At 45.1% G+C, this 72,089-nt stretch overlaps 2 long non-coding RNA genes across 3 annotated transcripts; both read right to left on the bottom strand.

Annotated features, from left to right (window-relative positions):
• Positions 1-28,024: 28,024 nt before the first annotated feature.
• Positions 28,025-33,123, bottom strand: LOC140693805 (uncharacterized). The gene is made up of 3 exons (XR_012069510.1): positions 32,890-33,123; positions 28,451-28,563; positions 28,025-28,235 (listed from the first exon to the last, which is right to left on the bottom strand). It is a non-coding gene; the product is annotated as an uncharacterized lncRNA (long non-coding RNA).
• Positions 33,124-49,166: 16,043 nt separating this feature from the next.
• Positions 49,167-64,875, bottom strand: LOC140693804 (uncharacterized). 2 transcript variants are annotated; one of them, XR_012069508.1, is made up of 3 exons: positions 64,642-64,875; positions 61,369-61,441; positions 49,167-49,411 (listed from the first exon to the last, which is right to left on the bottom strand). It is a non-coding gene; the product is annotated as an uncharacterized lncRNA (long non-coding RNA). The 2 variants fall into 2 exon arrangements; XR_012069509.1 differs by lacking the exon at positions 49,167-49,411 and adding an exon at positions 54,449-54,703.
• Positions 64,876-72,089: the final 7,214 nt, after the last annotated feature.

Below are 72,089 nucleotides of genomic sequence, written 5' to 3'. Positions count from 1 at the left end.
CCATATCCTGAATGGCCAAAGGCTGCCACCTAGGGTAGCCTATGCCACATGACCACCATTTCTAATAACGGTAGAGCTAGAGCAATCCACAGACCGGCAAATCATAAAAGAATTCAGCAGTTCAAAATTTCTTCTAAAAGGAAGGTTGAGAATACTCCCCGGAATAGAAAAGCAGAAAGATGAAATGGAAAGAAGAAAACCATTATTGGAAATGCAAGAAGAGCATGAGTGGCAAAGAAGAAACAAGAAGAAGGCAAGGAGGACATCAAAACCTTAAAGATTGGAGAGGGAAGCAGGAAATCATAGGTGATTGGAAGCACTCTTTTAAGTGAATCAGCTTATTTGACTCTCTGTTTTAAGCGAAAGGAGAGATGCATGTCCTGACGTGTTTGCAAAACAAGCGAGAAGCAGACCAACAAAGAATCAAACCAACAAACATGCACCAAAATGGTACGGTTGGCTGACATATACCATGGGAAACATGATTATTCAAAAGAAAATACTCAAGGTGATGTCAAGGATCATTCAGCACGCATCGACCCAGTATTGCGGCTTGCATGTACTCAGCACACTTGTATTCGGAAATCAGAGGCATGCATTCATATTCGTAAATATAGATTCATAAGAGCATATCGTGACCTCACCCAAATGCCGATTTGGAATCCAATGGATTCCTAGTCCGTGATGTAGTCTTGTATGTCTTCCAACAGGATGAAGGAATGCCATATTCTACGCTACGTAGAGAAGAATTGCAAGAAGCCTATAACAAAGGCAAGTAGCTCTACCAAAGTGTACTAAGAACAAAAGAGACAGACAGTAACGTGCACATTGGGGTTGGTTTCATTTCTTGGAAATTCAGCCCCCATGAAACCAATAGATCCATGTCCTGAGAGTGTGGGTTTTTCAGCAGAAATCATGCGACGCATATGTATTCCGGTTGTACGGATATTATAGGAACATAAGTCTCCTTTACTGGGTCTCTGTGTACTGTGAACTCTTAGAAAGTTTAAAGACGTGTGAAACCTTCAACTGAAAAGGGACACACTTCTCTCCATTGGTACTGTGCATACAGATCTGAACAAAAGGAAAGAGGGAAGAAGAAAGGCCCATGGGACGCTAGTGGGCAGAACCACATTGACTTTAGGAACCTCTCGTCGGATGCAGCCCCTCCCCCAACACTGACAAGATGCAGCAGCCATTGGGGATGGCAGTTACCGGTTGGATTCCAGGTGGAATGTTGGTGTGTTCCACGAGGCTTGTTGTGGCTGTTGGATCCTAGGTAACCGGGCCGAGTTCTGTGGGTGGATCAGTGTGATGGAGGGGCTGCAGGCCTCTGTGGAGCTTGGCTTAGGTGTTTGGTCCGGGAAGCTGTGTAAGTTCGAGATACTTCTGCTGCCCAAAGACCTGAGTTCACAGGTCAGTTTCCAGAACCTGAAAGGGCAGACAGTGGAAGATCTGCCTGTCATCAGCTTACTGGTGAGGCTCCGAGGTACTTTCAGACTTGCCCAGTCCTGGTGAAGTCGACTTTAGGGGAGTCACGAAGAGAAGCTGGCCGAAAAGCTGGCTGCACGGATTGAGGAGAGATGCGAACACATGGATGAGAGATGTTCTGCTACAATGGAGAATACTGGCGTGGAGACAGCTGTAGAGGATACCAGGCTCAAAAGACATTCAGGAGACATATTGAACCTCGCTGATACTGGCAGAAACATACGGAGTGCCAACGTGGACTTGAGGAAGTTCCTCAATTCTCTTCTCCAAGAACGGGTCCAAGGTCCCTGACGTGTGCAAGAGAAGAGATGGCAGAGATGATCAAAACGCTCCTGTTCTTGGAAGAGGTCGTGAGAATCCACACGTCCCAAGGGGCCTTCCCAAGCCATTCAGACCAAAATTCACCAAGCCCAGGTAAGCCTTTTCCCAGGTTTGGGCCTAGCTAGCAAGCACTTGCCCTTCCCTCCCCTCCACTCACGCATCCATTTTGAAGGTTCAGTACCTGAGCGGCAATGAAGCCATTAGTAGAAGGGCAAGTCCCTCCTAGAATCAGAGTTCCTCCAGCTTCACACTCTGTGAACAACAGTGAACTCCTTAAAGGTCAAATAGTCTCGGCTGAAATAGATAGGAATTGAATACTTAGCTCACACCTAGAAACGATGGCCTTCCGCTAGATTCAGCAAATGTTGTGTTTATGTCTTCCCTGGGGTGAAGGGAGTGTGGTAAGTGAGGGGAATCTTTGACTGAACTTGAATCTGTATTAGGCCTCAGTTTTTCAAGACAGTATAGGTAAATAGTACAAGTCAGAAAGTGAAGTGTACTGTAAAAGTCGCCAATGACATTAAAGACACAGCTTATGTGGATCGTCTTTCACTTGAGTCAAGCCCCCGGGGGCACTATATCATGTGGGTGCAGACTTGGTTGCGTTAAATGGCTTTACCCAACATGATCGGAAGATTAACTGTTCTCATCACTGATAGAAGAACACCTGGTTTTCCATAGACAAGCATAACTGCAGCAGGGTTCTCCTAGCTATAATGCCTCTAGGTGCTTTTGGATTCAAACCTAAATGTATATATTTGGTTTGTTTCCTCTTGTATTTTCCTAGAGAGGGATGTTACCCCTTGAAATGCCAACATTGGCCAGTAGGTGACAAATAGGACTAAAGGGCACCACATGCCCAAGTGTATCCAAGGTTGGGGGTTATTTCATGTTTCCAATAGTTATTTCATGGTTCCTGTTGGTCTCGGAGGCTTCAACCGTAAAGAGCTGACATGACCCCTTTAACAGTTTGGACTGCTAGTTTGCATTCTATCTGTCTAGGTTTTCCGTAGAGCTGACAAAATGTTACCAAAATTGACAAGTCTGGCTTGTTGGTCGATTTAGTGTGTTTCAAAAAATAACTTCATTTTCGTATAACTCCCAAAACATGGAAATGAATTCTGTTAAAATTCTTAAAGACTGCAAATGAGATATCAACACAATGTCAAAACAGGTTTCTTTGGACAACCCCTCCCACCACGGCTGTATAGATATCAAGAGCTAAGCAAATATCACATTTCTGTGAAATCTATCTGGATAGTGTTGATTCATCGATGCCCAGTTGGCAGAGAAGAAGTGCAACCTGCACTCACACGCTCGCTTGTACAGAGAAATGTAAAACTCCACTCACCCAGCCTTTGGCACAGGACACTTGCCGAAGAGAGGTCTGTTACTTCCAAAGACAGGATGAGGCCTCAGGACACCTGGAAGCAGGAGAAGGCAAAGCAGGGAATGGAAACCAGTGCAGGGTCTGACCAACAAGGGTGAAACCCTGTTTAACTTGGACGCACCCTCTCAAGCGGACAGGAGGCATGAGATTGAAGGTGATGTCCTGAGATTTACAAGAGTGCACAGCAGATGCTTGTCTGACAGAACTCAAAGAAACCAGCGCAAAATATCCCCACAGTTGATTCTGAGACCAAGATCCGTGATGCCAAATTACAGTTAGCAGGGGCATCGGTAAGTGAGGTATAGGGCTACGGTTGATGGCATACGCTGAGTCTCAGGGATCTGGAGTGCATTGTGGGATGTGGTGGGTCTAATCAAGAGAGCAAACCGAACAGTGTACCAATGATAAATCAACCACACTGATCGCGCGGTTGAGATTACCGATATGTCCCATGGCCACACCCAGTGCATCTGCAGGACCAGGGACCAATTGGGCATTTTGCCAATACAGTACGTGTGGGGCTGAATCAGAGCTATCGTGCATCTGGTCTGAGGGATCCAGGGGGCCTTGGGTTTGAAATCAGAATGAAAAGCCTTAGGATCTGCTACATTCATAACCTGGGCTGGGATTATGGTTTGGTTTGAGGCACAGGATGCGCAACAGCTCTGTGGTGGCCTTCGTGCACCCGTGCCACAAGAATGATAGGACAAGGTAGAGTGGTCCAAGTCCACAGCGTGAGAAGAGGAAGCATTTCCTTCAGCACTATCTCCCAAAATCGGATGCTACATTTTGGATGGCACCGGCACGGTACGGCAGCGAGGACACCAAGGTCGGTCTGCGGGATCATTCCAGCAGGCCCTGATTTGTGACATCCATGGATGTGCTTCCACTGGTGTTTCAGTAGACAGAGAAGCTCTGGGAAAAACTGCTTTCATTGGGACATTCCCGTGGCACTACACAGCACAAGCGCACTCTCAGTTTGCTGTTTTGGAAACACTCCAAAATGACATAGAGCAGAATGCAGAGCTGAGAACCTTTAGAATCCTCATTTCCACAAGAGGCCGTGTCCTGCGCACTTTCAGAATTGTGAGATAAGCGTAATCAAAATGAAGTTATGCTAATCGAAATAGTATGGGTTGTTCATCACAACAAATGCAACACCAGCAATTGGAGATATACCAGACAACACACACAGGAAGAGAATATGGCATCAATGTCTAGGAGAAATTGTCCTCACAGAAATCCCTTGGAATTCCGTAGAGACAAGAGTCTAAAATTTTCACTTAACATAGCCCTAAAAATCTACATTGATACCTGATATTACCTGACCAGTAGAGATGAAGAAGTACAGTAAAAGAAATAGGAAGTACCATTTTCAGTTCCAAAGATATTGAAGGCCCAAAAGATAAGCTTTCAAACAACTAGACTTCAAAACGCTATGCAGTCCAAGTGTTGAAAATAGAGGTCAGGAAAACACTGAAGAACAAAAGGGTCTCAGAATCACAAAAGGCAGAATACCAGAAAAGGGGAAGAGAAAGTCTAAAGACGAGCCAAAAGATATCAGAAAACTCAGTGGATGTGATAATATCAGGGCTAAAATTCAGTCCTTAGCAGACTAGATAATGCAGAGGGACGCGTGAATGACTGTGAAGACAGGGGAACAGAAATCCCTCGGTCATATTCGGACATAGGAAAGCAAGTGCAAAACAATGAAAATATTGCTGTTGTATCCTGGGTTAAGACAGGGCATGAAAGACTAGAATTCATAAGAGTCCCAGATGGAAAAGCAAGAGATAAAGAAATAAAATATGTCTGAAAATTTATCTGTAGAAATATCAGACTGAAACTTGTTGAAAGCCAAGAAAAAATCATCTATGCGAATTCAGGAATTACACAGCATCCAAAGGAGGTGGAATCCCAATAGACCTACCAGCAGCTGTATGATTCCATTCAACAAAGTTCACGAATATCACAGTGATTTAAAATGCACCTGGAGGAAACAACATAGTCACAAGGGAACCTCCAGAGGGGTTTCAGCTTATAACTCGGCAGCAATATTGCAGGACAGGGAGGAGTGCCAGGACACAGACCATATCCTGAATGGCCAAAGGCTGCCACCTAGGGTAGCCTATGCCACATGACCACCATTTCTAATAACGGTAGAGCTAGAGCAATCCACAGACCGGCAAATCATAAAAGAATTCAGCAGTTCAAAATTTCTTCTAAAAGGAAGGTTGAGAATACTCCCCGGAATAGAAAAGCAGCAAGATGAAATGGAAAGAAGAAAACCATTATTGGAAATGCAAGAAGAGCATGAGTGGCAAAGAAGAAACAAGAAGAAGGCAAGGAGGACATCAAAACCTTAAAGATTGGAGAGGGAAGCAGGAAATCATAGGTGATTGGAAGCACTCTCTTAAGTGAATCAGCTTATTTGACTCTCTGTTTTAAGCGAAAGGAGAGATGCATGTCCTGACGTGTTTGCAAAACAAGCGAGAAGCAGACCAACAAAGAATCAAACCAACAAACATGCACCAAAATGGTACGGTTGGCTGACATATACCATGGGAAACATGATTATTCAAAAGAAAATACTCAAGGTGATGTCAAGGATCATTCAGCACGCATCGACCCAGTATTGCGGCTTGCATGTACTCAGCACACTTGTATTCGGAAATCAGAGGCATGCATTCATATTCGTAAATATAGATTCATAAGAGCATATCGTGACCTCACCCAAATGCCGATTTGGAATCCAATGGATTCCTAGTCCGTGATGTAGTCTTGTATGTCTTCCAACAGGATGAAGGAATGCCATATTCTACGCTACGTAGAGAAGAATTGCAAGAAGCCTATAACAAAGGCAAGTAGCTCTACCAAAGTGTACTAAGAACAAAAGAGACAGACAGTAACGTGCACATTGGGGTTGGTTTCATTTCTTGGAAATTCAGCCCCCATGAAACCAATAGATCCATGTCCTGAGAGTGTGGGTTTTTCAGCAGAAATCATGCGACGCATATGTATTCCGGTTGTACGGATATTATAGGAACATAAGTCTCCTTTACTGGGTCTCTGTGTACTGTGAACTCTTAGAAAGTTTAAAGACGTGTGAAACCTTCAACTGAAAAGGGACACACTTCTCTCCATTGGTACTGTGCATACAGATCTGAACAAAAGGAAAGAGGGAAGAAGAAAGGCCCATGGGACGCTAGTGGGCAGAACCACATTGACTTTAGGAACCTCTCGTCGGATGCAGCCCCTCCCCCAACACTGACAAGATGCAGCAGCCATTGGGGATGGCAGTTACCGGTTGGATTCCAGGTGGAATGTTGGTGTGTTCCACGAGGCTTGTTGTGGCTGTTGGATCCTAGGTAACCGGGCCGAGTTCTGTGGGTGGATCAGTGTGATGGAGGGGCTGCAGGCCTCTGTGGAGCTTGGCTTAGGTGTTTGGTCCGGGAAGCTGTGTAAGTTCGAGATACTTCTGCTGCCCAAAGACCTGAGTTCACAGGTCAGTTTCCAGAACCTGAAAGGGCAGACAGTGGAAGATCTGCCTGTCATCAGCTTACTGGTGAGGCTCCGAGGTACTTTCAGACTTGCCCAGTCCTGGTGAAGTCGACTTTAGGGGAGTCACGAAGAGAAGCTGGCCGAAAAGCTGGCTGCACGGATTGAGGAGAGATGCGAACACATGGATGAGAGATGTTCTGCTACAATGGAGAATACTGGCGTGGAGACAGCTGTAGAGGATACCAGGCTCAAAAGACATTCAGGAGACATATTGAACCTCGCTGATACTGGCAGAAACATACGGAGTGCCAACGTGGACTTGAGGAAGTTCCTCAATTCTCTTCTCCAAGAACGGGTCCAAGGTCCCTGACGTGTGCAAGAGAAGAGATGGCAGAGATGATCAAAACGCTCCTGTTCTTGGAAGAGGTCGTGAGAATCCACACGTCCCAAGGGGCCTTCCCAAGCCATTCAGACCAAAATTCACCAAGCCCAGGTAAGCCTTTTCCCAGGTTTGGGCCTAGCTAGCAAGCACTTGCCCTTCCCTCCCCTCCACTCACGCATCCATTTTGAAGGTTCAGTACCTGAGCGGCAATGAAGCCATTAGTAGAAGGGCAAGTCCCTCCTAGAATCAGAGTTCCTCCAGCTTCACACTCTGTGAACAACAGTGAACTCCTTAAAGGTCAAATAGTCTCGGCTGAAATAGATAGGAATTGAATACTTAGCTCACACCTAGAAACGATGGCCTTCCGCTAGATTCAGCAAATGTTGTGTTTATGTCTTCCCTGGGGTGAAGGGAGTGTGGTAAGTGAGGGGAATCTTTGACTGAACTTGAATCTGTATTAGGCCTCAGTTTTTCAAGACAGTATAGGTAAATAGTACAAGTCAGAAAGTGAAGTGTACTGTAAAAGTCGCCAATGACATTAAAGACACAGCTTATGTGGATCGTCTTTCACTTGAGTCAAGCCCCCGGGGGCACTATATCATGTGGGTGCAGACTTGGTTGCGTTAAATGGCTTTACCCAACATGATCGGAAGATTAACTGTTCTCATCACTGATAGAAGAACACCTGGTTTTCCATAGACAAGCATAACTGCAGCAGGGTTCTCCTAGCTATAATGCCTCTAGGTGCTTTTGGATTCAAACCTAAATGTATATATTTGGTTTGTTTCCTCTTGTATTTTCCTAGAGAGGGATGTTACCCCTTGAAATGCCAACATTGGCCAGTAGGTGACAAATAGGACTAAAGGGCACCACATGCCCAAGTGTATCCAAGGTTGGGGGTTATTTCATGTTTCCAATAGTTATTTCATGGTTCCTGTTGGTCTCGGAGGCTTCAACCGTAAAGAGCTGACATGACCCCTTTAACAGTTTGGACTGCTAGTTTGCATTCTATCTGTCTAGGTTTTCCGTAGAGCTGACAAAATGTTACCAAAATTGACAAGTCTGGCTTGTTGGTCGATTTAGTGTGTTTCAAAAAATAACTTCATTTTCGTATAACTCCCAAAACATGGAAATGAATTCTGTTAAAATTCTTAAAGACTGCAAATGAGATATCAACACAATGTCAAAACAGGTTTCTTTGGACAACCCCTCCCACCACGGCTGTATAGATATCAAGAGCTAAGCAAATATCACATTTCTGTGAAATCTATCTGGATAGTGTTGATTCATCGATGCCCAGTTGGCAGAGAAGAAGTGCAACCTGCACTCACGCGCTCGCTTGTACAGAGAAATGTAAAACTCCACTCACCCAGCCTTTGGCACAGGACACTTGCCGAAGAGAGGTCTGTTACTTCCAAAGACAGGATGAGGCCTCAGGACACCTGGAAGCAGGAGAAGGCAAAGCAGGGAATGGAAACCAGTGCAGGGTCTGACCAACAAGGGTGAAACCCTGTTTAACTTGGACGCACCCTCTCAAGCGGACAGGAGGCATGAGATTGAAGGTGATGTGCTGAGATTTACAAGAGTGCACAGCAGATGCTTGGCTGACAGAACTCAAAGATACCAGCGCAAAATATCCCCACAGTTGATTCTGAGACCAAGATCCGTGATGCCAAATTACAGTTAGCAGGGGCATCGGTAAGTGAGGTATAGGGCTACGGTTGATGGCATACGCTGAGTCTCAGGGATCTGGAGTGCATTGTGGGATGTGGTGGGTCTAATCAAGAGAGCAAACCGAACAGTGTACCAATGATAAATCAACCACACTGGTCGCGCGGTTGAGATTACCGATATGTCCCATGGCCACACCCAGTCCATCTGCAGGACCAGGGACCAATTGTGCATTTTGCCAATAGAGCACGTGTGGGGCTGAATCAGAGCTATCGTGCATCTGGTCTGAGGGATCCAGGGGGCCTTGGGTTTGAAATCAGAATGAAAAGCCTTAGGATCTGCTACATTCATAACCTGGGCTGGGATTATGGTTTGGTTTGAGGCACAGGATGCGCAACAGCTCTGTGGTGGCCTTCGTGCACCCGTGCCACAAGGATGATAGGACAAGGTAGAGTGGTCCAAGTCCACAGCGTGAGAAGAGGAAGCATTTCCTTCAGCACTATCTCCCAAAATCGGATGCTACATTTTGGATGGCACCGGCATGGTACGGCAGCGAGGACACCAAGGTCGGTCTGCGGGATCATTCCAGCAGGCCCTGATGTGTGACATCCATGGATGTGCTTCCACTGGTGTTTCAGTAGACAGAGAAGCTCTGGGAAGAACTGCTTTCATTGGGACATTCCCGTGGCACTACAAAGCACAAGCGCACTCTCAGTTTGCTGTTTTGGAAACACTCCAAAATGACATAGAGCAGAATGCAGAGCTGAGAACCTTTAGAATCCTCATTTCCACAAGAGGCCGTGTCCTGCGCACTTTCAGAATTGTGAGATAAGCGTAATCAAAATGAAGTTTTGCTAATCGAAATAGTATGGGTTGTTCATCACAACAAATGCAACACCAGCAATTGGAGATATACCAGACAACACACACAGGAAGAGAATATGGCATCAATGTCTAGGAGAAATTGTCCTCACAGAAATCCCTTGGAATTGCGTAGAGACAAGAGTCTAAAATTTTCACTTAACATAGCCCTAAAAATCTACATTAGATAAATGATATTACCTGACCAGTAGAGATGAAGAAGTACAGTAAAAGAAATAGGAAGTACCATTTTCATTTCCAAAGATATTGAAGGCCCAAAAGATAAGCTTTCATACAACTAGACTACAAAACGCTATGCAGTCCAAGTGTTGAAATTGGAGGTCAGGAAAACACTGAATAACAAAAGAGTCTCAGAATCACAAAAGGCAGAATACCAGAAAAGGGGAAGAGAAAGTCTAAAGACGAGCCAAAAATATCAAAAAACTCAGTGGATGTGATAATATCAGGGCTAAAATTCAGTCCTTAGCAGACTAGATATTGCAGAGGGACGCGTGAATGACTGTGAAGACAGGGGAACAGAAATCCCTCGGTCAGATTCGGACATAGGAAAGCAAGTGCAAAACAATGAAAATATTGCTGTTGTATCCTGGGTTAAGACAGGGCATGAAAGACTAGAATTCATAAGAGTCCCAGATGGAAAAGCAAGAGATAAAGAAATAAAATATGTCTGAAAATTTATCTGTAGAAATATCAGACTGAAACTTGTTGAAAGCCAAGAAAAAATCATCTATGCGAATTCAGGAATTACACAGCATCCAAAGGAGGTGGAATCCCAATAGACCTACCAGCAGCTGTATGATTCCATTCAACAAAGTTCACGAATATCACAGTGATTTAAAATGCACCTGGAGGAAACAACATAGTCACAAGGGAACCTCCAGAGGGGTTTCAGCTTATAACTCGGCAGCAATATTGCAGGACAGGGAGGAGTGCCAGGACACAGACCATATCCTGAATGGCCAAAGGCTGCCACATAGGGTAGCCTATGCCACATGACCACCATTTCTAATAACGGCAGAGCTAGAGCAATCCACAGACCGGCAAATCATAAAAGAATTCAGCAGTTCAAAACTTCTTCTAAAAGGAAGGTTGAGAATACTCCCCGGAATAGAAAAGCAGAAAGATGAAATGGAAAGAAGAAAACCATTATTGGAAATGCAAGAAGAGCATGAGTGGCAAAGAAGAAACAAGAAGAAGGCAAGGAGGACATCAAAACCTTAAAGATTGGAGAGGGAAGCAGGAAATCATAGGTGATTGGAAGCACACTCTTAAGTGAATCAGCTTATTTGACTCTCTGTTTGAAGCGAAAGGAGAGATGCATGTCCTGACGTGTTTGCAAAACAAGCGAGAAGCAGACCAACAAAGAATCAAACCAACAAACATGCACCAAAATGGTACGGTTGGCTGACATATACCATGGGAAACATGATTATTCAAAAGAAAATTCTCAAGGTGATGTCAAGGATCATTCAGCACCCATCGACCCAGTATTGCGGCTTGCATGTACTCAGCACACTTGTATTCGGAAATCAGAGGCGTGCATTAATATTCGTAAATATAGATTCATAAGAGCATATCGTGACCTCACCCAAATGCCGATTTGGAATCCAATGGATTCCTAGTCCGTGATGTAGTCTTGTATGTCTTCCAACAGGATGAAGGAATGCCATATTCTACGCTACGTAGAGAAGAAGTGTAAGAAGCCTATAACAAAGGCAAGTAGCTCTGCCAAAGTGTACTAAGAGCAAAAGAGACAGACAGTAAAGTGCACATTGGGGTTGGTTTCATTTCTTGGAAATTCAGCCCCCATGAAACCAATAGATCCATGTCCTGAGAGTGTGGGTTTTTCAGCAGAAATCATGCGACGCATATGTATTCCGGTTGTACGGATATTATAGGAACATAAGTCTCCTTTACTGGGTCTCTGTGTACTGTGAACTCTTAGAAAGTTTAAAGACGTGTGAAACCTTCAACTGAAAAGGGACACACTTCTCTCCATTGGTACTGTGCATACAGATCTGAACAAAAGGAAAGAGGGAAGAAGAAAGGCCCATGGGACGCTAGTGGGCAGAACCACATTGACTTTAGGAACCTCTCGTCGGATGCAGCCCCTCCCCCAACACTGACAAGCTGCAGCAGCCATTGGGGATGGCAGTTACCGGTTGGATTCCAGGTGGAATGTTGGTGTGTTCCACGAGGCTTGTTGTGGCTGTTGGATCCTAGGTAACCGGGCCGAGTTCTGTGGGTGGATCAGTGTGATGGAGGGGCTGCAGGCCTCTGTGGAGCTTGGCTTAGGTGTTTGGTCCGGGAAGCTGTGTAAGTTCGAGATACTTCTGCTGCCCAAAGACCTGAGTTCACAGGTCAGTTTCCAGAACCTGAAAGGGCAGACAGTGGAAGATCTGCCTGTCATCAGCTTACTGGTGAGGCTCCGAGGTACTTTCAGACTTGCCCAGTCCTGGTGAAGTCGACTTTAGGGGAGTCACGAAGAGAAGCTGGCCGAAAAGCTGGCTGCACGCATTGAGGAGAGATGCGAACACATGGATGAGAGATGTTCTGCTACAATGGAGAATACTGGCGTGGAGACAGCTGTAGAGGATACCAGGCTCAAAAGACATTCAGGAGACATATTGAACCTCGCTGATACTGGCAGAAACATACGGAGTGCCAACGTGGACTTGAGGAAGTTCCTCAATTCTCTTCTCCAAGAACGGGTCCAAGGTCCCTGACGTGTGCAAGAGAAGAGATGGCAGAGATGATCAAAACGCTCCTGTTCTTGGAAGAGGTCGTGAGAATCCACACGTCCCAAGGGGCCTTCCCAAGCCATTCAGACCAAAATTCACCAAGCCCAGGTAAGCCTTTTCCCAGGTTTGGGCCTAGCTAGCAAGCACTTGCCCTTCCCTCCCCTCCACTCACGCATCCATTTTGAAGGTTCAGTACCTGAGCGGCAATGAAGCCATTAGGAGAAGGGCAAGTCCCTCCTAGAATCAGAGTTCCTCCAGCTTCACACTCGGTGAACAACAGTGAACTCCTTAAAGGTCAAATAGTCTCGGCTGAAATAGATAGGAATTGAATACTTAGCTCACACCTAGAAACGATGGCCTTCCGCTAGATTCAGCAAATGTTGTGTTTATGTCTTCCCTGGGGTGAAGGGAGTGTGGTAAGTGAGGGGAATCTTTGACTGAACTTGAATCTGTATTAGGCCTCAGTTTTTCAAGACAGTATAGGTAAATAGTACAAGTCAGAAAGTGAAGTGTACTGTAAAAGTCGCCAATGACATTAAAGACACAGCTTATGTGGATCGTCTTTCACTTGAGTCAAGCCCCCGGGGGCACTATATCATGTGGGTGCAGACTTGGTTGCGTTAAATGGCTTTACCCAACATGATCGGAAGATTAACTGTTCTCATCACTGATAGAAGAACACCTGGTTCTCCATAGACAAGCATAAGTGCAGCAGGGTTCTCCTAGCTATAATGCCTCTAGGTGCTTTTGGATTCAAACCTAAAGGTATATATTTGGTTTGTTTCCTCTTGTATTTTCCTAGAGAGGGATGTTACCCCTTGAAATGCCAACATTGGCCAGTAGGTGACAAATAGGACTAAAGGGCACCACATGCCCAAGTGTATCCAAGGTTGGGGGTTATTTCATGTTTCCAATAGTTATTTCATGTTTCCTGTTGGTCTCAGAGGCTTCAACCGTAAAGAGCTGACATGACCCCTTTAACAGTTTGGACTGCTAGTTTGCATTCTATCTGTCTAGGTTTTCCGTAGAGCTGACAAAATGTTACCAAAATTGACAAGTCTGGCTTCTAGGTCGATTTAGTGTGTTTCAAAAAATAACTTCATTTTCGTATAACTCCCAAAACATGGAAATGAATTCTGTTAAAATTCTTAAACACTGCAAATGAGATATCAACACAATGTCAAAACAGGTTTCTTTGGACAACCCCTCCCACCACGGCTGTATAGAAACCAAGAGCTAAGCAAATATCACATTTCTGTGAAATGTATCTGGATAGTGTTGATTCATCAATGCCCAGTTGGCAGAGAAGAAGTGCAACCTGCACTCACGCGCTCGCTTGAACAGAGAAATGTAAAACTCCACTCACCCAGCCTTAGGCACAGGACAGTTGCCGAAGAGAGGTCTGTTACTTCCAAAGACAGGATGAGGCCTCAGGACACCTGGAAGCAGGAGAAGGCAAAGCAGGGAATGGAAACCAGTGCAGGGTCTGACCAACAAGGGTGAAACCCTGTTTAACTTGGACGCACCCTCTCAAGCGGACAGGAGGCATGAGATTGAAGGTGATGTGCTGAGATTTACAAGAGTGCACAGCAGATGCTTGGCTGACAGAACTCAAAGAAACCAGCGCAAAATATCCCCACAGTTGATTCTGAGACCAAGATCCGTGATGCCAAATTACAGTTAGCAGGGGCATCGGTAAGTGAGGTATAGGGCTACGGTTGATGGCATACGCTGAGTCTCAGGGATCTGGAGTGCGTTGTGGGATGTGGTGGGTCTAATCAAGAGAGCAAACCGAACAGTGTACCAATGATAAATCAACCACACTGGTCGCGCGGTTGAGATTACCGATATGTCCCTTGGCCACACCCAGTGCATCTGCAGGACCAGGGACCAATTGGGCATTTTGCCAATAGAGCACGTGTGGGGCTGAATCAGAGCTATCGTGCATCTGGTCTGAGGGATCCAGGGGGCCTTGGGTTTGAAATCAGAATGAAAAGCCTTAGGATCTGCTACATTCATAACCTGGGCTGGGATTATGGTTTGGTTTGAGGCACAGGATGCGCAACAGCTCTGTGGTGGCCTTCGTGCACACGTGCCACAAGGATGATAGGACAAGGTAGAGTGGTCCAAGTCCACAGCGTGAGAAGAGGAAGCATTTCCTTCAGCACTATCTCCCAAAATCGGATGCTACATTTTGGATGGCACCGGCACGGTACGGCAGCGAGGACACCAAGGTCGGTCTGCGGGATCATTCCAGCAGGCCCTGATGTGTGACATCCATGGATGTGCTTCCACTGGTGTTTCAGTAGACAGAGAAGCTCTGGGAAGAACTGCTTTCATTGGGACATTCCCGTGGCACTACAAAGCACAAGCGCACTCTCAGTTTGCTGTTTTGGAAACACTCCAAAATGACATAGAGCAGAATGCAGAGCTGAGAACCTTTAGAATCCTCATTTCCACAAGAGGCCGTGTCCTGCGCACTTTCAGAATTGTGAGATAAGCGTAATCAAAATGAAGTTATGCTAATCGAAATAGTATGGGTTGTTCATCACAACAAATGCAACACCAGCAATTGGAGATATACCAGACAACACACACAGGAAGAGAATATGGCATCAATGTCTAGGAGAAATTGTCCTCACAGAAATCCCTTGGAATTGCGTAGAGACAAGAGTCTAAAATTTTCACTTAACATAGCCCTAAAAATCTACATTAGATACCTGATATTACCTGACCAGTAGAGATGAAGAAGTACAGTAAAAGAAATAGGAAGTACCATTTTCAGTTCCAAAGATATTGAAGGCCCAAAAGATAAGCTTTCATACAACTAGACTGCAAAACGCTATGCAGTCCAAGTGTTGAAAATGGAGGTCAGGAAAACACTGAATAACAAAAGAGTCTCAGAATCACAAAAGTCAGAGTACCAGAAAAGTGGAAGAGAAAGTCTAAAGACGAGCCAAAAAATATCAGAAAACTCAGTGGATGTGATAATATCAGGGCTAAAATTCAGTCCTTAGCAGACTAGATAATGCAGAGGGACGCGTGAATGACTGTGAAGACAGGGGAACAGAAATCCCTCGGTCAGATTCGGACATAGGAAAGCAAGTGCAAAACAATGAAAATATTGCTGTTGTATCCTGGGTTAAGACAAGGCATGAAAGACTAGAATTCATAAGAGTCCCAGATGGAAAAGCAAGAGATAAAGAAATAAAATATGTCTGAAAATTTATCTGTAGAAATATCAGACTGAAACTTGTTGAAAGCCAAGAAAAAATCATCTATGCGAATTCAGAAATTACACAGCATCCAAAGGAGGTGGAATCCCAATAGACCTACCAGCAGCTGTATGATTCCATTCAACAAAGTTCACGAATATCACAGTGATTTAAAATGCACCTGGAGGAAACAACATAGTCACAAGGGAACCTCCAGAGGGGTTTCAGCTTATAACTCGGCAGCAATATTGCAGGACAGGGAGGAGTGCCAGGACACAGACCATATCCTGAATGGCCAAAGGCTGCCACATAGGGTAGCCTATGCCACATGACCACCATTTCTAATAATGGCAGAGCTAGAGCAATCCACAGACCGGCAAATCATAAAAGAATTCAGCAGTTCAAAACTTCTTCTAAAAGGAAGGTTGAGAATACTCCCCGGAATAGAAAAGCAGAAAGATGAAATGGAAAGAAGAAAACCATTATTGGAAATGCAAGAAGAGCATGAGTGGCAAAGAAGAAACAAGAAGAAGGCAAGGAGGACATCAAAACCTTTAAGATTGGAGAGGGAAGCAGGAAATCATAGGTGATTGGAAGCACTCTCTTAAGTGAATCAGCTTATTTGACTCTCTGTTTGAAGCGAAAGTAGAGATGCATGACCTGACGTGTTTGCAAAACAAGCGAGAAGCAGACCAACAAAGAATCAAACCAACAAACATGCACCAAAATGGTACGGTTGGCTGACATATACCATGGGAAACATGATTATTCAAAAGAAAATACTCAAGGTGATGTCAAGGATCTTTCAGCACGCATCGACCCAGTATTGCGGCTTGCATGTACTCAGCATACTTGTATTCGGAAAACAGAGGCGTGCATTCATATTCGTAAATATAGATTCATAAGAGCATATCGTGACCACACCCAAATGCCGATTTGGAATCCAATGGATTCCTAGTCCGTGATGTAGTCTTGTATGTCTTCCAACAGGATTAAGGAATGCCATATTCTACGCTACGTAGAGAAGAATTGTAAGAAGCCTATAACAAAGGCAAGTAGCTCTGCCAAAGTGTACTAAGAGCAAAAGAGACAGACAGTAAAGTGCACATTGGGGTTGGTTTCATTTCTTGGAAATTCAGCCCCCATGAAACCAATAGATCCATGTCCTGAGAGTGTGGGTTTTTCAGCAGAAATCATGCGACGCATATGTATTCCGGTTGTACGGATATTATAGGAACATAAATCTCCTTTACTGGGTCTCTGTGTACTGTGAACTCTTAGAAAGTTTAAAGACGTGTGAAACCTTCAACTGAAAAGGGACACACTTCTCTCCATTGGTACTGTGCATACAGATCTGAACAAAAGGAAAGAGGGAAGAAGAAAGGCCCATGGGACGCTAGTGGGCAGAACCACATATACTTTAGGAACCTCTCGTCGGATGCAGCCCCTCCCCCAACACTGACAAGCTGCAGCAGCCATTGGGGATGGCAGTTACCGGTTGGATTCCAGGTGGAATGTTGGTGTGTTCCACGAGGCTTGTTGTGGCTGTTGGATCCTAGGTAACCGGGCCGAGTTCTGTGGGTGGATCAGTGTGATGGAGGGGCTGCAGGCCTCTGTGGAGCTTGGCTTAGGTGTTTGGTCCGGGAAGCTGTGTAAGTTCGAGATACTTCTGCTGCCCAAAGACCTGAGTTCACAGGTCAGTTTCCAGAACCTGAAAGGGCAGACAGTGGAAGATCTGCCTGTCATCAGCTTACTGGTGAGGCTCCGAGGTACTTTCAGACTTGCCCAGTCCTGGTGAAGTCGACTTTAGGGGAGTCACGAAGAGAAGCTGGCCGAAAAGCTGGCTGCACGCATTGAGGAGAGATGCGAACACATGGATGAGAGATGTTCTGCTACAATAGAGAATACTGGCGTGGAGACAGCTGTAGAGGATACCAGGCTCAAAAGACATTCAGGAGACATATTGAACCTCGCTGATACTGGCAGAAACATACGGAGTGCCAACGTGGACTTGAGGAAGTTCCTCAATTCTCTTCTCCAAGAACGGGTCCAAGGTCCCTGACGTGTGCAAGAGAAGAGATGGCAGAGATGATCAAAACGCTCCTGTTCTTGGAAGAGGTCGTGAGAATCCACACGTCCCAAGGGGCCTTCCCAAGCCATTCAGACCAAAATTCACCAAGCCCAGGTAAGCCTTTTCCCAGGTTTGGGCCTAGCTAGCAAGCACTTGCCCTTCCCTCCCCTCCACTCACGCATCCATTTTGAAGGTTCAGTACCTGAGCGGCAATGAAGCCATTAGGAGAAGGGCAAGTCCCTCCTAGAATCAGAGTTCCTCCAGCTTCACACTCTGTGAACAACAGTGAACTCCTTAAAGGTCAAATAGTCTCGGCTGAAATAGATAGGAATTGAATACTTAGCTCACACCTAGAAACGATGGCCTTCCGCTAGATTCAGCAAATGTTGTGTTTATGTCTTCCCTGGGGTGAAGGGAGTGTGGTAAGTGAGGGGAATCTTTGACTGAACTTCAATCTGTATTAGGCCTCAGTTTTTCAAGACAGTATAGGTAAATAGTACAAGTCAGAAAGTGAAGTGTACTGTAAAAGTCGCCAATGACATTAAAGACACAGCTTATGTGGATCGTCTTTCACTTGAGTCAAGCCCCCGGGGGCACTATATCATGTGGGTGCAGACTTGGTTGCGTTAAATGGCTTTACCCAACATGATCGGAAGATTAACTGTTCTCATCACTGATAGAAGAACACCTGGTTCTCCATAGACAAGCATAAGTGCAGCAGGGTTCTCCTAGCTATAATGCCTCTAGGTGCTTTTGGATTCAAACCTAAATGTATATATTTGGTTTGTTTCCTCTTATATTTTCGTAGAGAGGGGTGTTACCCCTTGAAATGCCAACATTGGCCAGTCAGTGACAAATAGGACAAAAGGGCACCACATGCCCAATTGTATCCAAGGTTGGGGGTTATTTCATGTTTCCAATAGTTATTTCATGGTTCCTGTTGGTCTCGGAGGCTTCAACCGTAAAGAGCTGACATGACACCTTTAAAAGTTTGGACTGCTAGTTTGCATTCTATCTGTCTAGTTTTTCCGTAGAGCTGACAAAATGTTACCATAATTGACAAGTCTGGCTTCTAGGTCGATTTAGTGTGTTTCAAAAAATAACTTCATTTTCGTATAACTCCCAAAACATGGAAATGAATTCTGTTAAAATTCTTAAAGACTGCAAATGAGATATAAACACAATGTCAAAACAGGTTTCTTTGGACAACCCCTCCCACCACGGCTGTATAGAAACAAAGAGCTAAGCAAATATCACATTTCTGTGAAATGTATCTGGATAGTGTTGATTCATCGATGCCCATTTGGCAGAGAAGAAGTGCAACCTGCACTCACGCGCTCGCTTGAACAGAGAAATGTAAAACTCCACTCACCCAGCCTTTGGCACAGGACACTTGCCGAAGAGAGGTCTGTTACTTCCAAAGACAGGATGAGGCCTCAGGACACCTGGAAGCAGGAGAAGGCAAAGCAGGGAATGGAAACCAGTGCAGGGTCTGACCAACAAGGGTGAAACCCTGTTTAACTTGGACGCACCCTCTCAAGCGGACAGGAGGCATGAGATTGAAGGTGATGTGCTGAGATTTACAAGAGTGCACAGCAGATGCTTGTCTGACAGAACTCAAAGAAACCAGCGCAAAATATCCCCACAGTTGATTCTGAGACCAAGATCCGTGATGCCCAATTACAGTTAGCAGGGGCATCGGTAAGTGAGGTATAGGGCTACGGTTGATGGCATACGCTGAGTCTCAGGGATCTGGAGTGCGTTGTGGGATGTGGTGGGTCTAATCAAGAGAGCAAACCGAACAGTGTACCAATGATAAATCAACCACACTGGTCGCGCGGTTGAGATTACCGATATGTCCCATGGCCACACCCAGTGCATCTGCAGGACCAGGGACCAATTGGGCATTTTGCCAATAGAGCACGTGTGGGGCTGAATCAGAGCTATCGTGCATCTGGTCTGAGGGATCCAGGGGGCCTTGGGTTTGAAATCAGAATGAAAAGCCTTAGGATCTGCTACATTCATAACCTGGGCTGGGATTATGGTTTGGTTTGAGGCACAGGATGCGCAACAGCTCTGTGGTGGCCTTCGTGCACCCGTGCCACAAGGATGATAGGACAAGGTAGAGTGGTCCAAGTCCACAGCGTGAGAAGAGGAAGCATTTCCTTCAGCACTATCTCCCAAAATCGGATGCTACATTTTGGATGGCACCGGCACGGTACGGCAGCGAGGACACCAAGTTCGGTCTGCGGGATCATTCCAGCAGGCCCTGATGTGTGACATCCATGGATGTGCTTCCAATGGTGTTTTAGTAGACAGAGAAGCTCTGGGAAGAACTGCTTTCATTGGGACATTTCCGTGGCACTACAAAGCACAAGCGCACTCTCAGTTTGCTGGTTTGGAAACACTCCAAAATGACATAGAGCAGAATGCAGAGCTGAGAACTTTTAGAATCCTCATTTCCACAAGAGGCCGTGTCCTGTGCACTTTCAGAATTGTGAGATAAGCGTAATCAAAATGAAGTTATGCTAATCGAAATAGTATGGGTTGTTCATCACAACAAATGCAACACCAGCAATTGGAGATATACCAGACAACACACACAGGAAGAGAATATGGCATCAATGTCTAAGAGAAATTGTCCTCACAGAAATCCCTTGGAATTGCGTAGAGACAAGAGTCTAAAATTTTCACTTAACATAGCCCTAAAAATCTACATTAGATACCTGATATTACCTGACCAGTAGAGATGAAGAAGTACAGTAAAAGAAATAGGAAGTACCATTTTCAGTTCCAAAGATATTGAAGGCCCAAAAGATAAGGTTTCAAACAACTAGACTGCAAAACGCTATGCAGTCCAAGTGTTGAAAATGGAGGTCAGGAAAACACTGAAGAACAAAAGGGTCTCAGAATCACAAAAGGCAGAATACCAGAAAAGGGGAAGAGAAAGTCTAAAGACGAGCCAAAACATATCAGAAAACTCAGTGGATGTGATAATATCAGGGCTAAAATTCAGTCCTTAGCAGACTAGATAATGCAGAGGGACGCGTGAATGACTGTGAAGACAGGGGAACAGAAATCCCTCGGTCAGATTCGGACATAGGAAAGCAAGTGCAAAACAATGAAAATATTGCTGTTGTATCCTGGGTTAAGACAGGGCATGAAAGACTAGAATTCATAAGAGTCCCAGATGGAAAAGCAAGAGATAAAGAAATAAAATATGTCTGAAAATTTATCTGTAGAAATATCAGACTGAAACTTGTTGAAAGCCAAGAAAAAATCATCTATGCTAATTCAGGAATTACACAGCATCCAAAGGAGTTGGAATCCCAATAGACTTACAAGCAGCTGTATGATTCCAATCAACAAAGTTCACGAATATCACAGTGATTTAAAATGCACCTGGAGGAAACAACATAGTCACAAGGGAACCTCCAGAGGGGTTTCAGCTTATAACTCGGCAGCAATATTGCAGGCCAGGGAGGAGGGCCAGGACACAGACCATATCCTGAATGGCCAAATGCTGCCACCTAGGGTAGCCTATGCCACATGACCACCATTTCTAATAACGGCAGAGCTAGAGCAATCCACAGACCGGCAAATCATAAAAGAATTCAGCAGTTCAAAACTTCTTCTAAAAGTAAGGTTGAGAACACTCCCCGGAATAGAAAAGCAGCAAGATGAAATGGAAAGAAGAAAACCATTATTGGAAATGCAAGAAGAGCATGAGTGGCAAAGAAGAAACAAGAAGAATTCAAGGAGGACATCAAAACCTTAAAGATTGGAGAGGGAAGCAGGAAATCTTAGGTGATTGGAAGCACTCTCTTAAGTGAATCAGCATATTTGACTCTCTGTTTGAAGCGAAAGGAGAGATGCATGTCCTGACGTGTTTGCAAAACAAGCGAGAAGCAGACCAACAAAGAATCAAACCAACAAACATGCACCAAATTGGTACGGTTGGCTGAGATATACCATGAGAAACATGATTATTCAAAAGAAAATACTCAAGGTGATGTCAAGGTTCATTCAGCACGCATCGACCCAGTATTGCGGCTTGCATGTACTCAGCACACTTGTATTCGGAAATCAGAGGCGTGCATTCATATTCGTAAATATATATTCATAAGAGCATATCGTGACCTCACCCAAATGCCGATTTGGTATCCACTGGATTCCTAGTCCGTGATGTAGTCTTGTATGACTTCCAACAGGATGAAGGAATGCCATATTCTACGCTACGTAGAGAAGAATTGTAAGAAGCCTATAACAAAGGCAAGTAGCTCTGCCAAAGTGTACTAAGAGCAAAAGAGACAGACAGTAAAGTGCACATTGGGGTTGGTTTCATTTCTTGGAAATTCAGCCCCCATGAAACAAATAGATCCATGTCCTGAGAGTGTGGGTTTTTCAGCAGAAATCATGCGACGCATATGTATTCCGGTTGTACGGATATTATAGGAACATAAGTCTCCTTTACTGGGTCTCTGTGTACTGTGAACTCTTAGAAAGTTTAAAGACGTGTGAAACCTTCAACTGAAAAGGGACACACTTCTCTCCATTGGTACTGTGCATACAGATCTGAACAAAAGGAAAGAGGGAAGAAGAAAGGCCCATGGGACGCTAGTGGGCAGAACCACATTTACTTTAGGAACCTCTCGTCGGATGCAGCCCCTCCCCCAACACTGACAAGATGCAGCAGCCATTGGGGATGGCAGTTACCGGTTGGATTCCAGGTGGAATGTTGGTGTGTTCCACGAGGCTTGTTGTGGCTGTTGGATCCTAGGTAACCGGGCCGAGTTCTGTGGGTGGATCAGTGTGATGGAGGGGCTGCAGGCCTCTGTGGAGCTTGGCTTAGGTGTTTGGTCCGGGAAGCTGTGTAAGTTCGAGATACTTCTGCTGCCCAAAGACCTGAGTTCACAGGTCAGTTTCCAGAACCTGAAAGGGCAGACAGTGGAAGATCTGCCTGTCATCAGCTTACTGGTGAGGCTCCGAGGTACTTTCAGACTTGCCCAGTCCTGGTGAAGTCGACTTTAGGGGAGTCACGAAGAGAAGCTGGCCGAAAAGCTGGCTGCACGGATTGAGGAGAGATGCGAACACATGGATGAGAGATGTTCTGCTACAATGGAGAATACTGGCGTGGAGACAGCTGTAGAGGATACCAGGCTCAAAAGACATTCAGGAGACATATTGAACCTCGCTGATACTGGCAGAAACATACGGAGTGCCAACGTGGACTTGAGGAAGTTCCTCAATTCTCTTCTCCAAGAACGGGTCCAAGGTCCCTGACGTGTGCAAGAGAAGAGATGGCAGAGATGATCAAAACGCTCCTGTTCTTGGAAGAGGTCGTGAGAATCCACACGTCCCAAGGGGCCTTCCCAAGCCATTCAGACCAAAATTCACCAAGCCCAGGTAAGCCTTTTCCCAGGTTTGGGCCTAGCTAGCAAGCACTTGCCCTTCCCTCCCCTCCACTCACGCATCCATTTTGAAGGTTCAGTACCTGAGCGGCAATGAAGCCATTAGGAGAAGGGCAAGTCCCTCCTAGAATCAGAGTTCCTCCAGCTTCACACTCTGTGAACAACAGTGAACTCCTTAAAGGTCAAATAGTCTCGGCTGAAATAGATAGGAATTGAATACTTAGCTCACACCTAGAAACGATGGCCTTCCGCTAGATTCAGCAAATGTTGTGTTTATGTCTTCCCTGGGGTGAAGGGAGTGTGGTAAGTGAGGGGAATCTTTGACTGAACTTGAATCTGTATTAGGCCTCAGTTTTTCAAGACAGTATAGGTAAATAGTACAAGTCAGAAAGTGAAGTATACTGTAAAAGTCGCCAATGACATTAAAGACACAGCTTATGTGCATCGTCTTTCACTTGAGTCAAGCCCCCGGGGGCACTATATCATGTGGGTGCAGACTTGGTTGCGTTAAATGGCTTTACCCAACATGATAGGAAGATTAACTGTTCTCATCACTGATAGAAGAACACCTGGTTCTCCATAGACAAGCATAACTGCAGCAGGGTTCTCCTAGCTATAATGCCTCTAGGTGCTTTTGGATTCAAACCTAAATGTATATATTTGGTTTGTTTCCTCTTGTATTTTCCTAGAGAGGGATGTTACCCCTTGAAATGCCAACATTGGCCAGTCAGTGACAAATAGGACTAAAGGGCACCACATGCCTAAGTGTATCCAAGGTTGGGGGTTATTTCATGTTTCCAATAGTTATTTCATGGTTCCTGTTGGTCTTGGAGGCTTCAACCGTAAAGAGCTGACATGACCCCTTTAACAGTTTGGACTGCTAGTTTGCATTCTATCTGTCTAGGTTTTCCGTAGAGCTGACCAAATGTTACCAAAATTGACAAGTCTGGCTTCTAGGTCGATTTAGTGTGTTTCAAAAAATAACTTCATTTTCGTATAACTCCCAAAACATGGAAATGAATTCTGTTAAAATTCTTAAAGGCTGCAAATGAGATATCAACACAATGTCAAAACAGGTTTCTTTGGACAACCCCTCCCACCACGGCTGTATAGAAACCAAGAGCAAAGCAAATATCACATTTCTGTGATATGTATCTGGATAGTGTTGATTCATCGATGCCCAGTTGGCAGAGAAGAAGTGCAACCTGCACTCACGCGATCCCTTGTACAGAGAAATGTAAAACTCCACACACCCATCCTTTGGCACAGGACACTTGCCGAAGAGAGGTCTGTTACTTCCAAAGACAGGATGAGGCCTCAGGACACCTGGAAGCAGGAGAAGGCAAAGCAGGGAATGGAAACCAGTGCAGGGTCTGACCAACAAGGGTGAAACCCTGTTTAACTTGGACGCACCCTCTCAAGAGGACAGGAGGCATGAGATTGAAGGTGATGTGCTGAGATTTACAAGAGTGCACAGCAGATGCTTGGCTGACAGAACTCAAAGAAACCAGCGCAACATATCCCCACAGTTGATTCTGAGACCAAGATCCGTGATGCCAAATTACAGTTAGCAGGGGCATCGGTAAGTGAGGTATAGGGCTACGGTTGATGGCATACGCTGAGTCTCAGGGATCTGGAGTGCGTTGTGGGATGTGGTGGGTCTAATCAAGAGAGCAAACCGAACAGTGTACCAATGATAAATCAACCACACTGGTCGCGCGGTTGAGATTACCGATATGTCCCATGGCCACACCCAGTGCATCTGCAGGACCAGGGACCAATTGGGCATTTTGCCAATAGAGCACGTGTGGGGCTGAATCAGAGCTATCGTGCATCTGGTCTGAGGGATCCAGGGGGCCTTGGGTTTGAAATCAGAATGAAAAGCCTTAGGATCTGCTACATTCATAACCTGGGCTGGGATTATGGTTTGGTTTGAGGCACAGGATGCGCAACAGCTCTGTGGTGGCCTTCGTGCACCCGTGCCACAAGGATGATAGGACAAGGTAGAGTGGTCCAAGTCCACAGCGTGAGAAGAGGAAGCATTTCCTTCAGCACTATCTCCCAAAATCGGATGCTACATTTTGGATGGCACCGGCACGGTACGGCAGCGAGGACACCAAGGTCGGTCTGCGGGATCATTCCAGCAGGCCCTGATGTGTCACATCCATTGATGTGCTTCCAATGGTGTTTTAGTAGACAGAGAAGCTCTGGGAAGAACTGCTTTCATTGGGACATTCCCGTGGCACTACAAAGCACAAGCGCACTCTCAGTTTGCTGTTTTGGAAACACTCCAAAATGACATAGAGCAGAATGCAGAGATGAGAACCTTTAGAATCCTCATTTCCACAAGGGGCCGTGTCCTGCGCACTTTCAGAATTGTGAGATAAGCCAAATCAAAATGAAGTTATGTTAATCGAAATAGTATGGGTTGTTCATCACAACAAATGCAACACCAGCCATTGGAGATATACCAGACAACACACACAGGAACAGAATATGGCATCAATGTCTAGGAGAAATTGTCCTCCCAGAAATCCCTTGGAATTGCGTAGAGACAAGAGTCTAAAATTTTCACTTAACATAGCCCTAAAAATATACATTAGATACCTGATATTACCTGACCAGTAGAGATGAAGAAGTACAGTAAAAGAAATAGGAAGTACCATTTTCAGTTCCAAAGATATTGAAGGCCCAAAAGATAAGCTTTCAAACAACTAGACTGCAAAACTCTATGCAGTCCAAGTGTTGAAAATGGAGGTCAGGAAAACACTGAAGAACAAAAGGGTCTCAGAATCACAAAAGGCAGAATACCAGAAAAGGGGAAGAGAAAGTCTAAAGACGAGCCAAAAGATATCAGAAAACTCAGTGGATGTGATAATATCAGGGCTAAAATTCAGTCCTTAGCAGACTAGATATTGCAGAGGGACGCGTGAATGACTGTGAAGACAGGGGAACAGAAATCCCTCGGTCATATTCGGACATAGGAAAGCAAGTGCAAAACAATGAAAATATTGCTGTTGTATCCTGGGTTAAGACAGGGCATGAAAGACTAGAAATCATAAGAGTCCCAGATGGAAAAGCAAGAGATAAAGAAATAAAATATGTCTGAAAATTTATCTGTAGAAATATCAGACTGAAACTTGTTGAAAGCCAAGACAAAATCATCTATGCGAATTCAGGAATTACACAGCATCCAAAGGAGGTTGAATCCCAATAGACCTACCAACAGCTGTATGATTTCTATCAACAAAGTTCACGAATATCACAATGATTTAAAATGCACCTGGAGGAAACAACATAGTCACAAGGGAACCTCCAGAGGGGTTTCAGCTTATAACTCGGCAGCAATATTGCAGGACAGGGAGGAGTGCCAGGACACAGACCATATCCTGAATGGCCAAAGGCTGCCACCTAGGGTAGCCTATGCCACATGACCACCATTTCTAATAACGGCAGAGCTAGAGCAATCCACAGACCGGCAAATCATAAAAGAAATCAGCAGTTCAAAACTTCTTCTAAAAGGAAGGTTGAGAACACTCCCCGGAATAGAAAAGCAGCAAGATGAAATGGAAAGAAGAAAACCATTATTGGAAATGCAAGAAGAGCATGAGTGGCAAAGAAGAAACAAGAAGAAGGCAAGGAGGACATCAAAACCTTAAAGATTGGAGAGGGAAGCAGGAAATCTTAGGTGATTGGAAGCACTCTCTTAAGTGAATCAGCTTATTTGACTCTCTGTTTGAAGAGAACGGAAAGATGCATGTCCTGACGTGTTTGCAAAACAAGCGAGAAGCAGACCAACAAAGAATCAAACCAACAAACATGCACCAAATTGGTACGGTTGGCTGACATATACCATGGGAAACATGATTATTCAAAAGAAAATACTCAAGGTGATGTCAAGGATCATTCAGCACGCATCGACCCAGTATCGCGGCTTGCATGTACTCAGCACACTTGTATTCGGAAATCAGAGGCGTGCATTCATATTCGTAAATATAGATTCATAAGAGCATATCGTGACCTCACCCAAATGCCGATTTGGAATCCAATGGATTCCTAGTCCGTGATGTAGTCTTGTATGTCTTCCAACAGGATGAAGGAATGCCATATTCTACGCTACGTAGAGAAGAATTGTAAGAAGCCTATAACAAAGGCAAGTAGCTCTGCCAAAGTGTACTAAGAGCAAAAGAGACAGACAGTAAAGTGCACATTGGGGTTGGTTTCATTTCTTGGAAATTCAGCCCCCATGAAACAAATAGATCCATGTCCTGAGAGTGTGGGTTTTTCAGCAGAAATCATGTGACGCATATGTATTCCGGTTGTATGGATATTATAGGAACATAAGTCTCCTTTACTGGGTCTCTGTGTACTGTGAACTCTTAGAAAGTTTAAAGACGTGTGAAACCTTCAACTGAAAAGGGACACACTTCTCTCCATTGGTACTGTGCATACAGATCTGAACAAAAGAAAAGAGGGAAGAAGAAAGGCCCAAGGGACGCTAGTGGACAGAACCACATTTACTTTAGGAACCTCTCGTCGGATGCAGACCCTCCCCCAACACTGACAAGATGCAGCAGCCATTGGGATGGCAGTTACCTGTTGGATTCCAGGTGGAATGTTGGTGTGTTCCACGAGGCTTGTTGTGGCTGTTGGATCCTAGGTAACCGGGCCGAGTTCTGTGGGTGGATCAGTGTGATGGAGGGGCTGCAGGCCTCTGTGGAGCTTGGCTTAGGTGTTTGGTCCGGGAAGCTGTGTAAGTTCGAGATACTTCTGCTGCCCAAAGACCTGAGTTCACAGGTGAGTTTCCAGAACCTGAAAGGGCAGACAGTGGAAGATCTGCCTGTCATCAGCTTACTGGTGAGGCTCCGAGGTACTTTCAGACTTGCCCAGTCCTGGTGAAGTCGACTTTAGGGGAGTCACGAAGAGAAGCTGGCCGAAAAGCTGGCTGCACGGATTGAGGAGAGATGCGAACACATGGATGAGAGATGTTCTGCTACAATGGAGAATACTGGCGTGGAGACAGCTGTAGAGGATACCAGGCTCAAAAGACATTCAGGAGACATATTGAACCTCGCTGATACTGGCAGAAACATACGGAGTGCCAACGTGGACTTGAGGAAGTTCCTCAATTCTCTTCTCCAAGAACGGGTCCAAGGTCCCTGACGTGTGCAAGAGAAGAGATGGCAGAGATGATCAAAACGCTCCTGTTCTTGGAAGAGGTCGTGAGAATCCACACGTCCCAAGGGGCCTTCCCAAGCCATTCAGACCAAAATTCACCAAGCCCAGGTAAGCCTTTTCCCAGGTTTGGGCCTAGCTAGCAAGCACTTGCCCTTCCCTCCCCTCCACTCACGCATCCATTTTGAAGGTTCAGTACCTGAGCGGCAATGAAGTCATTAGGAGAAGGGCAAGTCCCTCCTAGAATCAGAGTTCCTCCAGCTTCAGACTCTGTGAACAACAGTGAAATCCTTAAAGGTCAAATATTCTCGGCTGAAATAGATAGGAATTGAATACTTAGCTCACACCTAGAAACGATGGCCTTCCGCTAGATTCAGCAAATGTTGTGTTTATGTCTTCCCTGGGGTGAAGGGAGTGTGGTAAGAGAGGGGAATCTGACTGAACTTGAATCTGTATTAGGCCTCAATTTTTCAAGACAGTATAGGTAAATAGTACAAGTCAGAAAAATAACTGTACTGTAAAAGTCGCCAATGATATAAAAGACACAGCTTATGTGGATCGTCTTTCACTTGAGTCAAGCCCCCGTGGGCACTATATCATGCGGGTGCAGACTTGGTTGCGTTAAATGGCTTTACCCAACATGATCGGATGATTAAGCGTTCTCATCACTGATAGAAGAACACCTGGTTCTCCATAGACTAGCATAATTGCAGCAGGGTTCTCCTAGCTAGAATGCCTCTAGGTGCTTTTGGATTCAAACCTACATGTATATATTTGGTTTCTTTCCTCTTGTATTTTCCTAGAGAGGGATGTTACCCCTTGAAATGCCAATATTGGCCAGTAGGTGTCATTGGGAGTAAATGGCACCAATGCACAAGTGTATCCAAGTTTGGGGGTTATTTCAAGTTTCCAATAGTTATTTCATGGTTCCTGTTGGTTTCGGAGGCTTCAACCGTAAAGAGCCGACATGAACCCTTTAACAGTTTGGACTGCCAATTTGCATTCTATCTGTCTAGGTTTTCCGTCGAGCTGACAAAATGTTACCAAAATTGACAAGTCTGGCTTCTAGGTCGATTGAGTGTGTTTCAAAAAATAACTTCATTTCCGTATAACTCCCAAAACATGTAAATGAATTCTTTTAAACTTCTTAAAGACTGCAAATGAGATATCAACACAATGTCAAAACAGGTGTATTCGGACCATCCCTACCACCACGGCTGTATAGAAACAAAGAGCTAAGCAAATATCACATTTCTGTGAAATGTATCTGGATAGTGTTGATTCATCGATGCCCAGTTGGCAGAGAAGAAGTGCAACCTGCACTCACTCGCTCCCATGAACAGAGCAATGGAAACATCCACTCACCCAGCCCTTGGCACAGGACACTTGCCGAAGAGAGGTCTGTTACTTCCAAAGACAGGATGAGGCCTCAGGACACCTGGAAGCAGGAGAAGGCAAAGCAGGAAATGGAATCCAGTGAGGGTCTGACCCCTGGTGATGGAGCAACAAGGGTGAAACTCTGTTTAACTTGGACGCACACTCTCAAGCGGACAGGAGACATGGGATAGAAGGTGATGTGCTGAGATTTACAAGAGTGCACAGCAGATGCTTGGCTGACAGAACTCAAAGAAACCAGCGCAAAATATCCCCACAGTTGATTCGGAGTCCAAGATCCCAGCTGCCACATTTGAGGTAGCAGAGGCAACGTTCTTTGAGGGATAGGGCTACGAATGATGGCACACGCTGAGTCTCAGGGATCTGGAGTGCATTGTGGGATGTGGTGGGTCGAATCAAGAGAGCAAACCAAAATGTGTACCAATGATAAAGCATCAAAACTGGTCACGTGGTTGAGATTACCAATATGTCCCATGGCCACACCCAGTGCATCTGCAGGACCAGGGACCAATTGGGCATTTTGCCAATAGAGCACGTGTGGGGCTGAATCAGAGATATCGTTCATCTGGTCTGAGGGATCCAGGGGGCCTTGGTTTTGAAATCAGAATGAAAAGCCTTAGGATCTGCTACATTCATAACCTGGGCTGGGATTATGGTTTGGTTTGAGGCACAGGATGCGCAACAGCTGTGTGGTTGCCTTCGTGCACCCGTGCCACAAGGATGAGAGGACAAGGAATAGGGGTCCAAGTCCACAGCGTTAGAAGAGGAAGCATTACCTACAGCCTTATCTCCCTAAAGCGGATGCTACACTTTGGATGGCACCAGCACGGTACGGCACCGAGGACACCAAGGTAGGTCTGCGGGATCATTCCAGCAGGCCCTGATATGTGACATCCATAGATATGCTTCCACTGGTGTTTCTGTAGACAGAGAAGCTCTGAGAAGAACTGCTTTCATTGGCACATTCCCGTGGAACTACAAAGCACAAGCACACTCTCAGTTTGCTGTTTTGGAAACACTCCAAAATGACATAGAGCAGAATGCAGAGCTGAGAACCTTTAAAAGCTTCATTTCCACAAGAGGAAGTGTCCTGCGCACTTTCAGAATTGTGAGATAAGCATTATCAAAATGAAGTTATGCAAATCGAAATAGTATTGGTTTTTCATCAAAACTAATGCAACAACAGCAATTGGAGATATACCAGACTACACACACAGGAACACGATATGGCATCAATGTCTAGGAGAAATTGTCCGCACAGAAATCCCATGGAATTGCGTAGAGCCAAAAGTCTAAAATTTTCACTTAACAAAGCCCTAGAAGTCCACATTACATACCTGATATTACCTGAGCAGTAGAGGTGAAGAAGTACAGTAAAAGAAACAGGAAGTACCATTTTCAGTTCCAAAGATATTGAAGGCCCAAAAGATAAGCTTTCAAACAACTAGACTGCAAAACGCTATCCAGACCATGTGTTGAAAATGGAGGTCAGGAAATCACTGAAAAACAACAGTGTCTCAGAATCACATAAGGCAGAATACCGGAAAAGGGGAAGAGAAAGTCTAAAGACGAGCCAAAAAATATCAGGAAACTCAATGGATGTGATAATATCAGGGCTAAAATTTAGTCGTAAGCAGACTAGATAATGCAGAGGGACGCGTGAATGACTGTGAAGACATGGGATCAGAAAAACCTCGGTCAGAAGCAGACATAGGAAAGCAAGTGCAAAGCAATGTAAACATTGCTGTTGAACCCTGGGTTAAGACAGGGCATGAAAGACTAGAATTCATAAGGGTCCCAGATGGAAAAGCAAGAGATAAGGAAACAAAAAATGTCTGAAAATTTATCTGTAGAAAAATCAGACTGAAACTTCCTGAAAGCCAAGAAAGAATCATGTATGCGAATTCAGGAATTACACAGCATCCAAAGGAGGTGGAATCCCAATAGACCTACCAGCAGCTGTATGATTCAAATCAACAAAGCTCACGAATATCACAGTGATTTAAAATGCACCTGGAGGAAACAACATAGTCACAAGGGAACCTCAAGAGGGGATTCAGCTGATATCTCGGCAGCAATATTGCAGGAGAGGGAGGAGTGCCAGGACACAGACCATATCCTGAATGGCCAAATGCTGCCACCTAGGGGAGCCTATGCCACATGACCGCCATTCCTAATAACGGCAGAGCTAGAAAATTCCACAAACCGGCAAATCTTAAAAGAATTCAGCAGTTCAAAACTTATCCTACAAGAATGGTTGAGAAATCTACCCTGAATAGAAAAGCAGCAAGATGAAATGGAAAGAAGAAACCATTATTGGAAATGCAAGAAGAGCAGGAGTGGCAAAGAAGAAACAAGAAGAAGGCAAGGAGGACATCAAAACCCTAAAGATGGGAGAGGGAAGCAGGAAATCATAGGTGATTGGAAGCACTCTCTTAAGTGAATCAGCTTATTTGACTCTCTGTTTCAAGCTTAAGGAGAGATGCATGGCCTGTCGTGTTTGCAATACAAGCGAGAAGCAGACCAACAAAGAATCAAACCAACAAACAAACACCAAAATGGTACGGTTGGCTGATATTTACCAAGGGAACCATGATTATTCAAAAGAAAATACTTAAGGTGATGTCAAGGATCATTCAGCATGCATCGACCCATTATCGCGGCTTGCATGTACTCAGCACACTTGTATTCGGAGGCGTGCATTCATATTCGTAAATTTTGATTCATAAGAACATATCGTGACCTAACCCTAATGCCGATTTGGAATCAAATGGATTCCTAGTCCGTGATGTAGACTTGTATGTCTTCCAACAGGATGAAGGAATGCCATATTCTAGGCTACGTAGAGAAGAATTGTAAGAAGCCTATAACAAAGGCAAGTAGCTCTGCCAAAGTGTACTAAGAGCAAAAGAGACTGACAGCAAAGTGCACATTGGGGTTGGTTTCATTTCTTGGAATTTCAGCCCCCATGAAACCAATGGATCCATGTCCTGAGAGTGCGGGTGTTTCAGCAGAAATCAGGCGACGCATATGTATTCCGGGTGTACGGATATTATAGGAACATAAGTCTCCTTTAGTGGGTCTCTGTGTACTGTGAACTGTTAGAAAGTTTAAAGACGTGTGAAACCATCAACTGAAAAGGGACACACTTCCCTCCATTGGTACTGTGCATAGAGACCTGAACAAAAGGAAAGAGGGAAGAAGAAAGGCCCATGGGACGCTAGTGGGTAGAATCACATTTACCTTAGGAACTTCTCGTCGGATGCAGCCCCTCCCCCAACACTGACAAGATGCAGCAGCCATTGGGGATGGCAGTTAGCGGTAGGATTCCAGGTGGAATTTTGGTGTGTACCGCGAGGCTTGTTGTGGCTGTTGGATCCTAGGTAACCGGGCAGAGTTCTGTGGGTGGATCAGTGTGATGGAGGGGCTGCCGCCCTCTGTGGAGCTTGGCTTAGGTGTTTGGTCCGGGAAGCTGTGTAAGTTCGAGATACTGCTGCTGCCCAAAGACCTGAGGTCACAGGTCAGTTTCCAGAACCTGAAAGGGCAGACAGTGGAAGATCTGCCTGTCATCAGCTTACTGGTGAGGCTCCGAGGTACTTTCAGACTTGCCCAGTCCTGGTGAAGTCAACTTTAGGGGAGACACGAAGAGAAGCTGGCCGAAAAGCTGGCTGAACGGATTGAGGAGAGATGCGAACACATGGATGAGAGATGTCCTGCTACAATGGAGAATACTGGCGTGGAGACAGCTGTAGAGGATACCAGGCTCAAAAGACATTCATGAGACATATTGAACCTCGCTGATACTGGCAGAAACATACGGAGTGCCAACGTGGACTTGAGGAAGTTCCTCAATTCTCTTCTCCAAGAACGGGTCCAAGGTCCCTGACGTCTGCAAGAGAAGAGATGGCAGAGATGATCAAAACGCTCCTGTTCTTGGAAGAGGTCATGGGAATCCACACTTCCCAAGGGGCCTTCCCAAGCCATTCAGACCAGAATTCACCAAGCCCAGGTAAGCCTTTTCCCAGGTTTGGGCCTAGCTAGCAAGCACTTGCCTTCCCTCCCCTCCACACAGGCATCCATTTTGAAGGATCAGTAGCTGAGCTGCAATGAAGCCATTACGAGTAAAACAAGCCCCTCCTAGAATCAGAGTTCCTCCAGCTTCACACTCTGTGAACAAAAGTGAACTCCTTAAAGGTCCAATAAACTTGGCTGAAATAGATAGGAATTGAATACTTAGCTCACACCTAGAAACGATGGCCTTCCGCTAGATTCAGCAAATGTTGTGTTTATGTCTTCCCTGGGGTGAAGGGAGTGTGGTAAGAGAGGGGAATCTGACTGAACTTGAATCTGTATTAGGCCTCAATTTTTCAAGACAGTATAGGTAAATAGTACAAGTCAGAAAGAGAACTGTACTGTAAAAGTCGCCAATGATATAAAAGACACAGCTTATGTGGATCGTCTTTCACTTGAGTCAAGCCCCCGTGGGCACTATATCATGCGGGTGCAGACTTGGTTGCGTTAAATGGCTTTACCCAACATGATTGGATGATTAAGCGTTCTCATCACTGATAGAAGAACACCTGGTTCTCCATAGACTAGCATAATTGCAGCAGGGTTCTCCTAGCTAGAATGCCTCTAGGTGCTTTTGGATTCAAACCTACATGTATATATTTGGTTTCTTTCCTCTTGTATTTTCCTAGAGAGGGATGTTACCCCTTGAAATGCCAATATTGGCCAGTAGGTGTCATTGGGAGTAAAGGGCACCAATGCACAAGTGTATCCAAGTTTGGGGGTTATTTCAAGTTTCCAATAGTTATTTCATGGTTCCTGTTGGTTTCGGAGGCTTCAACCGTAAAGAGCCGACATGAACCCTTTAACAGTTTGGACTGCCAATTTGCATTCTATCTGTCTAGGTTTTCCGTCGAGCTGACAAAATGTTACCAAAATTGACAAGTCTGGCTTCTAGGTCGATTGAGTGTGTTTCAAAAAATAACTTCATTTCCGTATAACTCCCAAAACATGTAAATGAATTCTTTTAAACTTCTTAAAGACTGCAAATGAGATATCAACACAATGTCAAAACAGGTGTATTCGGACCATCCCTACCACCACGGCTGTATAGAAACAAAGAGCTAAGCAAATATCACATTTCTGTGAAATGTATCTGGATAGTGTTGATTCATCGATGCCCAGTTGGCAGAGAAGAAGTGCAACCTGCACTCACTCGCTCCCATGAACAGAGCAATGGAAACATCCACTCACCCAGCCCTTGGCACAGGACACTTGCCGAAGAGAGGTCTGTTACTTCCAAAGACAGGATGAGGCCTCAGGACACCTGGAAGCAGGAGAAGGCAAAGCAGGAAATGGAATCCAGTGAGGGTCTGACCCCTGGTGATGGAGCAACAAGGGTGAAACTCTGTTTAACTTGGACGCACACTCTCAAGCGGACAGGAGACATGGGATAGAAGGTGATGTGCTGAGATTTACAAGAGTGCACAGCAGATGCTTGGCTGACAGAACTCAAAGAAACCAGCGCAAAATATCCCCACAGTTGATTCGGAGTCCAAGATCCCAGCTGCCACATTTGAGGTAGCAGAGGCAACGTTCTTTGAGGGATAGGGCTACGAATGATGGCACACGCTGAGTCTCAGGGATCTGGAGTGCATTGTGGGATGTGGTGGGTCGAATCAAGAGAGCAAACCAAAATGTGTACCAATGATAAAGCATCAAAACTGGTCACGTGGTTGAGATTACCAATATGTCCCATGGCCACACCCAGTGCATCTGCAGGACCAGGGACCAATTGGGCATTTTGCCAATAGAGCACGTGTGGGGCTGAATCAGAGATATCGTTCATCTGGTCTGAGGGATCCAGGGGGCCTTGGTTTTGAAATCAGAATGAAAAGACTTAGGATCTGCTACATTCATAACCTGGGCTGGGATTATGGTTAGGTTTGAGGCACAGGATGCGCAACAGCTGTGTGGTTGCCTTCGTGCACCCGTGCCACAAGGATGAGAGGACAAGGAAGAGTGGTCCAAGTCCACAGCGTTAGAAGAGGAAGCATTACCTACAGCATTATCTCCCTAAAGCGGATGCTACATTTTGGATGGCACCAGCACGGTACGGCACCGAGGACACCAAGGTAGGTCTGCGGGATCATTCCAGCAGGCCCTGATATGTGACATCCATAGATATGCTTCCACTGGTGTTTCTGTAGACAGAGAAGCTCTGAGAAGAACTGCTTTCATTGGCACATTCCCGTGGAACTACAAAGCACAAGCGCACTCTCAGTTTGCTGTTTTGGAAACACTCCAAAATGACATAGAGCAGAATGCAGAGCTGAGAACCTTTAAAAGCTTCATTTCCACAAGAGGAAGTGTCCTGCGCACTTTCAGAATTGTGAGATAAGCATTATCAAAATGAAGTTATGCAAATCGAAATAGTATTGGTTTTTCATCAAAACTAATGCAACAACAGCAATTGGAGATATACCAGACTACACACACAGGAACACGATATGGCATCAATGTCTAGGAGAAATTGTCCGCACAGAAATCCCATGGAATTGCGTAGAGCCAAAAGTCTAAAATTTTCACTTAACAAAGCCCTAGAAGTCCACATTACATACCTGATATTACCTGAGCAGTAGAGGTGAAGAAGTACAGTAAAAGAAACAGGAAGTACCATTTTCAGTTCCAAAGATATTGAAGGCCCAAAAGATAAGCTTTCAAACAACTAGACTGCAAAACGCTATCTAGACCATGTGTTGAAAATGGAGGTCAGGAAATCACTGAAAAACAACAGTGTCTCAGAATCACATAAGGCAGAATACCGGAAAAGGGGAAGAGAAAGTCTAAAGACGAGCCAAAAAATATCAGGAAACTCAATGGATGTGATATTATCAGGGCTAAAATTTAGTCGTAAGCAGACTAGATAATGCAGAGGGACGCGTGAATGACTGTGAAGACATGGGATCAGAAAAACCTCGGTCAGAAGCAGACATAGGAAAGCAAGTGCAAAGCAATGTAAACATTGCTGTTGAACCCTGGGTTAAGACAGGGCATGAAAGACTAGAATTCATAAGGGTCCCAGATGGAAAAGCAAGAGATAAGGAAACAAAAAATGTCTGAAAATTTATCTGTAGAAAAATCAGACTGAAACTTCCTGAAAGCCAAGAAAGAATCATGTATGCGAATTCAGGAATTACACAGCATCCAAAGGAGGTGGAATCCCAATAGACCTACCAGCAGCTGTATGATTCAAATCAACAAAGCTCACGAATATCACAGTGATTTAAAATGCACCTGGAGGAAACAACATAGTCACAAGGGAACCTCAAGAGGGGATTCAGCTGATATCTCGGCAGCAATATTGCAGGAGAGGGAGGAGTGCCAGGACACAGACCATATCCTGAATGGCCAAATGCTGCCACCTAGGGGAGCCTATGCCACATGACCGCCATTCCTAATAACGGCAGAGCTAGAAAATTCCACAAACCGGCAAATCTTAAAAGAATTCAGCAGTTCAAAACTTATCCTACAAGAATGGTTGAGAAATCTACCCTGAATAGAAAAGCAGCAAGATGAAATGGAAAGAAGAAACCATTATTGGAAATGCAAGAAGAGCAGGAGTGGCAAAGAAGAAACAAGAAGAAGGCAAGGAGGACATCAAAACCCTAAAGATGGGAGAGGGAAGCAGGAAATCATAGGTGATTGGAAGCACTCTGTTAAGTGAATCAGCTTATTTGACTCTCTGTTTCATGCTTAAGGAGAGATGCATGGCCTGTCGTGTTTGCAATACAAGCGAGAAGCAGACCAACAAAGAATCAAACCAACAAGCAAACACCAAAATGGTACGGTTGGCTGATATTTACCAAGGGAACCATGATTATTCAAAAGAAAATACTTAAGGTGATGTCAAGGATCATTCAGCATGCATCGACCCATTATCGCGGCTTGCATGTACTCAGCACACTTGTATTCGGAGGCGTGCATTCATATTCGTAAATTTTGATTCATAAGAACATATCGTGACCTAACCCTAATGCCGATTTGGAATCAAATGGATTCCTAGTCCGTGATGTAGACTTGTATGTCTTCCAACAGGATGAAGGAATGCCATATTCTAGGCTACGTAGAGAAGAATTGTAAGAAGCCTATAACAAAGGCAAGTAGCTCTGCCAAAGTGTACTAAGAGCAAAAGAAACTGACAGCAAAGTGCACATTGGGGTTGGTTTCATTTCTTGGAATTTCAGCCCCCATGAAACCAATGGATCCATGTCCTGAGAGTGCGGGTGTTTCAGCAGAAATCAGGCGACGCATATGTATTCCGGGTGTACGGATATTATAGGAACATAAGTCTCCTTTAGTGGGTCTCTGTGTACTGTGAACTGTTAGAAAGTTTAAAGACGTGTGAAACCATCAACTGAAAAGGGACACACTTCCCTCCATTGGTACTGTGCATAGAGATCTGAACAAAAGGAAAGAGGGAAGAAGAAAGGCCCATGGGACGCTAGTGGGTAGAATCACATTTACCTTAGGAACTTCTCGTCGGATGCAGCCCCTCCCCCAACACTGACAAGATGCAGCAGCCATTGGGGATGGCAGTTAGCGGTTGGATTCCAGGTGGAATGTTGGTGTGTACCGCGAGGCTTGTTGTGGCTGTTGGATCCTAGGTAACCGGGCAGAGTTCTGTGGGTGGATCAGTGTGATGGAGGGGCTGCCGCCCTCTGTGGAGCTTGGCTTAGGTGTTTGGTCCGGGAAGCTGTGTAAGTTCGAGATACTGCTGCTGCCCAAAGACCTGAGGTCACAGGTCAGTTTCCAGAACCTGAAAGGGCAGACAGTGGAAGATCTGCCTGTCATCAGCTTACTGGTGAGGCTCCGAGGTACTTTCAGACTTGCCCAGTCCTGGTGAAGTCAACTTTAGGGGAGACACGAAGAGAAGCTGGCCGAAAAGCTGGCTGAACGGATTGAGGAGAGATGCGAACACATGGATGAGAGATGTCCTGCTACAATGGAGAATACTGGCGTGGAGACAGCTGTAGAGGATACCAGGCTCAAAAGACATTCAGGAGACATATTGAACCTCGCTGATACTGGCAGAAACATACGGAGTGCCAACGTGGACTTGAGGAAGTTCCTCAATTCTCTTCTCCAAGAACGGGTCCAAGGTCCCTGACGTCTGCAAGAGAAGAGATGGCAGAGATGATCAAAACGCTCCTGTTCTTGGAAGAGGTCATGGGATTCCACACTTCCCAAGGGGCCTTCCCAAGCCATTCAGACCAGAATTCACCAAGCCCAGGTAAGCCTTTTCCCAGGTTTGGGCCTAGCTAGCAAGCACTTGCCTTCCCTCCCCTCCACACAGGCATCCATTTTGAAGGATCAGTAGCTGAGCTGCAATGAAGCCATTACGAGTAAAACAAGCCCCTCCTAGAATCAGAGTTCCTCCAGCTTCACACTCTGTGAACAACAGTGAACTCCTTAAAGGTCCAATAAACTTGGCTGAAATAGATAGGAATTGAATACTTAGCTCACACCTAGAAACGATGGCCTTCCGCTAGATTCAGCAAATGTTGTGTTTATGTCTTCCCTGGGGTGAAGGGAGTGTGGTAAGAGAGGGGAATCTGACTGAACTTGAATCTGTATTAGGCCTCAATTTTTCAAGACAGTATAGGTAAATAGTACAAGTCAGAAAGAGAACTGTACTGTAAAAGTCGCCAATGATATAAAAGACACAGCTTATGTGGATCGTCTTTCACTTGAGTCAAGCCCCCGTGGGCACTATATCATGCGGGTGCAGACTTGGTTGCGTTAAATGGCTTTACCCAACATGATCGGATGATTAAGCGTTCTCATCACTGATAGAAGAACACCTGGTTCTCCATAGACTAGCATAATTGCAGCAGGGTTCTCCTAGCTAGAATGCCTCTAGGTGCTTTTGGATTCAAACCTACATGTATATATTTGGTTTCTTTCCTCTTGTATTTTCCTAGAGAGGGATGTTACCCCTTGAAATGCCAATATTGGCCAGTAGGTGTCATTGGGAGTAAAGGGCACCAATGCACAAGTGTATCCAAGTTTGGGGGTTATTTCAAGTTTCCAATAGTTATTTCATGGTTCCTGTTGGTTTCGGAGGCTTCAACCGTAAAGAGCCGACATGAACCCTTTAACAGTTTGGACTGCCAATTTGCATTCTATCTGTCTAGGTTTTCCGTCGAGCTGACAAAATGTTACCAAAATTGACAAGTCTGGCTTCTAGGTCGATTGAGTGTGTTTCAAAAAATAACTTCATTTTCGTATAACTCCCAAAACATGTAAATGAATTCTTTTAAACTTCTTAAAGACTGCAAATGAGATATCAACACAATGTCAAAACAGGTGTATTCGGACCATCCCTCCCACCACGGCTGTATAGAAACAAAGAGCTAAGCAAATATCACATTTCTGTGAAATGTATCTGGATAGTGTTGATTCATCGATGCCCAGTTGGCAGAGAAGAAGTGCAACATGCACTCACTCGCTCCCATGAACAGAGCAATGGAAACATCCACTCACCCAGCCCTTGGCACAGGACACTTGCCGAAGAGAGGTCTGTTACTTCCAAAGACAGGATGAGGCCTCAGGACACCTGGAAGCAGGAGAAGGCAAAGCAGGAAATGGAATCCAGTGAGGGTCTGACCCCTGGTGATGGAGCAACAAGGGTGAAACTCTGTTTAACTTGGACGCACACTCTCAAGCGGACAGGAGACATGGGATAGAAGGTGATGTGCTGAGATTTACAAGAGTGCACAGCAGATGCTTGGCTGACAGAACTCAAAGAAACCAGCGCAAAATATCCCCACAGTTGATTCGGAGTCCAAGATCCCAGCTGCCACATTTGAGGTAGCAGAGGCAACGTTCTGTGAGGGATAGGGCTACGAATGATGGCACACGCTGAGTCTCAGGGATCTGGAGTGCATTGTGGGATGTGGTGGGTCGAATCAAGAGAGCAAACCAAAATGTGTACCAATGATAAAGCATCAAAACTGGTCACGTGGTTGAGATTACCAATATGTCCCATGGCCACACCCAGTGCATCTGCAGGACCAGGGACCAATTGGGCATTTTGCCAATAGAGCACGTGTGGGGCTGAATCAGAGATATCGTTCATCTGGTCTGAGGGATCCAGGGGGCCTTGGTTTTGAAATCAGAATGAAAAGCCTTAGGATCTGCTACATTCATAACCTGGGCTGGGATTATGGTTTGGTTTGAGGCACAGGATGCGCAACAGCTGTGTGGTTGCCTTCGTGCACCCGTGCCACAAGGATGAGAGGACAAGGAAGAGTGGTCCAAGTCCACAGCGTTAGAAGAGGAAGCATTACCTACAGCCTTATCTCCCTAAAGCGGATGCTACATTTTGGATGGCACCAGCACGGTACGGCACCGAGGACACCAAGGTAGGTCTGCGGGATCATTCCAGCAGGCCCTGATATGTGACATCCATAGATATGCTTCCACTGGTGTTTCTGTAGACAGAGAAGCTCTGAGAAGAACTGCTTTCATTGGCACATTCCCGTGGAACTACAAAGCACAAGCGCACTCTCAGTTTGCTGTTTTGGAAACACTCCAAAATGACATAGAGCAGAATGCAGAGCTGAGAACCTTTAAAAGCTTCATTTCCACAAGAGGAAGTGTCCTGCGCACTTTCAGAATTGTGAGATAAGCATTATCAAAATGAAGTTATGCAATTCGAAATAGTATTGGTTTTTCATCAAAACTAATGCAACAACAGCAATTGGAGATATACCAGACAACACACACAGGAACACGATATGGCATCAATGTCTAGGAGAAATTGTCCGCACAGAAATCCCATGGAATTGCGTAGAGCAAAAAGTCTAAAATTTTCACTTAACAAAGCCCTAGAAGTCCACATTACATACCTGATATTACCTGAGCAGTAGAGGTGAAGAAGTACAGTAAAAGAAACAGGAAGTACCATTTTCAGTTCCAAAGATATTGAAGGCCCAAAAGATAAGCTTTCAAACAACTAGACTGCAAAACGCTATCCAGACCATGTGTTGAAAATGGAGGTCAGGAAATCACTGAAAAACAACAGTGTCTCAGAATCACATAAGGCAGAATACCGGAAAAGGGGAAGAGAAAGTCTAAAGACGAGCCAAAAAATATCAGGAAACTCAATGGATGTGATAATATCAGGGCTAAAATTTAGTCGTAAGCAGACTAGATAATGCAGAGGGACGCGTGAATGACTGTGAAGACATGGGATCAGAAAAACCTCGGTCAGAAGCAGACATAGGAAAGCAAGTGCAAAGCAATGTAAACATTGCTGTTGAACCCTGGGTTAAGACAGGGCATGAAAGACTAGAATTCATAAGGGTCCCAGATGGAAAAGCAAGAGATAAGGAAACAAAAAATGTCTGAAAATTTATCTGTAGAAAAATCAGACTGAAACTTCCTGAAAGCCAAGAAAGAATCATGTATGCGAATTCAGGAATTACACAGCATCCAAAGGAGGTGGAATCCCAATAGACCTACCAGCAGCTGTATGATTCAAATCAACAAAGCTCACGAATATCACAGTGATTTAAAATGCACCTGGAGGAAACAACATAGTCACAAGGGAACCTCAAGAGGGGATTCAGCTGATATCTCGGCAGCAATATTGCAGGAGAGGGAGGAGTGCCAGGACACAGACCATATCCTGAATGGCCAAATGCTGCCACCTAGGGGAGCCTATGCCACATGACCGCCATTCCTAATAACGGCAGAGCTAGAAAATTCCACAAACCGGCAAATCTTAAAAGAATTCAGCAGTTCAAAACTTATCCTACAAGAATGGTTGAGAAATCTACCCTGAATAGAAAAGCAGCAAGATGAAATGGAAAGAAGAAACCATTATTGGAAATGCAAGAAGAGCAGGAGTGGCAAAGAAGAAACAAGAAGAAGGCAAGGAGGACATCAAAACCCTAAAGATGGGAGAGGGAAGCAGGAAATCATAGGTGATTGGAAGCACTCTCTTAAGTGAATCAGGTTATTTGACTCTCTGTTTCAAGCTTAAGGAGAGATGCATGGCCTGTCGTGTTTGCAATACAAGCGAGAAGCAGACCAACAAAGAATCAAACCAACAAGCAAACACCAAAATGGTACGGTTGGCTGATATTTACCAAGGGAACCATGATTATTCAAAAGAAAATACTTAAGGTGATGTCAAGGATCATTCAGCATGCATCGACCCATTATCGCGGCTTGCATGTACTCAGCACACTTGTATTCGGAGGCGTGCATTCATATTCGTAAATTTTGATTCATAAGAACATATCGTGACCTAACCCTAATGCCGATTTGGAATCAAATGGATTCCTAGTCCGTGATGTAGACTTGTATGTCTTCCAACAGGATGAAGGAATGCCATATTCTAGGCTACGTAGAGAAGAATTGTAAGAAGCCTATAACAAAGGCAAGTAGCTCTGCCAAAGTGTACTAAGAGCAAAAGAGACTGACAGCAAAGTGCACATTGGGGTTGGTTTCATTTCTTGGAATTTCAGCCCCCATGAAACCAATGGATCCATGTCCTGAGAGTGCGGGTGTTTCAGCAGAAATCAGGCGACGCATATGTATTCCGGGTGTACGGATATTATAGGAACATAAGTCTCCTTTAGTGGGTCTCTGTGTACTGTGAACTGTTAGAAAGTTTAAAGACGTGTGAAACCATCAACTGAAAAGGGACACACTTCCCTCCATTGGTACTGTGCATAGAGATCTGAACAAAAGGAAAGAGGGAAGAAGAAAGGCCCATGGGACGCTAGTGGGTAGAATCACATTTACCTTAGGAACTTCTCGTCGGATGCAGCCCCTCCCCCAACACTGACAAGATGCAGCAGCCATTGGGGATGGCAGTTAGCGGTTGGATTCCAGGTGGAATGTTGGTGTGTACCGCGAGGCTTGTTGTGGCTGTTGGATCCTAGGTAACCGGGCAGAGTTCTGTGGGTGGATCAGTGTGATGGAGGGGCTGCCGCCCTCTGTGGAGCTTGGCTTAGGTGTTTGGTCCGGGAAGCTGTGTAAGTTCGAGATACTGCTGCTGCCCAAAGACCTGAGGTCACAGGTCAGTTTCCAGAACCTGAAAGGGCAGACAGTGGAAGATCTGCCTGTCATCAGCTTACTGGTGAGGCTCCGAGGTACTTTCAGACTTGCCCAGTCCTGGTGAAGTCAACTTTAGGGGAGACACGAAGAGAAGCTGGCCGAAAAGCTGGCTGAACGGATTGAGGAGAGATGCGAACACATGGATGAGAGATGTTCTGCTACAATGGAGAATACTGGCGTGGAGACAGCTGTAGAGGATACCAGGCTCAAAAGACATTCATGAGACATATTGAACCTCGCTGATACTGGCAGAAACATACGGAGTGCCAACGTGGACTTGAGGAAGTTCCTCAATTCTCTTCTCCAAGAACGGGTCCAAGGTCCCTGACGTCTGCAAGAGAAGAGATGGCCGAGATGATCAAAACGCTCCTGTTCTTGGAAGAGGTCATGGGAATCCACACTTCCCAAGGGGCCTTCCCAAGCCATTCAGACCAGAATTCACCAAGCCCAGGTAAGCCTTTTCCCAGGTTTGGGCCTAGCTAGCAAGCACTTGCCTTCCCTCCCCTCCACACAGGCATCCATTTTGAAGGATCAGTAGCTGAGCTGCAATGAAGCCATTACGAGTAAAACAAGCCCCTCCTAGAATCAGAGTTCCTCCAGCTTCACACTCTGTGAACAACAGTGAACTCCTTAAAGGTCCAATAAACTTGGCTGAAATAGATAGGAATTGAATACTTAGCTCACACCTAGAAACGATGGCCTTCCGCTAGATTCAGCAAATGTTGTGTTTATGTCTTCCCTGGGGTGAAGGGAGTGTGGTAAGAGAGGGGAATCTGACTGAACTTGAATCTGTATTAGGCCTCAATTTTTCAAGACAGTATAGGTAAATAGTACAAGTCAGAAAGAGAACTGTACTGTAAAAGTCGCCAATGATATAAAAGACACAGCTTATGTGGATCGTCTTTCACTTGAGTCAAGCCCCCGTGGGCACTATATCATGCGGGTGCAGACTTGGTTGCGTTAAATGGCTTTACCCAACATGATCGGATGATTAAGCGTTCTCATCACTGATAGAAGAACACCTGGTTCTCCATAGACTAGCATAATTGCAGCAGGGTTCTCCTAGCTAGAATGCCTCTAGGTGCTTTTGGATTCAAACCTACATGTATATATTTGGTTTCTTTCCTCTTGTATTTTCCTAGAGAGGGATGTTACCCCTTGAAATGCCAATATTGGCCAGTAGGTGTCATTGGGAGTAAAGGGCACCAATGCACAAGTGTATCCAAGTTTGGGGGTTATTTCAAGTTTCCAATAGTTATTTCATGGTTCCTGTTGGTTTCGGAGGCTTCAACCGTAAAGAGCCGACATGAACCCTTTAACAGTTTGGACTGCCAATTTGCATTCCATCTGTCTAGGTTTTCCGTCGAGCTGACAAAATGTTACCAAAATTGACAAGTCTGGCTTCTAGGTCGATTGAGTGTGTTTCAAAAAATAACTTCATTTTCGTATAACTCCCAAAACATGTAAATGAATTCTTTTAAACTTCTTAAAGACTGCAAATGAGATATCAACACAATGTCAAAACAGGTGTATTCGGACCATCCCTCCCACCACGGCTGTATAGAAACAAAGAGCTAAGCAAATATCACATTTCTGTGAAATGTATCTGGATAGTGTTGATTCATCGATGCCCAGTTGGCAGAGAAGAAGTGCAACCTGCACTCACTCGCTCCCATGAACAGAGCAATGGAAACATCCACTCACCCAGCCCTTGGCACAGGACACTTGCCGAAGAGAGGTCAGTTACTTCCAAAGACAGGATGAGGCCTCAGGACACCTGGAAGCAGGAGAAGGCAAAGCAGGAAATGGAATCCAGTGAGGGTCTGACCCCTGGTGATGGAGCAACAAGGGTGAAACTCTGTTTAACTTGGACGCACACTCTCAAGCGGACAGGAGACATGGGATAGAAGGTGATGTGCTGAGATTTACAAGAGTGCACAGCAGATGCTTGGCTGACAGAACTCAAAGAAACCAGCGCAAAATATCCCCACAGTTGATTCGGAGTCCAAGATCCCAGCTGCCACATTTGAGGTAGCAGAGGCAACGTTCTGTGAGGGATAGGGCTACGAATGATGGCACACGCTGAGTCTCAGGGATCTGGAGTGCATTGTGGGATGTGGTGGGTCGAATCAAGAGAGCAAACCAAAATGTGTACCAATGATAAAGCATCAAAACTGGTCACGTGGTTGAGATTACCAATATGTCCCATGGCCACACCCAGTGCATCTGCAGGACCAGGGACCAATTGGGCATTTTGCCAATAGAGCACGTGTGGGGCTGAATCAGAGATATCGTTCATCTGGTCTGAGGGATCCAGGGGGCCTTGGTTTTGAAATCAGAATGAAAAGCCTTAGGATCTGCTACATTCATAACCTGGGCTGGGATTATGGTTTGGTTTGAGGCACAGGATGCGCAACAGCTGTGTGGTTGCCTTCGTGCACCCGTGCCACAAGGATGAGAGGACAAGGAAGAGTGGTCCAAGTCCACAGCGTTAGAAGAGGAAGCATTACCTACAGCCTTATCTCCCTAAAGCGGATGCTACATTTTGGATGGCACCAGCACGGTACGGCACCGAGGACACCAAGGTAGGTCTGCGGGATCATTCCAGCAGGCCCTGATATGTGACATCCATTGATATGCTTCCACTGGTGTTTCTGTAGACAGAGAAGCTCTGAGAAGAACTGCTTTCATTGGCACATTCCCGTGGAACTACAAAGCACAAGCGCACTCTCAGTTTGCTGTTTTGGAAACACTCCAAAATGACATAGAGCAGAATGCAGAGCTGAGAACCTTTAAAAGCTTCATTTCCACAAGAGGAAGTGTCCTGCGCACTTTCAGAATTGTGAGATAAGCATTATCAAAATGAAGTTATGCAATTCGAAATAGTATTGGTTTTTCATCAAAACTAATGCAACAACAGCAATTGGAGATATACCAGACAACACACACAGGAACACGATATGGCATCAATGTCTAGGAGAAATTGTCCGCACAGAAATCCCATGGAATTGCGTAGAGCCAAAAGTCTAAAATTTTCACTTAACAAAGCCCTAGAAGTCCACATTACATACCTGATATTACCTGAGCAGTAGAGGTGAAGAAGTACAGTAAAAGAAACAGGAAGTACCATTTTCAGTTCCAAAGATATTGAAGGCCCAAAAGATAAGCTTTCAAACAACTACACTGCAAAACGCTATCCAGACCATGTGCTGAAAATGGAGGTCAGGAAATCACTGAAAAACAACAGTGTCTCAGAATCACATAAGGCAGAATACCGGAAAAGGGGAAGAGAAAGTCTAAAGACGAGCCAAAAAATATCAGGAAACTCAATGGATGTGATAATATCAGGGCTAAAATTTAGTCGTAAGCAGACTAGATAATGCAGAGGGACGCGTGAATGACTGTGAAGACATGGGATCAGAAAAACCTCGGTCAGAAGCAGACATAGGAAAGCAAGTGCAAAGCAATGTAAACATTGCTGTTGAACCCTGGGTTAAGACAGGGCATGAAAGACTAGAATTCATAAGGGTCCCAGATGGAAAAGCAAGAGATAAGGAAACAAAAAATGTCTGAAAATTTATCTGTAGAAAAATCAGACTGAAACTTCCTGAAAGCCAAGAAAGATTCATGTATGCGAATTCAGGAATTACACAGCATCCAAAGGAGGTGGAATCCCAATAGACCTACCAGCAGCTGTATGATTCAAATCAACAAAGCTCACGAATATCACAGTGATTTAAAATGCACCTGGAGGAAACAACATAGTCACAAGGGAACCTGAAGAGGGGATTCAGCTGATATCTCGGCAGCAATATTGCAGGAGAGGGAGGAGTGCCAGGACACAGACCATATCCTGAATGGCCAAATGCTGCCACCTAGGGGAGCCTATGCCACATGACCGCCATTCCTAATAACGTCAGAGCTAGAAAATTCCACAAACTGGCAAATCTTAAAAGAATTCAGCAGTTCAAAACTTATCCTACAAGAATGGTTGAGAAATCTACCCTGAATAGAAAAGCAGCAAGATGAAATGGAAAGAAGAAACCATTATTGGAAATGCAAGAAGAGCAGGAGTGGCAAAGAAGAAACAAGAAGAAGGCAAGGAGGACATCAAAACCCTAAAGATGGGAGAGGGAAGCAGGAAATCATAGGTGATTGGAAGCACTCTCTTAAGTGAATCAGCTTATTTGACTCTCTGTTTCAAGCTTAAGGAGAGATGCATGGCCTGTCGTGTTTGCAATACAAGCGAGAAGCAGACCAACAAAGAATCAAACCAACAAACAAACACCAAAATGGTACGGTTGGCTGATATTAACCAAGGGAACCATGATTATTCAAAAGAAAATACTTAAGGTGATGTCAAGGATCATTCAGCATGCATCGACCCATTATCGCGGCTTGCATGTACTCAGCACACTTGTATTCGGAGGCGTGCATTCATATTCGTAAATTTTGATTCATAAGAACATATCGTGACCTAACCCTAATGCCGATTTGGAATCAAATGGATTCCTAGTCCGTGATGTAGACTTGTATGTCTTCCAACAGGATGAAGGAATGCCATATTCTAGGCTACGTAGAGAAGAATTGTAAGAAGCCTATAACAAAGGCAAGTAGCTCTGCCAAAGTGTACTAAGAGCAAAAGAGACTGACAGCAAAGTGCACATTGGGGTTGGTTTCATTTCTTGGAATTTCAGCCCCCATGAAACCAATGGATCCATGTCCTGAGAGTGCGGGTGTTTCAGCAGAAATCAGGCGACGCATATGTGTTCCGGGTGTACGGATATTATAGGAACATAAGTCTCCTTTAGTGGGTCTCTGTGTACTGTGAACTGTTAGAAAGTTTAAAGACGTGTGAAACCATCAACTGAAAAGGGACACACTTCCCTCCATTGGTACTGTGCATAGAGATCTGAACAAAAGGAAAGAGGGAAGAAGAAAGGCCCATGGGACGCTAGTGGGTAGAATCACATTTACCTTAGGAACTTCTCGTCGGATGCAGCCCCTCCCCCAACACTGACAAGATGCAGCAGCCATTGGGGATGGCAGTTAGCGGTTGGATTCCAGGTGGAATGTTGGTGTGTACCGCGAGGCTTGTTGTGGCTGTTGGATCCTAGGTAACCGGGCAGAGTTCTGTGGGTGGATCAGTGTGATGGAGGGGCTGCCGCCCTCTGTGGAGCTTGGCTTAGGTGTTTGGTCCGGGAAGCTGTGTAAGTTCGAGATACTGCTGCTGCCCAAAGACCTGAGGTCACAGGTCAGTTTCCAGAACCTGAAAGGGCAGACAGTGGAAGATCTGCCTGTCATCAGCTTACTGGTGAGGCTCCGAGGTACTTTCAGACTTGCCCAGTCCTGGTGAAGTCAACTTTAGGGGAGACACGAAGAGAAGCTGGCCGAAAAGCTGGCTGAACGGATTGAGGAGAGATGCGAACACATGGATGAGAGATGTTCTGCTACAATGGAGAATACTGGCGTGGAGTCAGCTGTAGAGGATACCAGGCTCAAAAGACATTCATGAGACATATTGAACCTCGCTGATACTGGCAGAAACATACGGAGTGCCAACGTGGACTTGAGGAAGTTCCTCAATTCTCTTCTCCAAGAACGGGTCCAAGGTCCCTGACGTCTGCAAGAGAAGAGATGGCCGAGATGATCAAAACGCTCCTGTTCTTGGAAGAGGTCATGGGAATCCACACTTCCCAAGGGGCCTTCCCAAGCCATTCAGACCAGAATTCACCAAGCCCAGGTAAGCCTTTTCCCAGGTTTGGGCCTAGCTAGCAAGCACTTGCCTTCCCTCCCCTCCACACAGGCATCCATTTTGAAGGATCAGTAGCTGAGCTGCAATGAAGCCATTACGAGTAAAACAAGCCCCTCCTAGAATCAGAGTTCCTCCAGCTTCACACTCTGTGAACAACAGTGAACTCCTTAAAGGTCCAATAAACTTGGCTGAAATAGATAGGAATTGAATACTTAGCTCACACCTAGAAACGATGGCCTTCCGCTAGATTCAGCAAATGTTGTGTTTATGTCTTCCCTGGGGTGAAGGGAGTGTGGTAAGAGAGGGGAATCTGACTGAACTTGAATCTGTATTAGGCCTCAATTTTTCAAGACAGTATAGGTAAATAGTACAAGTCAGAAAGAGAACTGTACTGTAAAAGTCGCCAATGATATAAAAGACACAGCTTATGTGGATCGTCTTTCACTTGAGTCAAGCCCCCGTGGGCACTATATCATGCGGGTGCAGACTTGGTTGCGTTAAATGGCTTTACCCAACATGATCGGATGATTAAGCGTTCTCATCACTGATAGAAGAACACCTGGTTCTCCATAGACTAGCATAATTGCAGCAGGGTTCTCCTAGCTAGAATGCCTCTAGGTGCTTTTGGATTCAAACCTACATGTATATATTTGGTTTCTTTCCTCTTGTATTTTCCTAGAGAGGGATGTTACCCCTTGAAATGCCAATATTGGCCAGTAGGTGTCATTGGGAGTAAAGGGCACCAATGCACAAGTGTATCCAAGTTTGGGGGTTATTTCAAGTTTCCAATAGTTATTTCATGGTTCCTGTTGGTTTCGGAGGCTTCAACCGTAAAGAGCCGACATGAACCCTTTAACAGTTTGGACTGCCAATTTGCATTCTATCTGTCTAGGTTTTCCGTCGAGCTGACAAAATGTTACCAAAATTGACAAGTCTGGCTTCTAGGTCGATTGAGTGTGTTTCAAAAAATAACTTCATTTTCGTATAACTCCCAAAACATGTAAATGAATTCTTTTAAACTTCTTAAAGACTGCAAATGAGATATCAACACAATGTCAAAACAGGTGTATTCGGACCATCCCTCCCACCACGGCTGTATAGAAACAAAGAGCTAAGCAAATATCACATTTCTGTGAAATGTATCTGGATAGTGTTGATTCATCGATGCCCAGTTGGCAGAGAAGAAGTGCAACCTGCACTCACTCGCTCCCATGAACAGAGCAATGGAAACATCCACTCACCCAGCCCTTGGCACAGGACACTTGCCGAAGAGAGGTCTGTTACTTCCAAAGACAGGATGAGGCCTCAGGACACCTGGAAGCAGGAGAAGGCAAAGCAGGAAATGGAATCCAGTGAGGGTCTGACCCCTGGTGATGGAGCAACAAGGGTGAAACTCTGTTTAACTTGGACGCACACTCTCAAGCGGACAGGAGACATGGGATAGAAGGTGATGTGCTGAGATTTACAAGAGTGCACAGCAGATGCTTGGCTGACAGAACTCAAAGAAACCAGCGCAAAATATCCCCACAGTTGATTCGGAGTCCAAGATCCCAGCTGCCACATTTGAGGTAGCAGAGGCAACGTTCTGTGAGGGATAGGGCTACGAATGATGGCACACGCTGAGTCTCAGGGATCTGGAGTGCATTGTGGGATGTGGTGGGTCGAATCAAGAGAGCAAACCAAAATGTGTACCAATGATAAAGCATCAAAACTGGTCACGTGGTTGAGATTACCAATATGTCCCATGGCCACACCCAGTGCATCTGCAGGACCAGGGACCAATTGGGCATTTTGCCAATAGAGCACGTGTGGGGCTGAATCAGAGATATCGTTCATCTGGTCTGAGGGATCCAGGGGGCCTTGGTTTTGAAATCAGAATGAAAAGCCTTAGGATCTGCTACATTCATAACCTGGGCTGGGATTATGGTTTGGTTTGAGGCACAGGATGCGCAACAGCTGTGTGGTTGCCTTCGTGCACCCGTGCCACAAGGATGAGAGGACAAGGAAGAGTGGTCCAAGTCCACAGCGTTAGAAGAGGAAGCATTACCTACAGCATTATCTCCCTAAAGCGGATGCTACATTTTGGATGGCACCAGCACGGTACGGCACCGAGGACACCAAGGTAGGTCTGCGGGATCATTCCAGCAGGCCCTGATATGTGACATCCATAGATATGCTTCCACTGGTGTTTCTGTAGACAGAGAAGCTCTGAGAAGAACTGCTTTCATTGGCACATTCCCGTGGAACTACAAAGCACAAGCGCACTCTCAGTTTGCTGTTTTGGAAACACTCCAAAATGACATAGAGCAGAATGCAGAGCTGAGAAACTTTAAAAGCTTCATTTCCACAAGAGGAAGTGTCCTGCGCACTTTCAGAATTGTGAGATAAGCATTATCAAAATGAAGTTATGCAAATCGAAATAGTATTGGTTTTTCATCAAAACTAATGCAACAACAGCAATTGGAGATATACCAGACAACACACACAGGAACACGATATGGCATCAATGTCTAGGAGAAATTGTCCGCACAGAAATCCCATGGAATTGCGTAGAGCCAAAAGTCTAAAATTTTCACTTAACAAAGCCCTAGAAGTCCACATTACATACCTGATATTACCTGAGCAGTAGAGGTGAAGAAGTACAGTAAAAGAAACAGGAAGTACCATTTTCAGTTCCAAAGATATTGAAGGCCCAAAAGATAAGCTTTCAAACAACTAGACTGCAAAACGCTATCCAGACCATGTGTTGAAAATGGAGGTCAGGAAATCACTGAAAAACAACAGTGTCTCAGAATCACATAAGGCAGAATACCGGAAAAGGGGAAGAGAAAGTCTAAAGACGAGCCAAAAAATATCAGGAAACTCAATGGATGTGATAATATCAGGGCTAAAATTTAGTCGTAAGCAGACTAGATAATGCAGAGGGATGCGTGAATGACTGTCAAGACATGGGATCAGAAAAACCTCGGTCAGAAGCAGACATAGGAAAGCAAGTGCAAAGCAATGTAAACATTGCTGTTGAACCCTGGGTTAAGACAGGGCATGAAAGACTAGAATTCATAAGGGTCCCAGATGGAAAAGCAAGAGATAAGGAAACAAAAAATGTCTGAAAATTTATCTGTAGAAAAATCAGACTGAAACTTCCTGAAAGCCAAGAAAGAATCATGTATGCGAATTCAGGAATTACACAGCATCCAAAGGAGGTGGAATCCCAATAGACCTACCAGCAGCTGTATGATTCAAATCAACAAAGCTCACGAATATCACAGTGATTTAAAATGCACCTGGAGGAAACAACATAGTCACAAGGGAACCTCAAGAGGGGATTCAGCTGATATCTCGGCAGCAATATTGCAGGAGAGGGAGGAGTGCCAGGACACAGACCATATCCTGAATGGCCAAATGCTGCCACCTAGGGGAGCCTATGCCACATGACCGCCATTCCTAATAACGGCAGAGCTAGAAAATTCCACAAACCGGCAAATCTTAAAAGAATTCAGCAGTTCAAAACTTATCCTACAAGAATGGTTGAGAAATCTACCCTGAATAGAAAAGCAGCAAGATGAAATGGAAAGAAGAAACCATTATTGGAAATGCAAGAAGAGCAGGAGTGGCAAAGAAGAAACAAGAAGAAGGCAAGGAGGACATCAAAACCCTAAAGATGGGAGAGGGAAGCAGGAAATCATAGGTGATTGGAAGCACTCTCTTAAGTGAATCAGGTTATTTGACTCTCTGTTTCAAGCTTAAGGAGAGATGCATGGCCTGTCGTGTTTGCAATACAAGCGAGAAGCAGACCAACAAAGAATCAAACCAACAAGCAAACACCAAAATGGTACGGTTGGCTGATATTTACCAAGGGAACCATGATTATTCAAAAGAAAATACTTAAGGTGATGTCAAGGATCATTCAGCATGCATCGACCCATTATCGCGGCTTGCATGTACTCAGCACACTTGTATTCGGAGGCGTGCATTCATATTCGTAAATTTTGATTCATAAGAACATATCGTGACCTAACCCTAATGCCGATTTGGAATCAAATGGATTCCTAGTCCGTGATGTAGACTTGTATGTCTTCCAACAGGATGAAGGAATGCCATATTCTAGGCTACGTAGAGAAGAATTGTAAGAAGCCTATAACAAAGGCAAGTAGCTCTGCCAAAGTGTACTAAGAGCAAAAGAGACTGACAGCAAAGTGCACATTGGGGTTGGTTTCATTTCTTGGAATTTCAGCCCCCATGAAACCAATGGATCCATGTCCTGAGAGTGCGGGTGTTTCAGCAGAAATCAGGCGACGCATATGTGTTCCGGGTGTATGGATATTATAGGAACATAAGTCTCCTTTAGTGGGTCTCTGTGTACTGTGAACTGTTAGAAAGTTTAAAGACGTGTGAAACCATCAACTGAAAAGGGACACACTTCCCTCCATTGGTACTGTGCATAGAGATCTGAACAAAAGGAAAGAGGGAAGAAGAAAGGCCCATGGGACGCTAGTGGGTAGAATCACATTTACCTTAGGAACTTCTCGTCGGATGCAGCCCCTCCCCCAACACTGACAAGATGCAGCAGCCATTGGGGATGGCAGTTAGCGGTTGGATTCCAGGTGGAATGTTGGTGTGTACCGCGAGGCTTGTTGTGGCTGTTGGATCCTAGGTAACCGGGCAGAGTTCTGTGGGTGGATCAGTGTGATGGAGGGGCTGCCGCCCTCTGTGGAGCTTGGCTTAGGTGTTTGGTCCGGGAAGCTGTGTAAGTTCGAGATACTGCTGCTGCCCAAAGACCTGAGGTCACAGGTCAGTTTCCAGAACCTGAAAGGGCAGACAGTGGAAGATCTGCCTGTCATCAGCTTACTGGTGAGGCTCCGAGGTACTTTCAGACTTGCCCAGTCCTGGTGAAGTCAACTTTAGGGGAGACACGAAGAGAAGCTTGCCGAAAAGCTGGCTGAACGGATTGAGGAGAGATGCGAACACATGGATGAGAGATGTTCTGCTACAATGGAGAATACTGGCGTGGAGACAGCTGTAGAGGATACCAGGCTCAAAAGACATTCATGAGACATTTTGAACCTCGCTGATACTGGCAGAAACATACGGAGTGCCAACGTGGACTTGAGGAAGTTCCTCAATTCTCTTCTCCAAGAACGGGTCCAAGGTCCCTGACGTCTGCAAGAGAAGAGATGGCAGAGATGATCAAAACGCTCCTGTTCTTGGAAGAGGTCATGGGAATCCACACTTCCCAAGGGGCCTTCCCAAGCCATTCAGACCAGAATTCACCAAGCCCAGGTAAGCCATTTCCCAGGTTTGGGCCTAGCTAGGAAGCACTTGCCTTCCCTCCCCTCCACACAGGCATCCATTTTGAAGGATCAGTAGCTGAGCTGCAATGAAGCCATTACGAGTAAAACAAGCCCCTCCTAGAATCAGAGTTCCTCCAGCTTCACACTCTGTGAACAACAGTGAACTCCTTAAAGGTCCAATAAACTTGGCTGAAATAGATAGGAATTGAATACTTAGCTCACACCTAGAAACGATGGCCTTCCGCTAGATTCAGCAAATGTTGTGTTTATGTCTTCCCTGGGGTGAAGGGAGTGTGGTAAGAGAGGGGAATCTGACTGAACTTGAATCTGTATTAGGCCTCAATTTTTCAAGACAGTATAGGTAAATAGTACAAGTCAGAAAGAGAACTGTACTGTAAAAGTCGCCAATGATATAAAAGACACAGCTTATGTGGATCGTCTTTCACTTGAGTCAAGCCCCCGTGGGCACTATATCATGCGGGTGCAGACTTGGTTGCGTTAAATGGCTTTACCCAACATGATCGGATGATTAAGCGTTCTCATCACTGATAGAAGAACACCTGGTTCTCCATAGACTAGCATAATTGCAGCAGGGTTCTCCTAGCTAGAATGCCTCTAGGTGCTTTTGGATTCAAACCTACATGTATATATTTGGTTTCTTTCCTCTTGTATTTTCCTAGAGAGGGATGTTACCCCTTGAAATGCCAATATTGGCCAGTAGGTGTCATTGGGAGTAAAGGGCACCAATGCACAAGTGTATCCAAGTTTGGGGGTTATTTCAAGTTTCCAATAGTTATTTCATGGTTCCTGTTGGTTTCGGAGGCTTCAACCGTAAAGAGCCGACATGAACCCTTTAACAGTTTGGACTGCCAATTTGCATTCCATCTGTCTAGGTTTTCCGTCGAGCTGACAAAATGTTACCAAAATTGACAAGTCTGGCTTCTAGGTCGATTGAGTGTGTTTCAAAAAATAACTTCATTTCCGTATAACTCCCAAAACATGTAAATGAATTCTTTTAAACTTCTTAAAGACTGCAAATGAGATATCAACACAATGTCAAAACAGGTGTATTCGGACCATCCCTCCCACCACGGCTGTATAGAAACAAAGAGCTAAGCAAATATCACATTTCTGTGAAATGTATCTGGATAGTGTTGATTCATCGATGCCCAGTTGGCAGAGAAGAAGTGCAACCTGCACTCACTCGCTCCCATGAACAGAGCAATGGAAACATCCACTCACCCAGCCCTTGGCACAGGACACTTGCCGAAGAGAGGTCTGTTACTTCCAAAGACAGGATGAGGCCTCAGGACACCTGGAAGCAGGAGAAGGCAAAGCAGGAAATGGAATCCAGTGAGGGTCTGACCCCTGGTGATGGAGCAACAAGGGTGAAACTCTGTTTAACTTGGACGCACACTCTCAAGCGGACAGGAGACATGGGATAGAAGGTGATGTGCTGAGATTTACAAGAGTGCACAGCAGATGCTTGGCTGACAGAACTCAAAGAAACCAGCGCAAAATATCCCCACAGTTGATTCGGAGTCCAAGATCCCAGCTGCCACATTTGAGGTAGCAGAGGCAACGTTCTGTGAGGGATAGGGCTACGAATGATGGCACACGCTGAGTCTCAGGGATCTGGAGTGCATTGTGGGATGTGGTGGGTCGAATCAAGAGAGCAAACCAAAATGTGTACCAATGATAAAGCATCAAAACTGGTCACGTGGTTGAGATTACCAATATGTCCCATGGCCACACCCAGTGCATCTGCAGGACCAGGGACCAATTGGGCATTTTGCCAATAGAGCACGTGTGGGGCTGAATCAGAGATATCGTTCATCTGGTCTGAGGGATCCAGGGGGCCTTGGTTTTGAAATCAGAATGAAAAGCCTTAGGATCTGCTACATTCATAACCTGGGCTGGGATTATGGTTTGGTTTGAGGCACAGGATGCGCAACAGCTGTGTGGTTGCCTTCGTGCACCCGTGCCACAAGGATGAGAGGACAAGGAAGAGTGGTCCAAGTCCACAGCGTTAGAAGAGGAAGCATTACCTACAGCCTTATCTCCCTAAAGCGGATGCTACATTTTGGATGGCACCAGCACGGTACGGCACCGAGGACACCAAGGTAGGTCTGCGGGATCATTCCAGCAGGCCCTGATATGTGACATCCATAGATATGCTTCCACTGGTGTTTCTGTAGACAGAGAAGCTCTGAGAAGAACTGCTTTCATTGGCACATTCCCGTGGAACTACAAAGCACAAGCGCACTCTCAGTTTGCTGTTTTGGAAACACTCCAAAATGACATAGAGTAGAATGCAGAGTTGAGAACCTTTAAAAGCTTCATTTCCACAAGAGGAAGTGTCCTGCGCACTTTCAGAATTGTGAGATAAGCATTATCAAAATGAAGTTATGCAAATCGAAATAGTATTGGTTTTTCATCAAAACTAATGCAACAACAGCAATTGGAGATATACCAGACAACACACACAGGAACACGATATGGCATCAATGTCTAGGAGAAATTGTCCGCACAGAAATCCCATGGAATTGCGTAGAGACAAAAGTCTAAAATTTTCACTTAACAAAGCCCTAGAAGTCCACATTACATACCTGATATTACCTGAGCAGTAGAGGTGAAGAAGTACAGTAAAAGAAACAGGAAGTACCATTTTCAGTTCCAAAGATATTGAAGGCCCAAAAGATAAGCTTTCAAACAACTAGACTGCAAAACGCTATCCAGACCATGTGTTGAAAATGGAGGTCAGGAAATCACTGAAAAACAACAGTGTCTCAGAATCACATAAGGCAGAATACCGGAAAAGGGGAAGAGAAAGTCTAAAGACGAGCCAAAAAATATCAGGAAACTCAATGGATGTGATAATATCAGGGCTAAAATTTAGTCGTAAGCAGACTAGATAATGCAGAGGGACGCGTGAATGACTGTGAAGACATGGGATCAGAAAAACCTCGGTCAGAAGCAGACATAGGAAAGCAAGTGCAAAGCAATGTAAACATTGCTGTTGAACCCTGGGTTAAGACAGGGCATGAAAGACTAGAATTCATAAGGGTCCCAGATGGAAAAGCAAGAGATAACGAAACAAAAAATGTCTGAAAATTTATCTGTAGAAAAATCAGACTGAAAATTCCTGAAAGCCAAGAAAGATTCATGTATGCGAATTCAGGAATTACACAGCATCCAAAGGAGGTGGAATCCCAATAGACCTACCAGCAGCTGTATGATTCAAATCAACAAAGCTCACGAATATCACAGTGATTTAAAATGCACCTGGAGGAAACAACATAGTCACAAGGGAACCTCAAGAGGGGATTCAGCTGATATCTCGGCAGCAATATTGCAGGAGAGGGAGGAGTGCCAGGACACAGACCATATCCTGAATGGCCAAATGCTGCCACCTAGGGGAGCCTATGCCACATGACCGCCATTCCTAATAACGGCAGAGCTAGAAATTTCCACAAACCGGCAAATCTTAAAAGAATTCAGCAGTTCAAAACTTATCCTACAAGAATGGTTGAGAAATCTACCCTGAATAGAAAAGCAGCAAGATGAAATGGAAAGAAGAAACCATTATTGGAAATGCAAGAAGAGCAGGAGTGGCAAAGAAGAAACAAGAAGAAGGCAAGGAGGACATCAAAACCCTAAAGATGGGAGAGGGAAGCAGGAAATCATAGGTGATTGGAAGCACTCTGTTAAGTGAATCAGCTTATGTGACTCTCTGTTTCAAGCATAAGGAGAGATGCATGGCCTGTCGTGTTTGCAATACAAGCGAGAAGCAGACCAACAAAGAATCAAACCAACAAGCAAACACCAAAATGGTACGGTTGGCTGATATTTACCAAGGGAACCATGATTATTCAAAAGAAAATACTTAAGGTGATGTCAAGGATCATTCAGCATGCATCGACCCATTATCGCGGCTTGCATGTACTCAGCACACTTGTATTCGGAGGCGTGCATTCATATTCGTAAATTTTGATTCATAAGAACATATCGTGACCTAACCCTAATGCCGATTTGGAATCAAATGGATTCCTAGTCCGTGATGTAGACTTGTATGTCTTCCAACAGGATGAAGGAATGCCATATTCTAGGCTACGTAGAGAAGAATTGTAAGAAGCCTATAACAAAGGCAAGTAGCTCTGCCAAAGTGTACTAAGAGCAAAAGAGACTGACAGCAAAGTGCACATTGGGGTTGGTTTCATTTCTTGGAATTTCAGCCCCCATGAAACCAATGGATCCATGTCCTGAGAGTGCGGGTGTTTCAGCAGAAATCAGGCGACGCATATGTATTCCGGGTGTACGGATATTATAGGAAGATAAGTCTCCTTTAGTGGGTCTCTGTGTACTGTGAACTGTTAGAAAGTTTAAAGACGTGTGAAACCATCAACTGAAAAGGGACACACTTCCCTCCATTGGTACTGTGCATAGAGATCTGAACAAAAGGAAAGAGGGAAGAAGAAAGGCCCATGGGACGCTAGTGGGTAGAATCACATTTACCTTAGGAACTTCTCGTCGGATGCAGCCCCTCCCCCAACACTGACAAGATGCAGCAGCCATTGGGGATGGCAGTTAGCGGTTGGATTCCAGGTGGAATGTTGGTGTGTACCGCGAGGCTTGTTGTGGCTGTTGGATCCTAGGTAACCGGGCAGAGTTCTGTGGGTGGATCAGTGTGATGGAGGGGCTGCCGCCCTCTGTGGAGCTTGGCTTAGGTGTTTGGTCCGGGAAGCTGTGTAAGTTCGAGATACTGCTGCTGCCCAAAGACCTGAGGTCACAGGTCAGTTTCCAGAACCTGAAAGGGCAGACAGTGGAAGATCTGCCTGTCATCAGCTTACTGGTGAGGCTCCGAGGTACTTTCAGACTTGCCCAGTCCTGGTGAAGTCAACTTTAGGGGAGACACGAAGAGAAGCTGGCCGAAAAGCTGGCTGAACGGATTGAGGAGAGATGCGAACACATGGATGAGAGATGTTCTGCTACAATGGAGAATACTGGCGTGGAGACAGCTGTAGAGGATACCAGGCTCAAAAGACATTCAGGAGACATATTGAACCTCGCTGATACTGGCAGAAACATACGGAGTGCCAACGTGGACTTGAGGAAGTTCCTCAATTCTCTTCTCCAAGAACGGGTCCAAGGTCCCTGACGTCTGCAAGAGAAGAGATGGCAGAGATGATCAAAACGCTCCTGTTCTTGGAAGAGGTCATGGGAATCCACACTTCCCAAGGGGCCTTCCCAAGCCATTCAGACCAGAATTCACCAAGCCCAGGTAAGCCTTTTCCCAGGTTTGGGCCTAGCTAGCAAGCACTTGCCTTCCCTCCCCTCCACACAGGCATCCATTTTGAAGGATCAGTAGCTGAGCTGCAATGAAGCCATTACGAGTAAAACAAGCCCCTCCTAGAATCAGAGTTCCTCCAGCTTCACACTCTGTGAACAACAGTGAACTCCTTAAAGGTCCAATAAACTTGGCTGAAATAGATAGGAATTGAATACTTAGCTCACACCTAGAAACGATGGCCTTCCGCTAGATTCAGCAAATGTTGTGTTTATGTCTTCCCTGGGGTGAAGGGAGTGTGGTAAGAGAGGGGAATCTGACTGAACTTGAATCTGTATTAGGCCTCAATTTTTCAAGACAGTATAGGTAAATAGTACAAGTCAGAAAGAGAACTGTACTGTAAAAGTCGCCAATGATATAAAAGACACAGCTTATGTGGATCGTCTTTCACTTGAGTCAAGCCCCCGTGGGCACTATATCATGCGGGTGCAGACTTGGTTGCGTTAAATGGCTTTACCCAACATGATCGGATGATTAAGCGTTCTCATCACTGATAGAAGAACACCTGGTTCTCCATAGACTAGCATAATTGCAGCAGGGTTCTCCTAGCTAGAATGCCTCTAGGTGCTTTTGGATTCAAACCTACATGTATATATTTGGTTTCTTTCCTCTTGTATTTTCCTAGAGAGGGATGTTACCCCTTGAAATGCCAATATTGGCCAGTAGGTGTCATTGGGAGTAAAGGGCACCAATGCACAAGTGTATCCAAGTTTGGGGGTTATTTCAAGTTTCCAATAGTTATTTCATGGTTCCTGTTGGTTTCGGAGGCTTCAACCGTAAAGAGCCGACATGAACCCTTTAACAGTTTGGACTGCCAATTTGCATTCCATCTGTCTAGGTTTTCCGTCGAGCTGACAAAATGTTACCAAAATTGACAAGTCTGGCTTCTAGGTCGATTGAGTGTGTTTCAAAAAATAACTTCATTTTCGTATAACTCCCAAAACATGTAAATGAATTCTTTTAAACTTCTTAAAGACTGCAAATGAGATATCAACACAATGTCAAAACAGGTGTATTCGGACCATCCCTCCCACCACGGCTGTATAGAAACAAAGAGCTAAGCAAATATCACATTTCTGTGAAATGTATCTGGATAGTGTTGATTCATCGATGCCCAGTTGGCAGAGAAGAAGTGCAACCTGCACTCACTCGCTCCCATGAACAGAGCAATGGAAACATCCACTCACCCAGCCCTTGGCACAGGACACTTGCCGAAGAGAGGTCAGTTACTTCCAAAGACAGGATGAGGCCTCAGGACACCTGGAAGCAGGAGAAGGCAAAGCAGGAAATGGAATCCAGTGAGGGTCTGACCCCTGGTGATGGAGCAACAAGGGTGAAACTCTGTTTAACTTGGACGCACACTCTCAAGCGGACAGGAGACATGGGATAGAAGGTGATGTGCTGAGATTTACAAGAGTGCACAGCAGATGCTTGGCTGACAGAACTCAAAGAAACCAGCGCAAAATATCCCCACAGTTGATTCGGAGTCCAAGATCCCAGCTGCCACATTTGAGGTAGCAGAGGCAACGTTCTGTGAGGGATAGGGCTACGAATGATGGCACACGCTGAGTCTCAGGGATCTGGAGTGCATTGTGGGATGTGGTGGGTCGAATCAAGAGAGCAAACCAAAATGTGTACCAATGATAAAGCATCAAAACTGGTCACGTGGTTGAGATTACCAATATGTCCCATGGCCACACCCAGTGCATCTGCAGGACCAGGGACCAATTGGGCATTTTGCCAATAGAGCACGTGTGGGGCTGAATCAGAGATATCGTTCATCTGGTCTGAGGGATCCAGGGGGCCTTGGTTTTGAAATCAGAATGAAAAGCCTTAGGATCTGCTACATTCATAACCTGGGCTGGGATTATGGTTTGGTTTGAGGCACAGGATGCGCAACAGCTGTGTGGTTGCCTTCGTGCACCCGTGCCACAAGGATGAGAGGACAAGGAAGAGTGGTCCAAGTCCACAGCGTTAGAAGAGGAAGCATTACCTACAGCCTTATCTCCCTAAAGCGGATGCTACATTTTGGATGGCACCAGCACGGTACGGCACCGAGGACACCAAGGTAGGTCTGCGGGATCATTCCAGCAGGCCCTGATATGTGACATCCATAGATATGCTTCCACTGGTGTTTCTGTAGACAGAGAAGCTCTGAGAAGAACTGCTTTCATTGGCACATTCCCGTGGAACTACAAAGCACAAGCGCACTCTCAGTTTGCTGTTTTGGAAACACTCCAAAATGACATAGAGTAGAATGCAGAGTTGAGAACCTTTAAAAGCTTCATTTCCACAAGAGGAAGTGTCCTGCGCACTTTCAGAATTGTGAGATAAGCATTATCAAAATGAAGTTATGCAAATCGAAATAGTATTGGTTTTTCATCAAAACTAATGCAACAACAGCAATTGGAGATATACCAGACAACACACACAGGAACACGATATGGCATCAATGTCTAGGAGAAATTGTCCGCACAGAAATCCCATGGAATTGCGTAGAGACAAAAGTCTAAAATTTTCACTTAACAAAGCCCTAGAAGTCCACATTACATACCTGATATTACCTGAGCAGTAGAGGTGAAGAAGTACAGTAAAAGAAACAGGAAGTACCATTTTCAGTTCCAAAGATATTGAAGGCCCAAAAGATAAGCTTTCAAACAACTAGACTGCAAAACGCTATCCAGACCATGTGTTGAAAATGGAGGTCAGGAAATCACTGAAAAACAACAGTGTCTCAGAATCACATAAGGCAGAATACCGGAAAAGGGGAAGAGAAAGTCTAAAGACGAGCCAAAAAATATCAGGAAACTCAATGGATGTGATAATATCAGGGCTAAAATTTAGTCGTAAGCAGACTAGATAATGCAGAGGGACGCGTGAATGACTGTGAAGACATGGGATCAGAAAAACCTCGGTCAGAAGCAGACATAGGAAAGCAAGTGCAAAGCAATGTAAACATTGCTGTTGAACCCTGGGTTAAGACAGGGCATGAAAGACTAGAATTCATAAGGGTCCCAGATGGAAAAGCAAGAGATAAGGAAACAAAAAATGTCTGAAAATTTATCTGTAGAAAAATCAGACTGAAACTTCCTGAAAGCCAAGAAAGAATCATGTATGCGAATTCAGGAATTACACAGCATCCAAAGGAGGTGGAATCCCAATAGACCTACCAGCAGCTGTATGATTCAAATCAACAAAGCTCACGAATATCACAGTGATTTAAAATGCACCTGGAGGAAACAACATAGTCACAAGGGAACCTCAAGAGGGGATTCAGCTGATATCTCGGCAGCAATATTGCAGGAGAGGGAGGAGTGCCAGGACACAGACCATATCCTGAATGGCCAAATGCTGCCACCTAGGGGAGCCTATGCCACATGACCGCCAGTCCTAATAACGGCAGAGCTAGAAAATTCCACAAACCGGCAAATCTTAAAAGAATTCAGCAGTTCAAAACTTATCCTACAAGAATGGTTGAGAAATCTACCCTGAATAGAAAAGCAGCAAGATGAAATGGAAAGAAGAAACCATTATTGGAAATGCAAGAAGAGCAGGAGTGGCAAAGAAGAAACAAGAAGAAGGCAAGGAGGACATCAAAACCCTAAAGATGGGAGAGGGAAGCAGGAAATCATAGGTGATTGGAAGCACTCTCTTAAGTGAATCAGCTTATTTGACTCTCTGTTTCAAGCTTAAGGAGAGATGCATGGCCTGTCGTGTTTGCAATACAAGCGAGAAGCAGACCAACAAAGAATCAAACCAACAAACAAACACCAAAATGGTACGGTTGGCTGATATTTACCAAGGGAACCATGATTATTCAAAAGAAAATACTTAAGGTGATGTCAAGGATCATTCAGCATGCATCGACCCATTATCGCGGCTTGCATGTACTCAGCACACTTGTATTCGGAGGCGTGCATTCATATTCGTAAATTTTGATTCATAAGAACATATCGTGACCTAACCCTAATGCCGATTTGGAATCAAATGGATTCCTAGTCCGTGATGTAGACTTGTATGTCTTCCAACAGGATGAAGGAATGCCATATTCTAGGCTACGTAGAGAAGAATTGTAAGAAGCCTATAACAAAGGCAAGTAGCTCTGCCAAAGTGTACTAAGAGCAAAAGAGACTGACAGCAAAGTGCACATTGGGGTTGGTTTCATTTCTTGGAATTTCAGCCCCCATGAAACCAATGGATCCATGTCCTGAGAGTGCGGGTGTTTCAGCAGAAATCAGGCGACGCATATGTGTTCCGGGTGTACGGATATTATAGGAACATAAGTCTCCTTTAGTGGGTCTCTGTGTACTGTGAACTGTTAGAAAGTTTAAAGACGTGTGAAACCATCAACTGAAAAGGGACACACTTCCCTCCATTGGTACTGTGCATAGAGATCTGAACAAAAGGAAAGAGGGAAGAAGAAAGGCCCATGGGACGCTAGTGGGTAGAATCACATTTACCTTAGGAACTTCTCGTCGGATGCAGCCCCTCCCCCAACACTGACAAGATGCAGCAGCCATTGGGGATGGCAGTTAGCGGTTGGATTCCAGGTGGAATGTTGGTGTGTACCGCGAGGCTTGTTGTGGCTGTTGGATCCTAGGTAACCGGGCAGAGTTCTGTGGGTGGATCAGTGTGATGGAGGGGCTGCCGCCCTCTGTGGAGCTTGGCTTAGGTGTTTGGTCCGGGAAGCTGTGTAAGTTCGAGATACTGCTGCTGCCCAAAGACCTGAGGTCACAGGTCAGTTTCCAGAACCTGAAAGGGCAGACAGTGGAAGATCTGCCTGTCATCAGCTTACTGGTGAGGCTCCGAGGTACTTTCAGACTTGCCCAGTCCTGGTGAAGTCAACTTTAGGGGAGACACGAAGAGAAGCTGGCCGAAAAGCTGGCTGAACGGATTGAGGAGAGATGCGAACACATGGATGAGAGATGTTCTGCTACAATGGAGAATACTGGCGTGGAGACAGCTGTAGAGGATACCAGGCTCAAAAGACATTCAGGAGACATATTGAACCTCGCTGATACTGGCAGAAACATACGGAGTGCCAACGTGGACTTGAGGAAGTTCCTCAATTCTCTTCTCCAAGAACGGGTCCAAGGTCCCTGACGTCTGCAAGAGAAGAGATGGCAGAGATGATCAAAACGCTCCTGTTCTTGGAAGAGGTCATGGGAATCCACACTTCCCAAGGGGCCTTCCCAAGCCATTCAGACCAGAATTCACCAAGCCCAGGTAAGCCTTTTCCCAGGTTTGGGCCTAGCTAGCAAGCACTTGCCTTCCCTCCCCTCCACACAGGCATCCATTTTGAAGGATCAGTAGCTGAGCTGCAATGAAGCCATTACGAGTAAAACAAGCCCCTCCTAGAATCAGAGTTCCTCCAGCTTCACACTCTGTGAACAACAGTGAACTCCTTAAAGGTCCAATAAACTTGGCTGAAATAGATAGGAATTGAATACTTAGCTCACACCTAGAAACGATGGCCTTCCGCTAGATTCAGCAAATGTTGTGTTTATGTCTTCCCTGGGGTGAAGGGAGTGTGGTAAGAGAGGGGAATCTGACTGAACTTGAATCTGTATTAGGCCTCAATTTTTCAAGACAGTATAGGTAAATAGTACAAGTCAGAAAGAGAACTGTACTGTAAAAGTCGCCAATGATATAAAAGACACAGCTTATGTGGATCGTCTTTCACTTGAGTCAAGCCCCCGTGGGCACTATATCATGCGGGTGCAGACTTGGTTGCGTTAAATGGCTTTACCCAACATGATCGGATGATTAAGCGTTCTCATCACTGATAGAAGAACACCTGGTTCTCCATAGACTAGCATAATTGCAGCAGGGTTCTCCTAGCTAGAATGCCTCTAGGTGCTTTTGGATTCAAACCTACATGTATATATTTGGTTTCTTTCCTCTTGTATTTTCCTAGAGAGGGATGTTACCCCTTGAAATGCCAATATTGGCCAGTAGGTGTCATTGGGAGTAAAGGGCACCAATGCACAAGTGTATCCAAGTTTGGGGGTTATTTCAAGTTTCCAATAGTTATTTCATGGTTCCTGTTGGTTTCGGAGGCTTCAACCGTAAAGAGCCGACATGAACCCTTTAACAGTTTGGACTGCCAATTTGCATTCCATCTGTCTAGGTTTTCCGTCGAGCTGACAAAATGTTACCAAAATTGACAAGTCTGGCTTCTAGGTCGATTGAGTGTGTTTCAAAAAATAACTTCATTTCCGTATAACTCCCAAAACATGTAAATGAATTCTTTTAAACTTCTTAAAGACTGCAAATGAGATATCAACACAATGTCAAAACAGGTGTATTCGGACCATCCCTCCCACCACGGCTGTATAGAAACAAAGAGCTAAGCAAATATCACATTTCTGTGAAATGTATCTGGATAGTGTTGATTCATCGATGCCCAGTTGGCAGAGAAGAAGTGCAACCTGCACTCACTCGCTCCCATGAACAGAGCAATGGAAACATCCACTCACCCAGCCCTTGGCACAGGACACTTGCCGAAGAGAGGTCAGTTACTTCCAAAGACAGGATGAGGCCTCAGGACACCTGGAAGCAGGAGAAGGCAAAGCAGGAAATGGAATCCAGTGAGGGTCTGACCCCTGGTGATGGAGCAACAAGGGTGAAACTCTGTTTAACTTGGACGCACACTCTCAAGCGGACAGGAGACATGGGATAGAAGGTGATGTGCTGAGATTTACAAGAGTGCACAGCAGATGCTTGGCTGACAGAACTCAAAGAAACCAGCGCAAAATATCCCCACAGTTGATTCGGAGTCCAAGATCCCAGCTGCCACATTTGAGGTAGCAGAGGCAACGTTCTGTGAGGGATAGGGCTACGAATGATGGCACACGCTGAGTCTCAGGGATCTGGAGTGCATTGTGGGATGTGGTGGGTCGAATCAAGAGAGCAAACCAAAATGTGTACCAATGATAAAGCATCAAAACTGGTCACGTGGTTGAGATTACCAATATGTCCCATGGCCACACCCAGTGCATCTGCAGGACCAGGGACCAATTGGGCATTTTGCCAATAGAGCACGTGTGGGGCTGAGTCAGAGATATCGTTCATCTGGTCTGAGGGATCCAGGGGGCCTTGGTTTTGAAATCAGAATGAAAAGCCTTAGGATCTGCTACATTCATAACCTGGGCTGGGATTATGGTTTGGTTTGAGGCACAGGATGCGCAACAGCTGTGTGGTTGCCTTCGTGCACCCGTGCCACAAGGATGAGAGGACAAGGAAGAGTGGTCCAAGTCCACAGCGTTAGAAGAGGAAGCATTACCTACAGCCTTATCTCCCTAAAGCGGATGCTACATTTTGGATGGCACCAGCACGGTACGGCACCGAGGACACCAAGGAAGGTCTGCGGGATCATTCCAGCAGGCCCTGATATGTGACATCCATAGATATGCTTCCACTGGTGTTTCTGTAGACAGAGAAGCTCTGAGAAGAACTGCTTTCATTGGCACATTCCCGTGGAACTACAAAGCACAAGCGCACTCTCAGTTTGCTGTTTTGGAAACACTCCAAAATGACATAGAGCAGAATGCAGAGCTGAGAACCTTTAAAAGCTTCATTTCCACAAGAGGAAGTGTCCTGCGCACTTTCAGAATTGTGAGATAAGCATTATCAAAATGAAGTTATGCAAATCGAAATAGTATTGGTTTTTCATCAAAACTAATGCAACAACAGCAATTGGAGATATACCAGACAACACACACAGGAACACGATATGGCATCAATGTCTAGGAGAAATTGTCCGCACAGAAATCCCATGGAATTGCGTAGAGACAAAAGTCTAAAATTTTCACTTAACAAAGCCCTAGAAGTCCACATTACATACCTGATATTACCTGAGCAGTAGAGGTGAAGAAGTACAGTAAAAGAAACAGGAAGTACCATTTTCAGTTCCAAAGATATTGAAGGCCCAAAAGATAAGCTTTCAAACAACTAGACTGCAAAACGCTATCCAGACCATGTGTTGAAAATGGAGGTCAGGAAATCACTGAAAAACAACAGTGTCTCAGAATCACATAAGGCAGAATACCGGAAAAGGGGAAGAGAAAGTCTAAAGACGAGCCAAAAAATATCAGGAAACTCAATGGATGTGATAATATCAGGGCTAAAATTTAGTCGTAAGCAGACTAGATAATGCAGAGGGACGCGTGAATGACTGTGAAGACATGGGATCAGAAAAACCTCGGTCAGAAGCAGACATAGGAAAGCAAGTGCAAAGCAATGTAAACATTGCTGTTGAACCCTGGGTTAAGACAGGGCATGAAAGACTAGAATTCATAAGGGTCCCAGATGGAAAAGCAAGAGATAACGAAACAAAAAATGTCTGAAAATTTATCTGTAGAAAAATCAGACTGAAAATTCCTGAAAGCCAAGAAAGATTCATGTATGCGAATTCAGGAATTACACAGCATCCAAAGGAGGTGGAATCCCAATAGACCTACCAGCAGCTGTATGATTCAAATCAACAAAGCTCACGAATATCACAGTGATTTAAAATGCACCTGGAGGAAACAACATAGTCACAAGGGAACCTCAAGAGGGGATTCAGCTGATATCTCGGCAGCAATATTGCAGGAGAGGGAGGAGTGCCAGGACACAGACCATATCCTGAATGGCCAAATGCTGCCACCTAGGGGAGCCTATGCCACATGACCGCCATTCCTAATAACGGCAGAGCTAGAAATTTCCACAAACCGGCAAATCTTAAAAGAATTCAGCAGTTCAAAACTTATCCTACAAGAATGGTTGAGAAATCTACCCTGAATAGAAAAGCAGCAAGATGAAATGGAAAGAAGAAACCATTATTGGAAATGCAAGAAGAGCAGGAGTGGCAAAGAAGAAACAAGAAGAAGGCAAGGAGGACATCAAAACCCTAAAGATGGGAGAGGGAAGCAGGAAATCATAGGTGATTGGAAGCACTCTGTTAAGTGAATCAGCTTATGTGACTCTCTGTTTCAAGCTTAAGGAGAGATGCATGGCCTGTCGTGTTTGCAATACAAGCGAGAAGCAGACCAACAAAGAATCAAACCAACAAGCAAACACCAAAATGGTACGGTTGGCTGATATTTACCAAGGGAACCATGATTATTCAAAAGAAAATACTTAAGGTGATGTCAAGGATCATTCAGCATGCATCGACCCATTATCGCGGCTTGCATGTACTCAGCACACTTGTATTCGGAGGCGTGCATTCATATTCGTAAATTTTGATTCATAAGAACATATCGTGACCTAACCCTAATGCCGATTTGGAATCAAATGGATTCCTAGTCCGTGATGTAGACTTGTATGTCTTCCAACAGGATGAAGGAATGCCATATTCTAGGCTACGTAGAGAAGAATTGTAAGAAGCCTATAACAAAGGCAAGTAGCTCTGCCAAAGTGTACTAAGAGCAAAAGAGACTGACAGCAAAGTGCACATTGGGGTTGGTTTCATTTCTTGGAATTTCAGCCCCCATGAAACCAATGGATCCATGTCCTGAGAGTGCGGGTGTTTCAGCAGAAATCAGTCGACGCATATGTATTCCGGGTGTACGGATATTATAGGAAGATAAGTCTCCTTTAGTGGGTCTCTGTGTACTGTGAACTGTTAGAAAGTTTAAAGACGTGTGAAACCATCAACTGAAAAGGGACACACTTCCCTCCATTGGTACTGTGCATAGAGATCTGAACAAAAGGAAAGAGGGAAGAAGAAAGGCCCATGGGACGCTAGTGGGTAGAATCACATTTACCTTAGGAACTTCTCGTCGGATGCAGCCCCTCCCCCAACACTGACAAGATGCAGCAGCCATTGGGGATGGCAGTTAGCGGTTGGATTCCAGGTGGAATGTTGGTGTGTACCGCGAGGCTTGTTGTGGCTGTTGGATCCTAGGTAACCGGGCAGAGTTCTGTGGGTGGATCAGTGTGATGGAGGGGCTGCCGCCCTCTGTGGAGCTTGGCTTAGGTGTTTGGTCCGGGAAGCTGTGTAAGTTCGAGATACTGCTGCTGCCCAAAGACCTGAGGTCACAGGTCAGTTTCCAGAACCTGAAAGGGCAGACAGTGGAAGATCTGCCTGTCATCAGCTTACTGGTGAGGCTCCGAGGTACTTTCAGACTTGCCCAGTCCTGGTGAAGTCAACTTTAGGGGAGACACGAAGAGAAGCTGGCCGAAAAGCTGGCTGAACGGATTGAGGAGAGATGCGAACACATGGATGAGAGATGTTCTGCTACAATGGAGAATACTGGCGTGGAGACAGCTGTAGAGGATACCAGGCTCAAAAGACATTCAGGAGACATATTGAACCTCGCTGATACTGGCAGAAACATACGGAGTGCCAACGTGGACTTGAGGAAGTTCCTCAATTCTCTTCTCCAAGAACGGGTCCAAGGTCCCTGACGTCTGCAAGAGAAGAGATGGCAGAGATGATCAAAACGCTCCTGTTCTTGGAAGAGGTCATGGGAATCCACACTTCCCAAGGGGCCTTCCCAAGCCATTCAGACCAGAATTCACCAAGCCCAGGTAAGCCTTTTCCCAGGTTTGGGCCTAGCTAGCAAGCACTTGCCTTCCCTCCCCTCCACACAGGCATCCATTTTGAAGGATCAGTAGCTGAGCTGCAATGAAGCCATTACGAGTAAAACAAGCCCCTCCTAGAATCAGAGTTCCTCCAGCTTCACACTCTGTGAACAACAGTGAACTCCTTAAAGGTCCAATAAACTTGGCTGAAATAGATAGGAATTGAATACTTAGCTCACACCTAGAAACGATGGCCTTCCGCTAGATTCAGCAAATGTTGTGTTTATGTCTTCCCTGGGGTGAAGGGAGTGTGGTAAGAGAGGGGAATCTGACTGAACTTGAATCTGTATTAGGCCTCAATTTTTCAAGACAGTATAGGTAAATAGTACAAGTCAGAAAGAGAACTGTACTGTAAAAGTCGCCAATGATATAAAAGACACAGCTTATGTGGATCGTCTTTCACTTGAGTCAAGCCCCCGTGGGCACTATATCATGCGGGTGCAGACTTGGTTGCGTTAAATGGCTTTACCCAACATGATCGGATGATTAAGCGTTCTCATCACTGATAGAAGAACACCTGGTTCTCCATAGACTAGCATAATTGCAGCAGGGTTCTCCTAGCTAGAATGCCTCTAGGTGCTTTTGGATTCAAACCTACATGTATATATTTGGTTTCTTTCCTCTTGTATTTTCCTAGAGAGGGATGTTACCCCTTGAAATGCCAATATTGGCCAGTAGGTGTCATTGGGAGTAAAGGGCACCAATGCACAAGTGTATCCAAGTTTGGGGGTTATTTCAAGTTTCCAATAGTTATTTCATGGTTCCTGTTGGTTTCGGAGGCTTCAACCGTAAAGAGCCGACATGAACCCTTTAACAGTTTGGACTGCCAATTTGCATTCCATCTGTCTAGGTTTTCCGTCGAGCTGACAAAATGTTACCAAAATTGACAAGTCTGGCTTCTAGGTCGATTGAGTGTGTTTCAAAAAATAACTTCATTTTCGTATAACTCCCAAAACATGTAAATGAATTCTTTTAAACTTCTTAAAGACTGCAAATGAGATATCAACACAATGTCAAAACAGGTGTATTCGGACCATCCCTCCCACCACGGCTGTATAGAAACAAAGAGCTAAGCAAATATCACATTTCTGTGAAATGTATCTGGATAGTGTTGATTCATCGATGCCCAGTTGGCAGAGAAGAAGTGCAACCTGCACTCACTCGCTCCCATGAACAGAGCAATGGAAACATCCACTCACCCAGCCCTTGGCACAGGACACTTGCCGAAGAGAGGTCAGTTACTTCCAAAGACAGGATGAGGCCTCAGGACACCTGGAAGCAGGAGAAGGCAAAGCAGGAAATGGAATCCAGTGAGGGTCTGACCCCTGGTGATGGA

The sequence above is a fragment of the Vicugna pacos genome, unplaced genomic scaffold (assembly GCF_048564905.1).
Source record: "Vicugna pacos unplaced genomic scaffold, VicPac4 scaffold_20, whole genome shotgun sequence".
NCBI classification, from domain to species: Eukaryota; Metazoa; Chordata; class Mammalia; order Artiodactyla; family Camelidae; genus Vicugna; species Vicugna pacos.
The sequence above is the reverse complement of the archived record's forward strand: the minus strand, read 5'-3'. Positions and strand labels throughout refer to the sequence as shown.